This window comes from Aulostomus chinensis, chromosome 6, assembly GCF_037954235.1.
Source record: "Aulostomus chinensis isolate RoL2024-O1b breed Wild chromosome 6, RoL_Achi_v1.0, whole genome shotgun sequence".
Taxonomy (NCBI): domain Eukaryota; kingdom Metazoa; phylum Chordata; class Actinopteri; order Syngnathiformes; family Aulostomidae; genus Aulostomus; species Aulostomus chinensis.
In genome coordinates, this window is record NC_141325.1 from 13776657 (window position 1) to 13840000 (window position 63344).

The 63344-nt window shown below is 40.6% G+C and overlaps 2 protein-coding genes across 8 annotated transcripts in view; both read left to right on the forward strand.

Annotated features, from left to right (window-relative positions):
* The first annotated feature begins 8149 nt into the window (after positions 1 to 8149).
* LOC147260201 (transducin-like enhancer protein 4) lies at positions 8150 to 42254 on the forward strand. Of its 7 annotated transcripts, none has more exons than XM_086206659.1 (20): positions 8150 to 8766; positions 9099 to 9241; positions 10731 to 10794; positions 10889 to 10933; positions 20284 to 20346; positions 24582 to 24656; positions 24926 to 25127; positions 25868 to 25884; positions 31072 to 31194; positions 31423 to 31476; positions 31579 to 31731; positions 32360 to 32492; positions 32837 to 33024; positions 33697 to 33773; positions 33894 to 34143; positions 34268 to 34515; positions 35426 to 35573; positions 37412 to 37562; positions 39171 to 39247; positions 40139 to 42254. In XM_086206659.1, exons 1-20 carry the CDS (start codon positions 8722 to 8724, stop codon positions 40244 to 40246), a joined length of 2364 nt encoding a protein of 787 aa, XP_086062785.1. In that variant the 5' UTR covers positions 8150 to 8721; the 3' UTR covers positions 40247 to 42254. The 7 variants fall into 7 exon arrangements, with proteins under 7 accessions (XP_086062785.1, XP_086062786.1, XP_086062787.1 ...); XM_086206660.1 differs by having other exon boundaries at positions 24929 to 25127; XM_086206661.1 differs by having other exon boundaries at positions 9144 to 9241.
* A 10333-nt stretch (positions 42255 to 52587) lies between these two features.
* mccc2 (methylcrotonyl-CoA carboxylase subunit 2) overlaps positions 52588 to 63344 on the forward strand; it is a 12418-nt gene continuing 1661 nt past the window's right edge. The window contains exons 1-15 of the mRNA XM_086206666.1: positions 52588 to 52798; positions 53285 to 53351; positions 53918 to 54002; positions 54266 to 54367; positions 54705 to 54832; positions 55382 to 55494; positions 56517 to 56630; positions 56790 to 56854; positions 57137 to 57236; positions 57332 to 57427; positions 58617 to 58689; positions 58777 to 58853; positions 60682 to 60748; positions 61485 to 61641; positions 62296 to 62410. Coding sequence (XP_086062792.1) covers positions 52667 to 52798; positions 53285 to 53351; positions 53918 to 54002; positions 54266 to 54367; positions 54705 to 54832; positions 55382 to 55494; positions 56517 to 56630; positions 56790 to 56854; positions 57137 to 57236; positions 57332 to 57427; positions 58617 to 58689; positions 58777 to 58853; positions 60682 to 60748; positions 61485 to 61641; positions 62296 to 62410 — 1491 coding nt within the window. The 5' untranslated portion in view covers positions 52588 to 52666. The remainder of the gene's footprint in view (positions 52799 to 53284; positions 53352 to 53917; positions 54003 to 54265; positions 54368 to 54704; positions 54833 to 55381; positions 55495 to 56516; positions 56631 to 56789; positions 56855 to 57136; positions 57237 to 57331; positions 57428 to 58616; positions 58690 to 58776; positions 58854 to 60681; positions 60749 to 61484; positions 61642 to 62295; positions 62411 to 63344) is intronic.

The window sequence follows — 63344 nt, forward strand, 5'->3', positions numbered from 1 at the left end:
ATGGCACAAAGACAAAAGGTTCCTGTCGCTGTTGTTGCTTCTTTGTGGCCCCCCCTACTTGTTTAACCATTGACATATTTTTTCCAGGATTGCTTTATTAGATTTAATACAGAGTTTGCAGCGATGTTAAATGGTTTCTGATAATTAAATCTTGGATTCGGAATACACACTCAATTTCCTTTGAGTTACAACGATCACGTATATGTTGAATATTGGTCTCCATCTCATCTGTAATACTACCCAAAATATGGATCATAACAATGGCGTCTCTGATTTGCTGGGTCCATGTTTTTCTCTATTTCCAAACAAAATTAAAGTTTATGCAATATTTTCATCTGTCTGCAATTCAACACAATTTAGTGATTACCATATCTCCGCCCTCTTGATTGATTTGCATTCCAATCACTTCTCATTGGGTGAGGCAGAACCCTGACTGAGTGGGACTAATTTGCCATGCTAATGAGATGGCTCCGACAAACAGAGCCAGCTGGAGACCAGAGTAAATGATCCTGTCATCAGTCGAGAACACAAACATGGCTAACAGCTAATTAGCTTGCGGCAGTTTGTAGAGGTGACATTCTATCTGATCTGTGCCGTGCTGAAGATAAAAAAAGGGCTGACAATAATGGAGATGAAGGCAGGGAGGAGGTAACGCATATTTGGCTTGTTGGTGAAGTTTTGTTTACCCCAACATCACACTTGATGATTACGGGTATAGAACACGTTAGAAAAATCCTCAGGAACACACACACACAGACCCATGTAATTTCTGCAACTTCCCTGTTTCTTTTAGATTGTGCTGCACAATGAGGATAAGTGTGACTATGTGCCATCAGAATGAGGACACAGAATATGCTAAGCAGACAATCAGAGGTGTACCCCCTGCTGCTAAACAGCCAATCATGGCCGTCCCAGTGTGTGTCACCAGCCAGCAGGAGGCAGAATTAGTCCTGGTTAGCAGCCAGGACCCTGCCGAGTGGCTGATTAGTCTTTTAGACTGAAGAGCAGACAGAATGGTAAAAGTCCAAACGCCTATGTGAGTCTCTTCCGCGCACCAGACAAAGAAACAAAAACTTGCTATATTTTATAGAAAAGTTGGCAGCTTTGCCTTGCCTTGAGAGTGATATGTTGAATTATTTTACAAAATGAGTGTTACCTCTGCATGGAGGTCATATTTTCAGTGGCAGTTTTCTGTCTGTATCTGTCAACAGGATTAGACAAAGGCTGAGGCCGAACCAAACTTGGTGGAGAGGTGCAGTATGGGCCAAGAAAGAACCCATTATATTTTTGTGGTAGATTAGTCATAGCATCGCCTGATAGCAAGGGGAGGTTTTGATGTAATCCTCCTGGTTTGCCCTCCAGATCCATTTAAAATTTGTCTGACACATCATAAGAACTTGTTGATGGGTTACTGAGAAGACTGTGAGATTCTGTTTGATGGTGTTACCTTAATGAGGTGGCAAATTTCACCTTAGAACACGCGTCTATAGTCATGGACTCCTCATGGTCAGATCTTCTTGGTCTGCTCCTGCATGGGAAATATTTTCAGGTGTCACCACTTTCTCACTCTGTGAATAAGCCACACTGCAACAGGAAAGGGCCTGCTCATCACTGCAGCTTTGATTAGGTCCCAGCCACTAAAGTGCCTGGGGCTGAAATTTTGAATTGGCTGAGGCGCAATAGGGAAAACAGTAGAAGCTCGTTGTTCATTGCATAACGTTAGCTTTGTACTAACGATTCAATTTTTGTTTGAGAAATCACAAAAGGGGTGTTCATTATCTCTTGAATCAATATGTGAAAGTCTCATAAACCTTTGTTTGCAACAGAGCTTATTTTCTTCAATTTTCTGCAATTTTGCAATATTTTTTCAATCCAAACTCCGATGCAACAATCCCGTATGGATTTTATCCGACGGATCTTATGGTAATGCTAACTTTTGGCCTACAACATTACTTCATTCATGCGGTGCTGTATTGGGTTGTAGGTGGGGGAAATTTTAAAACAAAAGTTCACAAAACATGAATTGCCTGGATGAGCAACAAGAGACGGAGGGTCAAGTGATTTCAAAGACTTTGTGTATGTAGAATAGCTAATCGGGTGGACTGCAAACAGGCAACAATTGAAATGTGATGGGGGCAAAGCACACTGTAGCCTGTGTGCTTATGTATCGCAAAGTTGACTAATGGACCCTAGGTTCTCTTACCGCAATTAGTAGATCCCTGCAGGATCGAGCATGCTACTTCCCCTTCATGTTAAGAGAAATGGGGTGAAAGACGTGTTTTCGGGGTGTTGTAGCTCTGATTAGCATGCTACAAGGGGCCTCAGGATTTTATTTCTTGGCCCCTGTTGATGTCACCACTTCCCTGGTAATTAATTGTTATTCATCTGGGTCTGTCTCTCTTGTTCTGCTTTCAGCTTCTTGGTCGGTTTGTCATCTGGTCGCTGCATGCCATTTCAGTTTTTATCAGCACAGACACTTGCATCCATCCATTTGTAACCTAATAAAGAAATGGCAGCAATCTGTATGTTCCTTCTGGGGGACTGGATGACTTTGAGCACCAGATGCTGATGTTCCCCCAGAGTCGTTACCATGATGGAGCCCATCCTTAACTGTCTCCAATAAAGACACGCACTTCTTCACACATGCTGCATCCCTTCGCTCGCTCAGTGAGGAGGCAGGATTAACCTGCTGGTAGAGGAGTAAATCCTGCACTGCCTCTGCTTCTCTGTCTGTGTGTCTGAGGAGGCTTGGTTATCCCTTCACACAAGCTCCCTGTTCAAAAGGGAGGCCGGCAGGGATTAATGACGTGTTTAAGGGGCGACGATGGGGGATTGCAGCTTGCTGTAAGGACGTGAGATTTAAGAACATGGGCCAGTGGTTAGTGCTCATTGAACTATGATTAGGTAGACACTGAACCCCAGCAGACCCCAGTACACATGCACACACGCATACACGCGCATGCACGCACACACACACACACACACACACACACACACACACACACACACGCACACACACACACACACACACACACACACAAACCATGACAGACAGGTGATATATTATTATTATGTACCTAGAGGATGGTATGGGGACAAAAAGACAATCCCGGGGTCCCAAGGTGCTGGTCCTATAGTAAATATACCTTTGTAACCCTGTTGACCTAAAGGACAACAGCGGAAGTCTGCAAAATCACTCACACAGCAAGATGCGTCCACATCATGTCAACAGTTCTTTGATTTGTTTCTCTTGACTACTTTTTTCATTCTTTAAATCTGTATTTTTGAGTTTCATTGGTTGATTGCATGTCAGGGTATAAATGTATGATTTAAAATGTGCAATATACATTTAATCTGGCAATGAGCAGGCGATGAAATAAGTGTAAAACATAATTAGGTTTCTAGGAGGGAAAAGTTACCTTTTAGATAAAGTTTGGTGCTAGTTTGATTGCGTAAACCCATTAAAAGAGTTATTGTCAGTGGTTAGAGAAGATATTGTGTGTTTGCTGTTACATTTTCAGCTGTAATTCAAATCAAGGATAATTTTTTTGTAACTGAAACTCGAACTTTGCCCTGGTGGTCTGCTCTCTAAAAGCCTTGGAATGAATCTGCAGCCTCCGTTATGTTAATGTCATTATATGAAGGATATAAATAATTCTCACTTCGGGTCCCTGAGTTTCAGTAAAAGAGAGGTAAAGTTAAAAGGGCTGACAGCATCAGTTTCATCATTTACCTACAAATAAAAAGTCTGAAATTCCATTAAAACTTTTATAAAAGCTCTCCTTTACAAGCTATCTAGTTGGATTAGGATTTAAATTAGTAAATGAAAAGAAAAGCCAGCATTATAGAAAATGTGGGAACTGTGAAAATGTCTTCATCAGCCTAAAATAATTCTGCAACTCCCTCTTCTTTTTATTTGAAGCCAAAGCAGGAAGTGGTGAGCTTTGCATGTAGTCAGATGGAAGTAACCGCGCGGAAGCCGAGATGGTGAATGGGCGTCTGCTTCATCCAACTTTCATGCAGGTCAGCAGAGTTTGCATCCCATTTCAGACCTGTAATTAATATTTGATTAGTGTTAACTGTAACCACGGCCTACTCTTAGCCTCACTCAGCTTCAGGATGCACATAACCACCTCTTTAGCTAATGCTGCTGTGATGTGTAAAGGAAATTTATAGCGCTGACCCCTGACTTCAGCTGAAATACATCTTCCGAATCCTTTGAATCTGATGTGGTATGCTGTTGGTGCTGGTGAGCTGATAGAGAGTGAACACTGTGATGGGCTTGTGAAGTGTGTGCGAATGGATATCAGAGTAATACTGAAGGTGTGTGATATTAGATATAGGCATTTATTGTTGGAGGCGATGTGTTTGTGTGTGAAAGATGATGTGAGAGGGGCAGAGGACTGGACAGAGGGAGCTGCAGCGAGATTAAGAGACATATGTACAGGTGCTGATAGTGAGTCGGGATCAGTGCACTGAGCAAGATGTTAAGGCCTGGTTTCCTTGCCTCCCACTCCCCACCACAACCCATGACAAGCCTACATTCCCCTCCTTAATCTCCCCTCTTTGATAAGGCACTCTACCCTCCATACACACACACATCCAGCCACTACCCATCTACCCTCAAAATCCGCTCCTGTACAATCTCCTGTGCATCAGCTGCCAAATGAAGTTCCTCTTTAGAAAAAAAAAAACCCCTTTGCTGTCAAATCGTCTGAGTCTTCGTGGCTGGCGGCGAAGGCAGCTCTTGTGCTGAAGCCAATAATCCAGCGTCAGGGCTTCAGGTGCGCAGAGAGCCGTGATTGACAGGACTCGATATGAGGCCCTCGCCTCACTTGACATTTGGGTTTCATAAGGTCTGGAACAAAAGGCAGGGGCAAAATAATCAGAGAGGGGCGCAGGCAAATAAATCTGTTTATTCCTCTTCACCTGCCCCCCTCCTTCACCTCTGCACTTCCCCTGCTTGCCCGCATCACGGCTCAACCATCAGAGAGGAAAGAGGGAGGGCACGATATTACCTTTTCTGAGCCTTAGTGGATTCACGCACCGCGACAGCAGGTCACTTTAGGCTCTGTGCTTACCTGAGATATTAGTTTGTATGTGTGTTAGATAGAGATGTGTATTTGAATGGCTGAGGCGGTGTGTATGTGTGCACAACCTTGTGTATGTATGAGGGAGAGACAAGAAAGTGAGGCCGACAGACTGATTGGGAGAGAGAGCTGATGTGGTGTTATATTGTGGATGTATTTGTATGCTCATGCATGTGTGTGCTGGAGCAAGAAGCAACATACATGATGACGGAGGTCCTTTTTATCACGTTAAAGCAGCGCAGCAGCTTGAAGACCCAATTAGGAACACACATTATAATAAATATGGTCATAATGGTAATAACAAATACAGAGCAGTAGAGGATAAATGTGAAAAATAAACACTATGATTATGTATTTGGACACAGTCTGTTAGAGCTGCTAAATGACTGAATGCAGTGGTTTGGCAAGCTGCTGACCCAACAGTAGTGCGTTTCATCTTCCCACACTAAAACGGCTACGCATAGTTGCAAATGTAAGCCGAGATAATATTGGCTACTGAATAGGAAACGAGCGTAGAAGAGAGATGTTGAGACCTATAAAGGACAGACTCATTTCTAGACAAAATTATGTACAGAAAGGGCCTCTCTAACTGTCAGAGCTCGAGACCGTGTTAAAGAAGTGGATGTAGCCTCAATGATGTCACATACAGTTTTGGAGACGACCAATTTGAATCTTTGAGTTTTTGCTATTTGGCTTTCACATTCTTGTTTTAATCGAGTCAGAAGTGTCCATATTTTGACAAGAGGGTGGAGATGGGGAGCTAGTTAGTTTAACTTAACCTAAACTGTGACATTAATCGGGATGCTAATTTTGGTTAGCGAAAAAAAACAAAAACACAAAACAAGCTAAAATGAATACCAAGCTGACTAATTCCAAGAGTGACCCCCCCCCCCCCTTTTAGTACAACCAGATGCTTAACTAGAAATGTTAGATGACCAAAATTAAACTTTCTTGGCTGAAAATACACACAAAAAAACTTGCGCTAGAAGTAACAGTGCTAATGTCAGCGGTAAGGCTGCTATTGAAGATGATGCTGGATTTGAGGTCAGTCTGGTTAAAAGCGGGAGCAGTCTGCAACTTCAGGGGTAAGAATGGGATGGCACAACGATGCTCATCCAACATGTTTGCTAGCTTTGCATAGCTACAAGAGTTTACGTGCTGTCATCATAGTACGTTTGGGTCTATAGCGCAATTATTTCTGAACTTGAAACAGGCAGGTGTACAAAATAAAATGGCGGCGCCCTCTTTCGGCGGAGGTATGCAACATTCGTGCTCGTGAGCATTCTGAATATGGAAAAGAATCCCTGACAAGTAAGTGCTTTAAGTTACGAGGTTAAAGTGGTGACATTAGCAATGGAAATCTGATTTATTTCCTTTGTTGGAATAGATTATACAGCATATCTTTTTTTTAATCACAAGGAAGCCAAGCCCTTAAAGCACACCCTTTATTCTCTATTTTCACTCTACATGAGAACATACAAAATCAACATTGTGCTAACTGGTGAGGTAACAGTTAACTAACCCCAATCCTCAGTAACAATTACAACTAGTACCAGGTTTTGAATGGGTGTGTATGTGAAAACCGTCTCCGGGCCGTCTGGCCGAGCTGCCTCATGGGTGTTTGGGGGGGGGGGGGGCTGGGACACTGTTTAGTGTGTGTTTGTAGTGTTTTTAGTGCTGCTAATGTGTTGCTCTGCCAAGCAAACATAATAGGGTCTTCGCCTGAAGTACCTTCAGGCTTAGGCCCTAATTATTGTTTGAACCACTGACGTAACCCCCTGCAGGCCAGTTGAGCAATCACAAGTCACGTGTTACATTCAAATGTACACTTGCACAACTGTGTATGTTTATTCCTATAAGGCTATCACAAGTAGGTTGGATTCTACACTGTGGAACACCAATCAAAAGAGAACAGGCCGAGCACGATTTATTGCTTTTGCCTACCAAGTGCGAATCCTTACGTAATGCTTCATGACATCATTTCCAAGAAATCTTAATGGTTGCAACAAAACTGAAAATCCATCCATCCATTTTCTATACCGCTTATCTGTAAGGGTCGGGGGGGCTGGAGTCTATCCCAGCTGACACTGGGCGAGAGGCGGGGTTCACCCTGGATGGGTCGCCAGGCCATCGCAGGGCCGTGGACCAAATCATCCGCACATTATATCAGAACAATGAGAACAGGTGAAATGAGATGACCAGGATGAAAACACCTTCTCATCTGTTCTCATTGGAAACACAAAAAATAAACTAATAAATCATTACAATACTGCAAATAGCTTTGAGTAGAAAAGTGACATATGGATACTATTTGTAGTTGGTACTTTGCAAAGACTACAGGATTAAATACTTAGTGAATCCCGCTGTATGTTATGATACAATAATCAGGTTGCTCATTTAATATGCAGAATGAAATATAAACGCTAAAACACAATGCGTATATTAGTATTGGTTTTGCAGGATTTCAAAACTGACATTTTAACTCGTGAGAAAAGCACGAGGCATGTGACAACAGGCCGGAAAGGAACGATTTCTAATTAGCCTGCAACCTAAACCATATTTGTACTTGTAACTCAAATTGTAATGTCTACATGATGTTACCGCCTTTATGCTTTACATCCCATGCAACAAACAGGCTAAAGGGATACAGTGAGGACTGAAATGCAGGGCTGTAAGTAGAATTATCCTGGCAGACTTTTAATGGGCAAATTAAAACAGGAAACACATCCCATAGGCTACCTAAGGGCCATATGTTGGCCTCCGCCTGGAAGTCTCTGATAAAACACACATTAGTCAGCAGATAGTTTTCAGATTAATCCCTTTGACATTATTTAGTATCAGACAGACCTCCGGTCCCCCACGTGGGGTGTCGGCATATAAAAGACTTTGCTGGAGCTGATTGGATAAAATAGCGATGATTGGCGGGAGATGGCGTGGAGCCTGGACACGGTCCCTCCGCTATTGGATGCCGTTAATAGTCGCTCCTCCTTTAGACCGCACACCACTGGCTTCGGGGGCGTCACGGAGGAGCCGGGAAGTTGTAGTCCTTTACAGTGGACTTACGTCTGAGATGCTTCGATCGACCATTATGAATCAAACTACACGTCCCGACGTCTCGCATAAACCTAGCGAATATGTAATTGCGCTCCTATGACTGGCTGCTTCTAAATTCGGTTTCGGAGGGGCAAGCAAGTCACAGTCGGTGAGGTGTTCGGTCCGCTGATACCGCTGGGATGTGAACGTTAAACGGAGGCTGTAGGAGATTAACCGATAAATGCGTGAAGACGGGAAAAGCTCGCTGACGGATAATTGGCGTCACGCTGCGCCAGAAGTCGCTGTTTTGGAGGAGAAATCAGAGAAATTAACGGAGTGGTTGTTGTTAGTTGGAGGGACTGTTCACCGTTAGTGAGCGTAGAATAAGAAGACCCCTGCTTTGATTGAATCTCTGAGCGGACTTTTGAAATACTGATTGCAAGAATGGCGGCTGGCCAAAGGTCCGAGGATGTTTTCACTCTGCACGGCGTCTGCACATAGTCCGCCAACCGGCTACTGACTGATCCTTTACGCACAGGAGAGATCCGTGCCTTCTGCACTTTGTTTTTAGGTGGATGAACTTTTCAATAGAATTTTAATGATTCGAGATTTGAGCAAGATGTACCCCCCGGCACGGCATCCGGTAAGTAGAGCAGTAGCAGCGAATGCAGTTGTGTCAAAACAGCGCAGTTTAACAGCCATGCGCCTCATGCGTAATCAGTTTAGATCAAGTTTCCGTGCCACTGCGCGCTCGCTCGAACAATTGCGCTCATTGACAAACCGCTGCAGCTGTAAATGTGTGTGTGTGTGTGTGTGTGTGTGTGTGTCAGCGAGAGAGAGAGAGAGAGAGAGAGGGAGAGAGAGGGAGAGGGGAGTGAACCCAAAATGCCGACGAAGTGACTGAGGCCTATTGTGGTCTGTCTTAACAGTCGCGGCTGTGTGTTTGTGTCTTGACACTGAACTTCATTGGCTCAGTTCTTCTTTTCTTTTCCCCAAACGCTGTTCGGTTTGGTTCTTGAGGTCCCCCATCAGCCGGGACAGCCGTTTAAGTTCACTGTTACAGAGTCCTGCGACCGGATCAAGGAGGAGTTCCAGTTCCTGCAGGCTCAGTATCACAGGTAAGTGTTGGGGAGAAGTGGAGTCATGCTGTGTGGACATTATTGGCTGTAAGAGTAATTTTAAGTTTGATTCATGTGTTATTCTGGGCTCATATATTAACTTTGCTGTCAGCTGATCCAGCCTTCATCTAATTGCACCAAATATTTTAGGGAAATCTGTGATGCAATGGCATAAAATTAAGAAAATGATTTGGGATTTACAGAAATAAAAGTGTTTACTCTGACAATTAATTCTGTACAGATCCATCATGTATCACACTCTTGTTTGTCTGAGGTCCATCTAACCTCAGGTAAACCCCATCAACCTTCAAATGCACGTCTCTCTCTGCAAGTGCAAGTGGTGTGAAATACTTTTTAAGCCGACATGATGAAGTGTGAAATATATTGCTTGGTGCAGAATAACAAGCATGATACCAATGCATAATAATCACCCACCTCTGGTCACCTAGTAATCGTCCAATCACCTGGTGAGATGGACCCTGTGGTCCAGTTTGTTGGCCAATGCTGGCACTGAACGAGCTGAAACCAACCTCTGCTGCGTCGGGCTGCCCGGAATTGCCCGGAAACGCCTGAATTGAAATCTAAACTGCTGTTGATTCGCTGAAAAGCAAAGGAGCGGTTGCTGAATATAAATGGCACATCCACCGATGATGTGTCCCTAATTTTGTCAATTAAGTGAATTTTGTCGAGAAGAAATTGAAATGAGAGCCGGAAACATTTGTCATCCAATTTCCTGTCAAACTGAATATCTAAAACAGCTTATTTTAGCAGCAATGTCTTCAAAATCTGTACTTTTCATCCTTTAACTGCAGGACCGTGTGACTCATCTGTTGGCTGAAAAATGTGTCAGTCCCACTGAAACAAACTGGATCCTGTTAAAGATGCATCATTATCACACTTAAATCAAAGCGTTTGATTCTAGGAAAGTTACAAAAAGTGTCAAGGACCCCCCCCCCCTCCCCCACACATCATCCAGCTGCCATTATCTTATAAATATACTTACACAAAAGCTTGTTGTAAGTAGAGTGGTCGTATTCCAGTAATGGGTAATATTTGAAAGGGATTATTAAGCTGTAGTGTTACCACAGTTCTGCTCATTATGTGGTTGTTTTTTTTTGTTGATGGTGCATTTCGGTCCTCCACTCACACCGTAAGACTATATGAAGAGGTTCGTGCGGTTGTCTATTGATCCATTAATCACTGTACCTGCTGAGTAAGTGTCTGTGTCTGCAGGGGAGGCTGGCGTGGATGCGAGCGCCGCTTCTTCTCTTTGTTACCGTGAAATTTTAGAAAATCAAGTAACGGCGACGTGGAAGGAAACTATTTGAATGTGTAATGATCGTTTTGTGAGTTTGATTTATGAGAACAAAAGTGAGGAATCTTAACGTTTCCAGAATGTTGTTGTTGTTTTGGTTTTTTGGGGAGGAAACCTATCTGAAGTGTTGTCAAAATACATTTAAATATGTATTTTTTTCTGTTTGTCTCACAGTCTGAAATTGGAGTGTGAGAAACTGGCCAGTGAGAAAACTGAGATGCAGAGACATTATGTCATGGTGAGTTTCATAGATGACGTGTGTGTGTGCGTGCGTGCGTGCGTGTGTGTGTTCTTCAACAAAGATTAATTGTTTGCTTTTATCTTTTTGTCAGTATTATGAGATGTCATATGGACTCAACATCGAGATGCACAAACAGGTAGGAAATATTTATCTCAGTTTTGATATCATTTACACCAGTCATCACACAAACAAGTTGAGTAAAAACCAGTCATTTAAAAAAAAAAAAAAAAAGACCTATTCAGGTGAGTGGAGAATACAGACGGGGATTTAGATGAGCATGAGTGTGTAGTTCAGATTTTGATTAAAAAAAGTTCTGCAATTCTTTTTACTGGTCAGTTTATTTACCCCTGGTGATTTGGATTGTCCGGTGTTTTTAATTTCTTATGAGGACACAACAGTTTAGTGATGATTTATTTGGCACTTCATGGGCAACAAATTCTGTTTATCTTTCTGTTGATAGAAGGACATCAAAGCCTGGTGATCTGATATATGTATAGAGTTAAAAAAGACAGCACCTAAAAATTCGATCCACTTTCTTATCCGCTCTACTCCACCATGTTTGGTTGCTGTGTGAGGTTGAGACATAATTCCACACGTGAAATATGATTTCATCAATTTAATTGGAGGAGAAAATGGCCTGAGAAATGACTGGAGCGAATGAGGATTTGGCCTTTAACGAGCCTTTACATTACTGCTGCCTTTTTTAAACACAGGAGGTCATTAGCATAAATGTCTGTGTTAACCACACATCAGCTGCCAGGCTAAATGGGCCGCAGCTAAGCAGCTTCGCATTCATTTCCAGGAAAGTGTGTGTGTGTGTGTGTGTGCGTGTGTGTGTGTCCCTGTCCGTGTCCGTGTCCATGTATGTGTATGACCGTGTGTGTTCAAGAATGAAAGCAGCTGAGAATTGCCTTGCCTTTGTCTTGCAGTGTGGATGTGTTTTTTTTTTGTTTGTGTATTTTGTATATCATGATTATTAGTGTGTGTTTGTGTGTTGGGATGTCTGTATTATAGCCCGTATGTACACTGTACATGTTTATTTAGTCTGTGTGTGTCTGTGTGTAACTGTATGCATGTTGTGTTAGTTTATTTAATTTTGTGTGCGCACCAGTTTGTTTTTTTTTAACACTGTGTGTTGCTCATAAATCACAGACTGTTTGCGGGGCTTTGTGTTATTTTCTCTTGTGTGTGTTTGTGTGTTTATATGACGAACGTGAGTTTTGTTCCCATGAATGTTGCACACGCATGCAGCTTTTTACTGGCACGCTAATCAGACTTCTCTGATGAAATATGGGGTGTCCACTATAAATCCGTCTGTCTGCTGGTGCTGTGCGTGTGCGTGTGTGTGTGTACCTTGTTGTGTGTCTTTTGTGTGTTTGTAAGGGCAAGAGAGAAAAAATAAAAAGAGGTAAAAAGTGGCCTGTGGCTTTTTGTGGTGCCCAATGTTTTCTGTCAGGAAACAGTTTTGGTGAGTGAATTCTTTATTCCTGCCAGGAGTCTGGCTGTGCACGTTACTCTGTGAGTGTGCGTGCGTGCGTGTGTGGGTGTGTGCGTGCGTGCTGGAAGCGAATGATTTGCAGGCTTGTGTGCACTCTTGCACCAGTGTGCCTCGGTGTTAATGTTTGTCTTCTATCCACGCCATTCGATATGACAATACCCCACATTGAGTGGATGTCGAGATTGAAGGGGGGGGGTGAGGGTGCGGTGTGGGGTGGTTGGCGGGGGCTTGAAGCTGCGGTCCCATTAAGGCGGATGGTCTCTGCTACCAAGTGAATTTCTGGTATTGCTTGTTTAGCATTTTCTGAGGGTAATAGGCCCATTGATTTTTGGCTCTGCTCTCTGTTTTATTTACACAGAAGGGCTCCGGTGCCCTGGGAGTGAAATGTACCTACACTCGTTAAAGAGAAATTGACTTGTAGACTGAGGACAGGAGGGGAGGGAGGAGGGGAGGGAGGCGAGTACGAGGGGTTTAGAGCATGGAACTGAGCTGCCAGAGGACAGCTAATCAATTGCAAATTAGCGGGGCTGAAAGAGAAATAAAGCAAGCGGAGGACAGGGAGAAATGGGAAGGAGGAGAGAGTGGTGAGAGATGGAAGTAATAAGACGTTTTGATACAGAAGACTGGCGGTGTCTTCAACAAGGTCTGACAACTCATTTTACTGCAGTGCAGGGAGCCATTTGTTTCATTTAGAGATTTTTGTGTGTGTTGGGGTCACGTAATGTTTTAGCTGCCATTTTGATATTTGTGCTCACTTCTAGAAATGGAGGTAGAGCAAAATAAAAATCTAATATAACCTTTTAAATGATGACAAATAACAACTGTGCCTGACGAAACGCGAATGTCAGAAATCAGATGATTTCCTGATGGTTTTGTTACGCCGAGTGCAGACAAATGAATCAACAGCCGAATGAGAAGTCGGAGAAGAGAATTTTATTTTAGCCGAAAACAAAATGACAAAACACTGGAGCTGAACACAAACTGAGGTAGCACAGACTAAACAACTGGCTGGGCTGCTTGTCATTTTCAAATTTGAACAATGTCCAGGGAAGCAGGTCCAGACATTGTTAAGGAATTTGTCCATGTCAGACACATAATCACCTCCTGGAAATACTCTGTTCGCTCCAAGCGAGGGTAGAGCTTCCAGGAGGCAGGACATTACACTGCGGTAACTTTTTCCCTTGAATTTGTCTCTGATTGTGACATCTGATGGAAGGTTGTATGTTTCTATTTTTTCAATGGCATATTTTCTGCAAATTGCCCTTCTTCTTCAACCTTGGATGTGTGTATTCTTCTGATTTTGCACCGGAATGATAGAAATGTCACCTGCAAGCTCACTGTGAATGAAAGTTTCCCGGGATTTGATGAAACAGGCCATGAGTTACAGTGCTGACATGAATATCCCTGAAACACATTTCAGCTGCTATCACAATACAAGGAGAACCATGAAATACTGATATCATGTCAGCCTCCTCCACCTTTGGTGTGAGTATTCTTTTGGCTGCTTTCATACAGTTAATGTTTAGAGTTTCCACCTGACTGCACTCATATTTGGTGAATAATGGGAATAATACACATTTCAATCTAGATCTGACAGCACGATTGCAGTAATGTAACTGAATCTCATTAATAGAGTCAAATATCAGCACTACGTGTGGGAGGATACATTTTTTTTATTTCAAACATACTGAGAGCTGCATCTCATTAGGAAGAAAGCGAATGTATAAGGCATATTGTGCAGCTTGACATTCTCTATATGGTGCCCTTTGTTTTCCCTCTCCGTCTCTTCCTACCGGCTTGCTGTCTTTCACACACCCACTCACACACATACACACATACACACAGCCACCAGGGACTACAGCCTTTATATGGTGGGGTCCATTAGGTGTATTAGCTGGTGGTGAAAAGTGGTGCTGATGTGGTGCTTACAAAGCTCCACAGGGGAGCTGGACATTTGATCTTCTATCTGACCTGAACTGACTCCGGGGCTTCATGCCTCTTCTAATTTATGTGATATTTGAAGTTAAAGTGGGCTTATTTGAGCTGCTTTTTTTTCTTTTATTATTCTTTCAGGCAAAATCCTTGGAGATAAGTGGGATGTTTTTTTATTGCTCAGGTGTTTTGTGCTGCATAAGCATTCTATTATTTCAAAGAGAACTCAGTACTCTAGCCCAACAAGCTATAAAATGACAAGTAAACTAATAGATTATACAACTCAAGCAAGTTTTAAAAGTATATTGGATTTTTGTTTCTGGAAGAAAGTGAATGGAAACTATTTCATACCTCCAAAAGACTGTCAGAAATCCTCAGTTGCACAAAACAAGTCTGCCAATTCATAAACAGTTCGTTCCATCCCTCTGATGCATCGCGTTTTTAGCGTGGTGTAGTTGGATTTAGGTTTAGGGAGCAATCACAGTTTGGGTTCAAAGAGCACTGTTTTGACAAAATTGGTGCGCAAACACTCATCGCTGGTGACACCAAGTCAACAGCTGGCTCCTGCTGTGTGGTGTCCACTCCTCTGACAGCAACAGTATCCAACTATCCTGTTGGCCCGGCGGTAAAACATTAAACTTGTTGCTCCCTCCACCTCTGTATACGGATTTTTTTCATCGTGTGATTTCTTACTTTCATGTGGTCGTGGTTATAGCAGACGCTAGATGTCACCTGTCACGTAAACATATTCACCAGCTTCTGGGGAGGACAGACATAAAGAAAACATTTAAAAAAATAGTAATTGTGGAAAATGCTTAGTTTTAACCATATTTTCTCCAAGGTTTGGAATGTGCTTTAATTTGAATAAACCACCCTGAAAAAGAGCTTGATTCATATGGCCAAAGCTAGTAAATTAGACAAAGTATATATTAAGTAAGTAATATACAATGACTACTGTGGGTATAAAGACATTTTCTGAACTTTAATTTGCTTCTAGGGTACAGAAATGTTTGCTTATGTACCATGGAATGACTTAAATTTAACTCTGCCTCTGATACAGATGTCTAACAAGCTACAAGGTTGGCTGGGGTTGCGATTAGCTTTCCGGAGGATCACAGGTTCATTTCCAAGCTGTAAAATACGGAGCGTCAACACCTGACATGAAGGTGCCCTTGAGTAAGGCACTTAAACCCAAACGAACTGCTTCAGTGGAGTTTCTCTGAGGCGAATATGTAATATGCAGCTCCCCGGTGTGTATGAATGTGAAGCGGAACTAAACTGAAAAAGGGCATGTGTGCACAGCAAGTGTTCCCTGGATAAACGTTAAATATAAAATGAAAATGTCAGTGTTTTAGGTTGTCTGTGGGAGTGTGTGTGTGTGTGTCTGTGTGTGTCTGTGCGCACGCGTGCGTGCGAGTGAAAGAATTTTTTGTATATTTGTCCGCTGCCTGGCAGGTAAGTTGAACTGTCTCACTAAAAGCAGGTGTGAATTCTAGATTTGCTGGTTATGATGTCCTGTTTGGAAAGGTGGTACTTCTAGATTATTCAAAAATAATAAATAACCCAAAGACACTTGATGTTCTGACACATGAATGAGTGTGAGATTGTGAACAATCAAGTGTGACAGACGAATGAATTGACCTGCTCACTGGAGATTCTACTACATTACCCCTCAAATCCCTTGGAATTACTGTGTTTGTCTGGAGAGTAAATAAGGGTCTGATTGAGGTAGTGGTCCTGTTTGTCTTTCCTTGCTGTGCTGCCTGTCCTTTCCTGGCAGCGCTGCTTTTCTGTTGCTCTTTTTATTTTGCTGGCAAAAACTTCACCTGAGCTGCTGCTGCTGCTGCTGCCTGCTGCGTCTTTGGCAGCTCACATATCTCTTGCCTCGATAATGGGAGACCTGTAAAACTGTCAGTCGCAAACTGCTCTCTTTGAAATAATTCTAAATAAAAACAAACTTTGTATCTACTTAGCAGATATCACAATGCGGGTAAAAGTGCTTTTCAAATCTGGAACAAATAGCTTTAAAGAAACACATCAACTTTTGTAGAAATACATTTGTCCATCTTCAACAAGAATGGGCATTAGGGAGCTGAGAAGACCCCCCCCCCCCCCACAGACAGGAGGGAGGGGGGGGGGGAGTACTGTTGTGTTATTTCATTCTGTCCACTGACTACATTTAAAAGGATGGGAAGGATCTAATTGTAACTACTGACCTTTTGGTGATTAATTGCTTACAGAATATTTAACTCATGTTCCCATAGTCCAACTGACCAAAGACTCCCACATTACACCCCTACCCAACCCTGCTGGAAGCTGGAGGCTGGAGGCTGCTGTCACCGAGCCTCTTGACTGACGCACATTTTGCAAAATGCTGTGAAACTAAGACTTCCTTGTGCAATTAAAATCTAAATGCTCAACAACCTAAAACGATAATATCCCACCTCCGATCACATTTATGTTCAACTAATAAAAAAAAATGCAGAAATTTCTTCATTGGTTTAATATCAGAATATTGCTGCACTCATTGTAAACATAGTTGATGTGGAGGCCATTTGAGTCCACTGAACTCTGTCCTGTTCAAGAAAACATTCTGAGATGATGTGAGTTTTTGCTCATCATCCTGCTGATAGAAGCCATTAGAAGATGGGCACGCCGTGCTCATACCTTGATTGATGTGGTTAGCAATAGTGCTCAGGTGGGCTGATGCTCAATTGGCAATGTGGATGGGTGGATTCATGCTTTCATCATGTTTATACCAAATTCTGAAGTTACCGTCACATAAAATCAAAGTTCCTCAGACCGGGCGACATCTTTTAGGTCACCTATATCCGGGTCTTCTGCCTCACTTTCCTGTTCTTAGCTGATACCCGTCATCCTGTGTTGTCTCGATGTTCCAAATCACTAAAACTGCGTAACCTTCCTAATTCTTTCCTCAACATGCTGAATATCTGTCATGTGATTGGCCAATTAAATATTTTCTTCAAGGATCTCTTGAATGTAATGCAGTAGTATATATATTTGACTTTTAAAATCCTGAACTAGACCTTAAGCAATGCAAATCTTGATGGACATTTGCCAAATTATCAAGAATATCACTCGATAAAACTCAGGATATTTTCGAGTCCCTTCATGCACGCCCTGCAGATATTAATGCGTCATCACAGGAAGCCTCTAGAGTAAAGACTTTCTGATACATAGGTGTACACACTTAGTCTTACAAATAAAGAAGGCAACGCTCCTCCCTGGGTGCCTGGGGCGTGTTTCTGTGTGCATCTGTGTCTTTTGTCTGTGTTTGTGTTTGTATGCGCACTGGATTTGAATTGCACTTCTAGCACTCCCTTTGGGACAGTGGATCAGGCAATTTCCTGTTAAAAACCTCTACCTGATGGGGGGAGAGAGAGTGTTTTATAATCTTTAAAAACCAACCCTGGGGTTCAGTAAAAACATCTGATGAATACAGAGGAGGCTGTGGAGGTGTGTGTATCCTCGTGTGCATTTACGCTGTGTTTATGTGTGATGTTGTGCAGCAGTTCTGTCTGAAGGCTTTCGAATCAATATGTGTGTGTTGTGTCCACTCTCATGGCCTCAGGAGCCGTCTGTTAGCACTGATACCAGAGCAAAGTTCACCTCTGTCAAGGTCAGACACATGAATCAAGCACTTAAAGGTTAAAGAATGTAGCTTCTTCCACATTTAGGTTGACTTTGAGAAACAACCTGAGTTTTAGTTCTTTCACTCGGCTCCTAGTTTAACCATATGATAAAGAACAACATCATAAATGTGGCTTGTTTGACTTGGGTCAAGTGTTCTACCATCTGTACCCCTCGGAATCCTCGAGAGACCCAAACACTGCCGTTCATATTATTGTCCATTAGGCTAATGTTGAGCAGTGGTAGAATATGATGGCATCCACATTACAGAGGGCACCATTCTGCGAAAATGACATTAGGCATGACATTAGGGGAATATTCATTTTTACATCATCTCATTTTCATTGCAAAACTCATTAAAGTAATGAGACTGCAATTTTTGTGGGGATCTGTATCAAAAAAGTCTGTAGACTGTGATTTGTTGGCAGGATACCTCTGCATCCCCAAAATATAACAACACATAATTAGCCTTTTCACAAAATGATTTGCGTTAAATTTCAGTCAACTGCCACAATCAAGTTCACATCAAGAAGCCTGAGTGCTAAGCACATCTGACCTCAATTTCTTTTTCTCTTTTATTTCACGAGTGTGACAACTTCTTAACACTGCATTGTGTGGTGGGGGGAATGTAATGTGTAAAAATTGCATTGCAGCACCACTAAACCAATGGAATTCCTTTTTGGTGGTAGCCACACGGATTCCCTGTTTCAACATTGTCACATGACTGCTTGTGGTACCAACAAACACCAGGCTTTGCTGTGGGGGACAGGAGTCCTCTTTAACCGTGTTTAGAACACAAAACTGACTTCAAGCCATGTCTTTCTAACCTGAAACAAGTGTTTTTTGTTCCTAAATACAACTTTGGGATACGCACGTTTGATTCCTGTTTGTGTCAGTAACATTATGTTCTGTAGCATGAACCTGATCAAATATTGAACTGAACTACTGCACTGACACATGATAAAACTAAATCTTCTAACAATGAATGTAACTTCCTGAAGCTGTTCTGTTTCTGAACTGTAAAACAACATTAACCACCACCTATAGCGCTGCATTGTTTCATTTCACGTCCCCATCACGGAAAGACCTTCTGACTTTCTGTTGCCGTGTGGTTTTAACAGACCACCACAACCTCATCCGGTGATCTCTTGGTCATTCCATTTATTCTAGGAAATCGGGTTGTTGGGTCAACTTGCAAAGGTGGTCTCGCTTCATGTGTACTCGAGTACACTCAAGTCAAGTGTGAACACTCTTGTTCCAAACATGGAGGTGGACTATTATTTACAATATGAATTCTTGTGTGTGTGTGTGTGTGTGTGTGTGTGTTTTTAGCTGATCGCTTGAACAGTGTGGATGCACAAGTGTGCTGTTGTACACAAAGTACTCTCTGTGAAAGATCACAAGTATTTGTCAAGTAACTCTCATCAAAATAGATTTCAATAAAGTGTGTGTGCGCAGTTGTGTGTCTGTGTGCGTGTGTGCTGTCACTGTTTCCTTGAAGTAATATTGTACCAGTAGCATCTTAATGTCAACTTTCCTAATTGCTTCAGCAACTTAATTACATTTGTTTCTTATATTAAATTGAACTATTCTTGAATTGATTAGACGGTCATTAGTCTTTGGCATCTTGGCAAAAATCCGGATAATCACAGCATGCACCATTTTTTTGGAGCAAGTTAATAAAATAACTTTTGTTGTTAAAAAAAACGACACAATTGGTAACGAGCATCTAATCATCCCACACAGAAATAAGTAAAGCTGTGGACATTTTAAGGACTAAATCTTCATTCGTCCTTCAGTCATTTACCTTCATTACCTCCTTTGTGGTTCTAAATTCACCACAATATTGATAGCAGTGGCAACAAAGTCTGGCTGTAAATCGCTCTGTGGCTATGACGGTGCGCACTTATGAATGTGCTGCTGTGTAGTAACAAAAAGGAGGTTAAAACAGGTTTGTGCATGTTGATTTGAGTGTTTAAGTAAAGAGTGTTTGGAATCTTAATCTGGATTATAATTAATATCGTGTTTGATAATGAAATGAAACAATTAAAAGTTTTGCATAAAAACACGCTGTACGATAATGGTGTTAATCCTCATGGCTTTAAATCACGGTGTGTCTGGTTTTATTCGTGCCATACTCCTATTTCTTCTTCTGTTTATTGTACAATGTGACTTCCAGTGAGTTTAAAACAAGCATCAGCTCATGGCGCTAATGTGAAAGCTCTCAGCAATCAGTAACTGTTTCTCATCCACATACAGCTATTTCTGTGAATTCCTGTCAGCCATAACTTACATTCAAGACATAAACTGGGTTGATGTATTTGTAGGACGTGTGCAGAGGATGTCTTGTCAGTCGGTGACTTTGTAGTTGTTTTGATTTATGTGCCCACCTCTCTGTCTTGCAGGCGGAGATTGTCAAACGGCTGAACGCAATCTGCGCCCAAGTCATTCCCTTCCTGTCTCAGGAGGTAAGAACCAAATGCCTGTCACTGCGAGTTAAGAAGGAGGTGGGTGAGAGAAAGAAAGCATGTGGAAAACCACAGAAGGAGGAGAAGTATGTGGTGGATTGTGCACAGCAGACAGATATGGACGCGCGTGCGCACACACACACACACACACACACACACACACACACACACACACACGCATGCATGCAAACAAGCATGTACAACATACACACAAACAGATTATCCTGGGTTTATCCCCCTGCTCAGGATAGGCAGATATGCTCTGAACTTATTAAATGTCTCCCACTAACATATGCAGGAGCTTGCCGTTGAGTGTGTGTGTGTGTGTGTTTGTGTGTGTGTGTGTGTGTGTGTGCGCGTGCGAGTGAAAGAATTTTTTGTATATTTGTCCACCTGCCTGCACATATTGTGTCAGAATTCACTTCAAATGTGTGTAAACACAGTGTGTTTTTACTGTATGCTTATTTATGGAATGTTAAGGTGTGTATGTGTGTGTGTTTAGCTGATAAATCCTTCCTCTGGAGGAGATGACAGTGTGTGTCTATGTGTAGTGAGGGGTGGGAACAGCAGAGAGGAGTGTGTGTGGACTCCAAAGCTCTCCTCCAGATTAGCCGTGGATTAGAAGGGTTTAGGGTGGATTAGGAATAATGGCATTAGACTGTGGTGCTGCTACACAGCTCGGAGGCCTGGAGACGGGGGAGGCAGGGAGAGGAAGGAGAGGAAATGGCTTTTACTGCTTTGTTTGGATTCACGTTCTCGCTTGCTATAAAATGTAGCTCAATCCTAATGGTACTGTGCAGTAATAATATGTGCACTGTGTTTGGGAGAGCTTAGATTTTATTTTTTGACATTTTCAGATATTGTCCTTTCATGCTGTTTCAAAAAGACTCACAGTTTGCTTGTTTTGACTGTTAAGATGATATATTGGTCATAAACTAGTTTATATAATGATCATATTTCTGTGTAAATCAGCCATTGCAAATATAATCATGCATATGAACCTGTACAGTTAAAGTTTGGTACAACTCTCCATGATACTGGTATAACAGAATTTTTTTGTTTTAATCATTGCTCTGAAATTCACACTCAATCTAAATTTGTAATTTCGTCGCAACCTTTTTTCGTTCACGGACTGAAAAGTCCTTATTTGACTTTTCATTTAACTTTGAAGTTACAGTTTTGCAGGCAATTATGTATTTGAATGCACTTGCATCAGCAGTGAAACTCAGTTACCATTTTGGCAACAGTATTGGTATATTTGATGTCATTAGTGATGCACAATAATATCAGCACGTCATCGGTATCGGCAGATATGAGCCGCTTTTTGAATATATGCCCAAATATTCACTGATCTCAAACAATTAGGGGTGTAACGATTCATTTTAACAATGATTCAATTCGTGTCACGATTCGTGGTTACCCAAAGGATTCAAGGATGATTTTGGTTCATGTAGAACGATACAGTCCGGAACGATTCTGTGACTTGAAATCGATTCAGTAAATTTTTAGCCAAAAATTCTGCCAGTGTGACTGTGAAATAAATACCTGGATACTGGACAGTGCAGTTGAAGTTTCCTAGCTTCCTGTTGTTTCTTGTATGGGAATCAGGCATAAATTAATTACCGGTATGTATGTAAACAAACAACAAGTTAACAAAAATTAATGGCAAACGCATTCACGTTTTATTTAAATAATGTGCACCCAACATTTCAGGTTGAATTAACAGGAGGTTTTTCATTTCTGCTCTCAGTTTCAATACTACATTTTCAATAAAAGTACATTAAGTGCAACCAACAGTTTAACAGTAGGTTTACCTGCTACTTCTGCTTTTGTTTTGCAATATTCAAATAGTTCAATATTTAAAGTCAGATTTAAAGTGCAACCAACATCTCTTGTGGTTGATTTAACAGTAGGTTTTCCTTCTACTTTTGCTTTTACATATCCTCCAAACAGCAAGCGACTTATTTAGAACGGCTCCATCTTTGCAAAAGCCGATTTTGGCTTGATGATTTCTTGCTCGCCGGCTTCTCTTCTGTCATCCGCCACGCTACATTTTGTTGTTCTGAACTTCACGCTGCCGCTGGTGCGTGGCATTTATATAAATTCTACTGTGCTTTAATGTAATGTTTTATTTCCTAGTATCGATATAATAGACTGATGATGTTTTGAAATTATTTTAGATCGATTTATCTTCTCCAGAAGGCCAACTTGTCGAGCACAGACGATGCAGTTGGATCAAACGGATATAAATCGACACGTCAATGTAGTGGATGAATCGTTACACCCCTAGAAACAATGTAGTAATTAGGATTTAAAGGCTTTTCCAAATGTTTTAGAAATATTTACAATGTTTACACGTGTTTTTTCAGTATGTACAAAATAGAAGATCATATGAATGTGTTTCTAAACAGACCGTATCGACATGTTGGTTCCCAGTTGTTCAAAAAAAAAAATCAATTATTGGATTTTGCCAAAAAAAATCCTATGTTTTGGGTCTGTAAAGCCAGCTGTAAATCCAGCATAATATTCTGCAGTAGCTAAAAATAATCTGATCATTTTAATAATATTCCTAAAGTTCAAATTGGAAAATTACCAGCCAAGCGTCAATGGATCAACTTACTGTACAACTTACTGGATTTCTAAATGCTTTTACAAATGTAGTGAGTTTTTGATTTTTCCAGTCTTGTATTACCTCGTTTTGGGTTGAAGGAAAAGTAATTGTACCGGTTATTTGCAAAAACAAAAAACAAAAAGTGTGAAAACTTATAATAAAAGCATGTAAAACTAATCTTATGCACACTTTCCTCCGCTTTCATGCCATGAAATGCCACAGTGGAGAAAAGTGTGACAGTAGCTCCCCTGTGTATTGAATACCGAATTGATTTGGAGTCAAATCATGACCACAGTTGAAAATGGTGTGGCGACTAAAGATTATCACCCCTGGCAGTTGCAGACACTTCAGTAAACACAAAGATCTTAAAAGAGTTTTAATAAATCATGTGAACTAACAAAGCAGATTCGATGGTTAGATTGTCTCATGTTACAGAGTAACATGGTGAAACGAAAAGCTTCTGTAATACACTTCAAATGGCAGATGAATTGTTGGTTCTTTGAATTTCCAAAGCTGCAAACAAGCATTGTTTTACAATTGTGGTCCAACCGATGGATCTGTTTGTGTGTTTGTTGGGTTCTAGCAAGGTTAGCGTCTGCCAGACTCTGTCGACGCTAACCTTGCTGAACTCAGGTTCATTTCCACACCTGATAAGCTCTTTCATCTTTGGCCTTCTTTGATGTTTGGCGCTCCTGGATGAATCTCTCTCTCTCTCTCTCTCTCTCTCTCTCTCTCTCTCTCTCTGTACCCTTTAGATGACTTTGCCTGGTTTGTTGTCTGTCTTTTTGTTTTTTTTCTTTCCCTCGGTAAAAACGTATGTGTTTGTTGTATGCAGGGCAATTATGGCTCGAGTTGTTCCATAAGCATGTTAATTGACACATTGGTGGTTGGAAAGCATCTTCTTTTCTAAAAGTGCTATATACACCCAGTTATTTAGAGGCTTTGTATTGTTTGCATATTGCTTTCGGATGCGCATGCAGGTGGTCTACCTGCCGCTGTGCCGTTGTGCTGGCTGGCATTGGTGTTTTACTCCTTTAATCCTGGATCATCTCTGGAGCAGCAGTAGGAGCCTTGTTTCTCACTTGCACTGCCTTTTTTTTTTTTTTTAGACTGATCCTGTGAAACTCCAGGATTCAAGTGAATGTTACAATTGCAACCAACATTCCTGGATTGGTGAACACACTAAAACCAGTGAGCACTGAGTCAAACTTTTCCCTCTTTTTTTTTTCTCAATTTGGAAAAGCAGCCTCCATTTCCTCAGTTAAGGAGTAATAACCATCCCAGGAAAGGTGGAAGAGCCAGACCACAATATCTGGCCACATGGAAAATAAGGTGCTCACCACAGGTTACAGGAGGGAACGCTCCGTCAGGTTGCTGCCCTGAACCTCACCCAAAAAATGAAATCAGCTGCTTTGATGCTACTTGGAGTTGGATTCCAGATGAACTTATTCAGGAACCAGTCATGACATTTTTGGAGCTGTCGGCGATGCCACACAACTTCACATCACATGAGATGAATTTTATTAGGTGGGGGTGGGGCTGTTTTTTGTTGTTTGTCTACAGAGGTCATAATCCACTCAGTCAGATTCTAATGTTAAGCTGTTGTTTATTCTCTTTACCTCAGCATCAGCAGCAGGTGGTGCAAGCAGTGGAGCGGGCCAAGCAGGTCACCATGGCTGAACTCAATGCTATCATCGGAGTAAGTGCATTACACACACACACACACACACACACACACACACACACAAACAGAAGCTGCTGAAGGACAGATCTTTCTGAGAGCAACAGTTGGACTAATTTTCACAATAAAAATGTAAAACGCATTTCTTCACCACTATGGTATTAGGTGTTTTTGTGTTTTTAGTCGCTGTGGCATTTCTATAAAAGTACTTATTGAATACTTGGATGTGCTTCAGTGCTGTGGATTTACAGTTGTAGCGTTAATCAGCTTCTCTGCGTGTGATTCAGCAGCAGCAGCTCCAAGCTCAGCACCTCTCCCACGGCCACGCCATCCCTGTCCCACTCACACCCCACCCAGCAGGCCTCCAACCCCCTCTGCCCCCCGGCGCCGGTACAGCCAGTCTGCTGGCGCTCTCCTCGGCCCTCAGTCACCAGCTGCCGCTCAAAGATGAGAGGAAACACCATGACAACAATGGTGAACACCCGAGAGGTAAGGCCTGCTCTGAGGAAGTGTGTGTTCAATCGTGTACTTCTGTCCTCTTGCTTTATTATTTCCCTCTACCATAACTGTGAGAACCGATTGCAGGTAAATGAAAGTTAAAAATAAAAAGCTGTATGACTTTTTTAAAAATCTCAAACATAAGTAGATGTTCATTCTTTTTCATAGTCGTAATTATAAAAGTTTCTTCTGCCCAGTTAGATATGCACGTCAGTCAGCGTTAATTATAGAATGTCACCAGTTGTACCGCCTGACCAGTTTACCGTGAATGCTCTCAATGAACAACAGTTAAAAGCGATTTAAAACTGATTTGTTGGATGCCGTTTTTATTGCTCTAATAAGACTTTTTCATGCACATGCGGAGCACCTTTAATTCTTCTCCGAGTTTGTTTTGAGCATTTAATAAACAATCAGCTGCTCATTACACCCTCATGTGTTGAATTTTGTGTTGAACATCGTGTTGCGTTCTGTAACGTGAAGTTAGACAGCAAGTTTCTCTCTGCCAAGAAATTAATGAACTTTATGTCCAGCTCATCTCTACTTGGAGCTTTAATTAGAACCTTAATACGAAAGCATCGGGGGTCCAAAGTTAGTAGTGTTTGCACTTTTGGATTTTTTTTTCAAGTCAGTAGGTGATGATTCACAGTTAATTTACATAAATGTTTGCTGCTCTGACATCAAATGCCTGATTCAATTTCCTTTTTTCTGGCTCTTCACCTCCAACTCCTCAGAGAGAGACTCTGTTAAGGTAAGTCCTGTGTCCTTTTCTTTCAGTCTTCCTTTTGTTCGTTCATTCTCTTTGTCTTATTCAGCTATACACAGTAGATCCCTTTCTATACTATCTCAACTTAGCTGGAGAAAGATATTTTCCAACTGCAGCAGCACCGTCTCCTGGCCGCAGCATTACTTATCAGATTTCTCCGCTTTTTTTTTTTTTATATCCCCGACACGACTGCCAGTAGCCAACATCAAATATTAGATTTGACTGCTGCTGCTGGACTTTGAAGTGGATCATTAAACTAATATTGTATTGATTGTAATCTTTATTGCCATGAATCTAGCGGAGCGTTAGCATCCAGCGATTCAATATTTATTCATTTAAAAAAAAAAAGATGATGTGATTTAAAACATTCTGGTAAGTGCAAATGGAGACAAAGAAGAAGACAGAGAAATCAAAAGAAAGAGAAACCCCCAGATGATGAAAAAAGAGCCTGGTTAGTGAAGGAAGGAGGCAGCAGAAACACAAACGTTACATCCAGTGCTTGTTGTAATTAGTCCCTTAAGCTGAGCTTTTTCCCAAGGCAAACATTTGGTTTGTTGAATACTCAATGAGCAGATTAGCATTTCTTTATTCCAGCAGCCTGAGCTCTACTGGCAAACACACGCACACACTTTAAAAACTCACACATGCATAGGTTTAGCAGGCTGCATGTTCTCTGGTGTTTTGGAGTAGGTGGAGACAGGCAGAATGTTTAATATGTTATCTCCTGCCCCCCATGTAGTCTATCCTCCTCCTCACACACTCAGAGCTGTAGGCACTGTGATGGGAGCGATTAGCAGTGTGCGCTTGTGTGTGTGTGACTGTGTTTGTGTGTGTGAAGTCGTCAGAAATCAGCAGTAAAGATAGAGACCCGAATGATGAATGCCTTTCATTAGCGCCCTGCGAAACCACACGGGCGCGTGTATGCGCACGCGCCGCGCGCACACACACACACACACACATACACACACATACACACGTACACACACACACACACACACACACACACACACACACACACACACGTAGAGCTGCTCTTTGACATGGCGGCCAACAGTCACTTCATGAAACCAATAAGCCCCTTGTCAGTGGTCTACAGTTGCCTTGGCAACAGTCCACGGGGTACAATGTGTGTGCAAATTGCATGAACATCTGTGCCTTAATGTCCTTGGTGTTAGCACCTCACACACTGATGAAGGTATGTGGGTGTACGCAGCTCATACGTGTAGGTTCTTATTGTTGCGGTCAATTATTTAGTCATGGTGCGTTCAAGGACTGCACCTCCTCAGGCCTATTGTTGGGTTAGATTGAGTGCACTCGAATGAAGCTAACTGTTGGCTCAGTTATCAATGTCATTGATTTTTACCTCCAGCGGGGTTTTTTATTTCCCTTTTTTTGGGGGGGTGATGCTCCCTGTCAGTCCAAGGTGTGATGAATCACTAGGTTTATTGTCGCAATCAAAATAGAATTTTTTTTTCTTTTTAAATGCATTGAAGTGTAATCAGACAGACGCAATCACTTCATCAAATACTCCGGCTTTGATTGACGTTGAAAAGAAAGAGCTGGTAATGATTCTGAATGAGGCTTTTTACATCTGTTGGAAGTAAGCATCAGAATTACTGCATGAATTTTACAAATGCAAAAACTTACTGATCACCACATTTTCTCTGTGTTGCAACATACGCGTTTCACACAACATGTTTCCTAAGTATGGTAAACAAAGTATACTGGTGTTTGCCACTGGTGAATAAGATTTACAACCGAAGTCTACAAAAAATGTCAACAGGATTTTGATGCTGCAGTATTGTAAAAACATAGAACCGAACACTAGGACGAGACGACCTGGGTTCAACCAAATGACCTAAACTGATACTTAATAAAGATTTTGGTGTTTGAAGCTCAGTATTAAAATGTAGAATCTCCATGTCCAGGGTTAAAATTCAAATCAGTTTGCTTTCAAGCTCCAAGCTTTTGTCCTTGTGTGCATAAAAGCTGAGTTAATTCCTGCCCTTAAAGAGAACAGTGCAGAAAGAAAAGCAAACTGCTAAGGCCCATTCATGACACATTTTTTTGGATGTTACAAGTTCATTAAATTGAAGCATCACAAGATGTTGAATTTAAAATAAATTTTAAGTCAAACAATAGAACTATTACTGAGAGTCGTGAGTCTCTGGGGGCTTTTATTTTTGGGGACATGAGACAAAATGTGTGTAACTAAATATTCAAATGTCACTTGTGTGTTTGGGTTTGACGTTGATTTGGGGACAATGACATGTCTGGTAAACAACAACAAAAACTCCTGCTCCTGATAAGGGCCAACCAATGGGCTGACAGTATCTGCTGCAGGTGTATTATGGGCTTGATTTCATCTTTGATCACATGCGGTGGATCACATTATTGTATCTAGTAGTTATTGTGGTGTATGATTGACAGGAGGTTTTTCCTTGGTTTCTTTTCATGCAAAGTCTGTTATTTGAAACCTGCAATTGATGTTTAAATTTTAATTAATAATTAATTTGTAACTTTTTTTTAAACAAAACTGTTAGACGCACCTGTGGTCTAAGTGCTAGAGAAGTGAACGGGTGACCATAAAATCACCGCTTCCACAGTGAATTCAGGTGGTTCTGATATGGATATTGCGATATTACATGTTGGACATTAGATGCCATTGATGTTTGATATCGTTATTTTGTGATGATGTTGTTTTTCCAGTTTAGTCGAGTCATTTTTTGACTCACCAGAGAATACCTCTTAGCTCTTTTACCGATGATTATTTAGCAAACCTTTAACTGCGTTCATATTTAACAAAAGAGACAACGATCATCCATGGTGTCAGTAGGGTAATATTGATGTGCAAAATGCATTTAACAGAATTTGTGCTTCTTTTGAATCTATATTAGCAACTCAAACATCTTGAGATATGCTGGCCCTGATTTTATGACGTCATATTTGTTATTTACGCGAGCATATCTCTGATCATTAGAGAGGCACATACAGTTTCAAAACCTAAATAACAATAATACGGTGGACACTGCAGGTATCATCCTCAGGACTAAATGAATTAATTTGAAATGAGAGGAAAATATAATTATGATGTGCTGTTAAATGACTTCCACCCAGGAACAGCGCACAGGTCTTCACACTCACGGTTCTTCATCTGCCAGCAGGGCTTTCATTTGTCTCAGCAGTAAAATTAATTTGCCTTGATGTCTTTGAGAGAGCTAATTTGCCGGCTAATTAATCTAATCAGGCTGGAGACAGAAAGAGAGAGAGAGAGCGAGAGAGAGAGAGCGAGAGAGAGAGGTGGAATCAACCTGCTCTGTCACACTATGAGACAAACACACCTGTGCACTCATTGAAAACATTGTTAGCACATGCGGAGTACTAAAATGTAAACACCTAAAAGGGCCACACCACCACACATACATGCATAAACACATACACACGCATGCTGAAATGCACGCACGCACGCACGCACGCACGCACGCACGCACGCACGCACGCACATACTCCTCCCTCACAGAATCTTTGTCATCAACACTTGCAGCACGGCAAAGGGCAGTGGAAAGGTTACAAGCGTGAGTTAGTGGAAAGGTCGAGTTAAAGGTCCTGCTTTATTTTTCTTCTCTCTGTTCGTCGTCTGCTGGGCAAGAAGAAGGGAGCGAGTGAGAGAGAGAGAGTGAGAAAGACAGAGGGAGAGAGAGAGAGAGAGAGAGAGAGAGAGAGAGAGAGAGTGACCAGGAAGGACAAGCTGAGCAAGAGGGGAAATGTTAGTTGACCTTATTTTGATTTTCGCTTCTCAAAGAGGATTAATCCTTCATATTTAAAGGACGTCATTTTTCATTAAGAAGAGATGGAGATCAGTGGACCTTCCCACCCTCTCTCAAAAAAAAAGATCAGTCCGCAATAGCCAATCTCTGAAGGATGCAGCTCAGTATTGAAGCTTAAATGGTGCATGAGCTCTAAAGTGATGTGGAAACACTTGCAAACACTGTCTGCACTGATGACATTGCTGTGCACTAAGAACCACATTTGTCCCAAAAATAGAAGCTCAAAGCAGAGGTTTGAGTCTAAGTTTTAGTCTACTTACTTCTGCTCTTCACTCAGATTAGAAGTCTATTCTTTATCTAGTTTTCCCTCGATTTATCTTATCTCTTTCTTTGTCAGGTGATCTTAGTTTTCTTTTTTTCACACTTCCACGGCATTTAAGAGCAACTTTTATGTGTTTCACGCCATCTTGGACGTTCATATATATATATATATATATATATATATATATATATATATATAATGATGGGGCTTTTTTTCACAACAGGATTGTGAGGTACTCGCCATGTGTTGTGAATGTTTACGGGAATAGCACCCTTATCCGACTTATATTTTGCAAAACTAACAACAATGCAGAGCAAACAGAGGTGAAGCAAAATGGAATGCAAACATAGTTCCGGTCCTTAGTATTATGGTACTACTAGTAGTAGTAGTAGTAGTAGTAGTAGTAGTAGTAGTAGTTGTAGTAGTAGGGTTACCTAAGTTGTACAGATCAGAATTTAAAGACCAGACAAAAGAAACTTACCAATTTACACGACCCTGTCCTGTAAAGTATATCTTATCATGGCATCAATGTGTTCCAGATTTATTAGCGTCAGTTTTCAGAGCTGCTATGCACTGTATACCCCGAAATTGGAGCACTTGAAAGCAGTCCTACAGGGGCAGTCAGAACATGCGTTAAGGTACAGGCGGTCTTAAAATAGGTCTTACGGTGTACCCCTATGTACAATTTCTGTTTATTGGTAGCATTAAATTATAATTCACCCTAATTATTCTGCAATAGAATATGTTTTTTTGCTTACCTTGGCCAGGATCTGTTGACGCATTCACTAAAAATGCATTTTAGTTTCCATCCCAACACGTCAGAGTTGAAAAGGATTTTGTGTTCATTTAAATTACATTAAGAAGAAAAATGAAAGGAAAAAATTGCAGAGAAAACCGTGTCTCGAGGTGATGGAAAGATATTTTCCTCACAACCTCTAAGAAATGGAGAAATAGACTTATTTTTTAAGGACCTTTTTTTTTTTTTAGACAAGTCCCTGATAAGTGTGTAGCAGATGTATTTAATATTAGAAAAATTATATTTTCTTCAACTCCTGTTCAGTGTACAGTTATTGTTTCTTCCAGAGCTCATCTGTGTCTCCGTCCGCCAGTTTTCGGAGTGGAGAGAAGCACAGAGGTCCAAGTGATTACTCGTCTGACAGCAAGAAACAGAAGACTGATGATAAGGAGTTGGGCTCTACACGCTATGTAAGTTTAAGTTCAAGGGAAAGTTAATTATTTTAACATTTGAAAGGAAACATACAAGTGAGGTATGGATGCATTCTGTTGTAAAATATGAAAGGGTGACTAAGGAATTAATAATAGACTCCTCCTCTCGAAATATAACCAAAAACGTGGTTTCTTTTGAAAATTTGTCCGAAAAGAGCTCTCACAATTAATTATAGCGTGTACACTCTTGGTGTGGGTTTCTCCCAGGACAGCGATGGCGAGAAGAGTGACGACAATTTAGTCGTGGACGTCTCCAATGAGGTACAGCACTGGGAAAAAGTCGTGTCAACTTTTATATTTCTTACTTATTCTTAAATAAATCCATCTCACGCTCTGTTTTCTGTTTCTGCTCAAACACCACAGGATCCAGCTTCTCCCAGAGGAAGTCCCGCCCACTCTCCACGTGAGAACGGATTGGACAAGGGTCGCCTTTCGAAGAAGGATGCGCCCCTGAGTCCTTCCTCTGTCGCCTCCTCCAGCAGCACACCTTCATCCAAATCCAAAGAGGTAAATTTGGTAAGTCATTTGGGTAATTACAGCTTCTGATCTTGTGTCTCATCATTTATCGGGGTAGTTTTCTATTCATAGGCATTTAGAAAAATGTCGTAATGGCACAATGGTATTGTTTCAGGAAGTTATAGAAGAAAATGTCCGGTAAAATAGAAGGCAATAACAGGAAAAATGTAGGAGAAAACCTTGGGTTAGAGGCAAAACTATCGTACTCTACGAAGGTTGAGAACCTCCCCCCTCACTCGTGTGTCTCTACTGTATCTAAAGCATTTCTTTTACCTCAGTCTTGTTATTTTGCTTCCTCCTCTGTTTCTGGTCATTTGAAAGCTGCATGTTGTCTCCTCTTTTATTTACTTTTAACATTATGACATATGGCGCAAGGGCGTGCTTCAATCATTTTGCAATGAGGCCCTGTTGTGGCTCATTATGGTACTGCGATGGATTTTTATCAGGTTTAGAAAGCATGTAAAAGTACTTAAGATCCTGTTTTTTTAAAGAATACTTGTAAGTGTCCTGATGTCATAAAAGAATCCTGTCTTAACTTTTATGCTTTTCATGGAGATCTGCTCCACCTGTTTTGATTGAGATGTTTTTTTTGTTTTTTTGTTTTTTTTTGGGGGGGGGGGGGGTGAAGAATGAAAAATCCACAACACCTGTTTCCAAGTCCAGCACCCCCACATCCCGTTCTGAAGCTCCAACTCCCAGCTGCACCACCAACCCGGGCCTGAGGGCTGCACCCACTAAACCACCAGGAGTGGAGACGCTGCGTAAGTGTTGCGTCACCTTCGTTGAATCATTAGATAAAAGAATCATTTCAATATCCTGCAGTCATTCTTGATGAAATGCTGTATTGGTGATATTTTTGTTCCTTAATTCAGACTATTTAATGGATTAAACCATGATGAGTTGAATCATATTAAAATATGTTCTTGTCAGCCAGCAGAGAAAGAGCTATTTTCATGGAAAGTTTTGTATTTTGTTGCCTTTTTGGTCAGGATACAAATAGATCAGAGCCTTAACTTAAAATTCAAAAAATTAATGTTCTTAAAAAAACATTGTCACGCTCCTCCACACATAGATGAATATCCAGTATTTGTTAATTTTGTTGTAGCTCCTGGGCTGCGAACACCGTTGGCAGTACCGTGCTCGTACCCCAGTCCATTTGGAATGGTCCCTCACCTCGGTATGAATGGCGAGCTGAGTGGAGCGGGAGCAGCCTACACCGGTCTGCATAACATCTCCCCACAGATGAGCACAGTGGCTGCAGCAGCGGTGGCAGCATATGGACGCACGCAAGTGGTAAACAAACATAGAACAACAAAAACTACAAAATCAGTCTTTATTTCTCCACCCAAAAAGAAATAATCAACATTAAAGAACTTGTCTCTAGTACTCAGACTAAAATGGAACTAGACGGAAAGTAGAAGCCTTTTATATTAATGCAAACCAGCTGAAACCGTCACGTTATATATGTGTGGAAATATGCCAGAATTTTACATGTGATTAAAAAAAACAGAAACCATCATGCAATTTGAAAGGAATTTAAAAAATGAAATTCGAGGATGCTGCAAAATGTAATCAGTTTATCCACGATCAGTAATTAATATCCGCCTGGTAGTTTTTGTCTTATCATGTTAACGGAGAGTAAACAAATGCTCCGGAACCCCCTTGTTTGACATTTTTAATTACGCATCAACTACCCAGTCAATGAGGTTGGAATACTTTGTTTCCTGGTTAATTTACTGTCAGTCTTTTTCTTACAACAATCTTAAATGTGATTTATACATGAAGGATTAAAAACTAATCACAAACAAGAGGAGAAATGTTAGCCTGGAGGGTGTTCTGATTGACAGGTAGCTGGTAGTGACGTAATCCTTTGTTAGTGGGGCGACATCTCTGCTGACACAGATTTTCGGAATCCTCTCTATTGTCAGACTGACACATTTTGATGTCACTTTTCATGTTCTGTAGGTTGGATTTGATCCTCACCACCACATACGTGTGCCTGGCCTTCCCCCCAACCTGTCTGGCATTCCTGGCGGAAAACCGTATGTTTTTGTTGTCTTATAGGAAAACAGTTACACCTATCATATTGTATTTTCTGTTGTTTCCCATGTCAGCCTCTTTTCTCCTGCCACCCCTTAATACTCCATGTGTCTTTCCTCTAGAGCCTATTCCTTTCATGTGAGTGCTGATGGACAAATGCAGCCTGTGCCTTTTCCTCCGGATGCACTGATTGGCCCGGGCATCCCACGCCATGCAAGGCAGATCAATACTCTCAGCCACGGGGAGGTGGTGTGTGCTGTCACCATTAGTAACCCAACCCGTCATGTTTACACCGGTGGCAAGGGCTGCGTCAAGGTGTGGGACATCAGTCACCCGGGCAACAAGACCTCTGTATCCCAGCTGGACTGCCTTGTGAGTGCACTTAAATGACCTTTTGAGTCACGCCAGTGCAACAATACCGCATTAAAGTCACAACTGTTTTATTAGGGTGTAGTTTTTTTTTTTTTAAATGACTTCTGCGTGCTTGCACCATCAGAACAGAGATAACTACATCCGTTCCTGTCGTCTGCTTCCTGACGGACGGACTCTCATTGTTGGAGGCGAGGCAAGTACTTTATCAATCTGGGATTTGGCGACACCAACTCCACGGATCAAGGCAGAACTAACTTCATCAGCACCTGCGTGTTACGCTCTGGCTATTAGCCCCGACTCCAAGGTCTGCTTCTCTTGCTGCTCTGACGGAAACATAGCCGTCTGGGATCTTCACAACCAGACTCTGGTTAGGTAAGGAGCTGGGGAGGGGGACAGTTGACTGTTATGATGATGATGATGAAGAAGAGGATGATGAAAAGAAATTGAAATCTACCATTACTCTTATGAATTAATCAGTGTCTTATCCAGACCCAGGCTTAATTTGTGTCTTAACCTGGGTTATCTGCTCTGTCACTTTTATTACTTTTCATTGAAATTAAACATAAATTGTCTTTGTGTGTCAGGCTCTGTGAGTTAGAGTGCTGGCTAAGCGATGTGTTGCCTTCCCAGCACACATAAAAACACTCTACATTTTCAAAGAAAGGATGAAATGTTAACTGAAGTTGTTGAGAAACAGCATGCACTCACATTGCATATGATCAGATTACCAAACGGGACAAGGTTTAGAAGGTAATCTGAGAAAGTATTAGTGATACTGCAGAGCCTTATCACTCTCACTGATACGGGATGTAGTTGAAGATTAAGGCTACTTTAGTAATGATGAATGAATAAGTTGGACACCTCTTATTTGCAGAGGGAGACAGACAAGCCACACATGCAAATATGCCCTCGTGGCACTGATAAAAATCCCTCGGAGCAATCTCATGGAATGAATGAGATAGATAAACAGATAGATTGACCTGAACCACTGGAACAGCACCCTCTCTGTGTTTCAGGACCTCATGATTTACAAATTAAGCCCTGGTGGAGGGGCAAATAAAAGCTCTTACTGTGTCACCCAAAGCTTTATATAACGCATTCAGGAACAAAAAATCACAAATTACCTTAAATAAAACGGAGGCTAAATTGACAAAAATCCCCAGTTTTTTTATATTCTGGGGTTTAACGGGATATGATGCTCTACTTTTTGTGCTTTTGGGTTGGTGTACGCCATTCTCTATTGAGGGGATGAAGGTTTATGTGACACTGTGTTTCTCTGCAGGCAGTTCCAGGGCCACACCGATGGGGCCAGCTGTATAGACATCTCTAATGATGGGACAAAGCTTTGGACAGGAGGTCTGGATAATACCGTCCGGTCCTGGGACCTCAGAGAGGGACGTCAACTGCAGCAGCATGACTTCACCTCACAGGTAAATGGTAAACTTTTTACCTCATGTCAGTGGCTCAACTTGACTCATATTTGGCTCACCAGGATGTCATGTTTTGTGCACAGAACTCCCCTCAGTGTACCTGGCAGTCACAGCGGCACTGCAAGAAACTGCTCTGTCATTTTCAATATCACACACACACACACACACACACACACACACACACACACACACACACACTTACTTTCAAACAAAGAAACATTTCTATTTACCTGTACGGTTTTGCCACTTGCCATTTAATCACCCAGTGAATTAAAAAAAACCATTGCAACTTATAGTAGCTTGGCAAGATTACGTGTGAAGAGCCAGTTACAATTTTTCTCTGATATTCAGTTTTCACATTTGTGACACAATCCCTCACTTCTTGCCTGGTGAGAAACCAAAAAAGGTAAATAGGATTTAGCACCAAGTAGTCGCAGATCCGTTAGTGTTGCACCAATGCCTGCTGCTAACAAATCAGTCTGCCCATTGCTTGCCGAGCTCCATACAAACCAGTGCAACTGTCTGACGTGTGAAGGCTTGGATAGATCCCCTGCCAGCGCTTTGTTTGACACTTAGGAACATGTTTAGCCCGTTGTATAGATTGCAGCGTGATTGTCGATTGATTTTGCATTGTATTCTAATTTTAGTATTTGGCAGTGAAAGTAAAATACAGAGAGTGAAGAAGCAGCCGGTTGGAGTTGGCGATGACAGCTCAGGCTTTGTTATATTGCAGTAATTTGCATGTTCAGTACAGAACATATAACCTACAGTGAAAGCTCTGGTCTTCTAGCTTGTCCTCAAATACCTTTAATAGTAATAATAAGAATAATGGCAGTTAGAATGGTGTTTTTTCTCCTGCTGAATAGCGGCAATAATGGGCCATTATTATCTAGAAAGACCCATTTCACAGTGCAGCACAAGAGGTGAGTGTGCTTTAAAGAGAGCTCAGAGAAGGTAGAAAGAGAGATTGCTTACAGTGTGGCTATGCTGTACAATAATGTTTTTTCTGAACCCCCAAAAGAAGCTTCACATAGTCAATTTGGCAACAAATAAATGTATAACGATTTATCAAGGTTTATCACAATTTCATGTTTATCCTCAGAATCCACGATTGGTCATCATTACATGTAAAAAAAAAAAAAAAAAAAAAAAGTGAAATTTGGATAACAACTTAGAATTTACCTTCTGAATTTCATCTCCGGCAACTCTGATAGCGCTAGCAGCACTGTTGCTATTTTAAGAAGCTCAAATGACCAAAATGGATTAACATGTATAAGATGGGAATGAGAAGCATATGTTGGACCTTTGCCAGCATGTATAAATATGTTGATATCAATATCCACCCACACAGACATCTAGTATTCACATGTAAGTGAAGAATTCCTGCATTAGCCAGTTAATGAGATGATCGTGCATCCATCCATCCATTTTCTACCACTTATCTTGTTAAGGGTCATGGGGGGGCTGGAGCCTATCCCAGTAGCCTTTGGGCGACAGGTGGGGTTCACCCTGGACAGGTCGCCAGTCCATCACAGGGCCAACACATAGAGACAGACAACCATTCACACTCACAGTCACACCTACAGTCAATTTAGAGTATCAATCAGCCTCGTCCCCTCTTGATGTCTTTGGACTGTGGGAGGAAGCTGGAGTACCAGAGAGAACCCACACAGACACAGGGAGAACATGGAGACTCACACAGAAATATCCTGTGCCCGAGCCGGGACTCGAACCCGGAACCTTCTTGCTGTGAGGCAACAGTGCTGACCACTGCACCACTGTGCCGCCCATGATTGTGCATATGAACTATTAAATGTTTCTACTGTGTGTCATTACAGATCTTTTCTCTGGGGTACTGTCCAACGGGCGAGTGGTTGGCAGTGGGGATGGAGAACAGTAACGTGGAGGTTCTACATGTCACCAAACCTGACAAGTACCAGTTGCATCTACATGAAAGCTGCGTGCTCTCGCTCAGATTTGCCCACTGCGGTAAGCTCATATTTTTCTCAATCGGTTATTTTTGATAAGATCTTAAATAATTGATGTGCATTATTCATTAAACCCTTTAGAATTCATTATTAGGCGTAAGACTAAGAGTAAGTAATAGCCAGATTTGGAGATTCAGAGAAAAGAAAAGTAAATTAAAAAAAAATCCATCCATTTTCTAAAAAGGGGCTAAAGGGGGGCTGGAGTCTATCCCAGCAGCCTTTGGGCGAGAGGCGGGGTTCACCCTGGACAGGTCACCAGTCCATCACAGGGCCAACACATAGAGACAGACAACCATTCACCCTCACAGTCACACCTACAGTCAATTTAGAGTATCAATCAGCCTCGTCCTCTCTTGATGTCTTTGGACTGTGGGAGGAAGCTGGAGTACCAGAGAGAACCCACACAGGAACAGGGAGAACATGCAGACTCCACACAGAACGATCCTGTGCTCAAGCCGGGGCTCAAACCCAGAACCTTCTTGCTGTGAGGTGACAATGCTGACCACTGCACCACTGTGCCGCAATTTTTACAACAATAAGGTCATAATTTTCCTGTTTTGTTTTTTTGTTTTTTTAAAGAGCGGTATCAGAGGAGCAGTCTCGTGCTGAGGGTCATGGAGTGCTTTGTAAATTTGTACTTCACTGCTGTTTTTTTCACATAAGGAAATCCATCATCTTTTTTCACATCAGCACCACTTCATCATCATTGGTGTCTGGACTTAACAAAAAATATGCAAGAAACTGCATGTATTCCGAAAACAAAACAACAACACATGAGGACGTGGCACAGTGCCGGAGACAGCTTGCGAAAGAGGCTTGCACTCTCGCCCGGTTTGTTTACCTCCTTTCTAGGTACCATAATATTATCCTTTTTCTCATAAAATTAAGATTTCTTCCTGATGCTCCCAAAAAGACATTTTTTTCCTCAGTGTGTCCAAAATACTCTGTTATAGAGGTGCGATATTAAGTATTGGAGATTAAAATGTCTGTGTGTCAGGTCACGTGCTGAGACCACTGACAAGGGAATGCGTGGTCTGTTTGTACAGGAACACTTGCACAGATTATTTGCGGTTCCAGCAACAAAATATCATACAGAATAAATCTATAAGAAAGGATTGTTTGAATCAACTAATGCATCGAATGTATTTTGTTAACTGTTGCACCAGTTGTGATCCGCAGTAGTCATCATTTAATTTATCCTGAAGTCACCTGTGTATTTTGAACCATTAACATTGGGTTAGACTAAATGCACTAAAATATTTGAGTTGTCAAATGATACTTTTAGCCATAAAAAAACTGCAATCTTAATCATCCTGCCAGTGTTTTGGTGTTGTGTTTATCCTACCAAGTCCTTCAGGGTTTAAAATGAGCAGCTGGTGTTCAGCGGAGGTGAAGGATTCCTTCCAAATCTTTTTAATATACACATTTTTTCCAAATTGTTGACCATGTTCAACAGAAGCACCTGCTCCCCCCTTTCACACTCCAATTGAGAAAATCTTCTTTTGACTGAGTGTTACTTTACCTACTATGTAACTGAGTCACTTTGGCAGTTGTGGCAGGTTAAAAAAGTGTTTGCGCTGCACCTCATGTACTCTTCCTTCCCCTGCAGGGAAGTGGTTTGTGAGCACAGGAAAAGACAATCTGCTCAACGCATGGAGAACCCCATACGGAGCAAGTATATTCCAGGTAACCACGGAAGAATACTGTATATGAAGTGTTGCCTGCAGCTTGGTAGGAAGGGCCACGTGCATTAAAGTCTGTGCCGTTGAAGCCTTTTGGCTCTTGCTAAAAGAGTTTGAACTCAAGTGTATCCATATTTTTTGTTTTGAATTTCATTTTAACTGTATTAGGTCATCATCAAGGTCCTTCTGATCTGTGTATCTTCTGTGCAGAGAAACTGAGGGCAGCTGCGCTCCGACATGCAGTGTTGAACTGCATAAGTGTTTATATTTTAACCACCAAATAAACTCCCATTTTTCTTAGAAAAATGATGTGTTAACATCCATTTTATATTGGTAATTTTTTTTTTTTTTTTAACCATTTCACTTTTATCATCAGACTGATCTTTCTTTCAGTTCTACATTTTCAACTGCAGATCTTCCTTTGTATCCCTACCCAAGACAACACTGACCGACCCACATCACCTAAAGGGAGGATACCTTATACTGCCCTCACCTCCTTTTAATGTAGAGTAGCCGTGAGGTTACCGATTTGGAGGAAGTGTCTTTGAGTTCAAACTCCTTTGTACTTCTAAACCTGAAGCGTTTCTTCAAAGATTGTGATGAGATTATCAGTTATAGATCGGAGCTATAAAGATAAAAAATACACAAAAGTAGAACAAGTAAACAGAACAAACAAAACCATTAAAAAAGTCACAAGTGTTGGAACAAGTAGCCTTTATCTGCATCTCCAAAAGCGTGCAGCTGCAGTCTTTCTTTGAAAACATTAAGTTCAGAAAGCAATCATGTCTGTTCAACATGTGTCCGTAAAATGGCTTTCAAGTGAGTTTTTCTCAGTTTCTAATCTTTTTACGCATATTCACCCCACCACCACCCCACCCCCCAACCCCACCCCCAGTCAAAGGAGTCATCATCAGTGCTGAGCTGCGACATCTCCATAGATGATAAGTACATTGTGACCGGCTCAGGAGACAAGAAAGCCACTGTCTACGAGGTCATATACTAAGAGCGTGGCAAGGCCGCCCTCCCCTCCAGGCGCTCTTCGATGTCTTCATCGCTGTGTACATGTATGTATAATACGGATCTGGACGGAACAAACCAAACACTTTGATTTTACTCGGACGATAATTTTTTTGACTTCTTGGCTGGTCGTGGATCAAAATGAACAAGCAGAACCAAGCACAGAGATTTTTTTTTAAGTCAGATTTTGCTTTTGTGTTTCAAGTGAACGTCCATTTGTCTTGAGAGGATGTTGTTTCAATATTATAACATTCCTTTATGTAACACTGATAAAAAAAGCTTCTTATGAATGTGTTTGCATAGATGAGAAACAACACATCGCTCATATATTTGCCTATAAACTATGTGTGCCTGGATGCTTTAAAAGTACATTAGGGCAAAATTAATCCATCCATCCATCCATTTTCTACCACTTATCCTGTTAAGGGTTGTGGGGGGGCTGGAGCCTATCCCAGAAGCCTTTGGGCGATAGGCTGGGTTCACCCTGGACAGGTCACCAGTCCGTCACAGGACCAACACATAGAGACAGACAACCATTCACACTCACAGTCAAAACTACGGTCAATTTAGAGTATCAATCAGTCTCGTCCCCTCTTGATGTCTTTGGACTGTGGGAGGAAGCTGGAGTACCAGAGAGAACCCACACAGGAACAGGGAGAACATGGAGACTCCACACAGAAAGATCCCGTGATGGAGCTGGGGCTTGAACCCGGAACCTTCTTGGTGTGAGGCAACAGTGCTGACCACTGCACCACCCTGCCGCCCGCAAATTAAATCCTGGTTCATATTTTGGATTTATTCCACAACATTTCATCAAAATTCTAACACTGGAAATAGTTGAAGTCTTCTTTGTGTTTGTCGTGAGTGTGCAGACATGCTAATAACACTGCCCTCATCATTCATGTACATAATGTGAAGCATCTTGTGGATGTGACATGTAGTTCCAAGCGAGTCCAAAGCTTTACTTAAAATCAACTACCTGTGGATAAAATTGCCATTTCTTTATGATTACATTTTGATGAAGTGGTGTCATTAACATTAGCTTCTGAGGTGATGTGATTTTTTTCTTCAGGAATGTTCTCATCCTTGCTCTCATGCACAATATTTCAACACCGAATACCAAATCTAATCTCCAAATTTAAAAATAAGCCTTCCACATATGAAAACATCGCAGCTTAATTTAGTGAGTAATGAATGCTTAGCATTGTGAAAATCTGTGGATAATTGCTCACGACACCCGAACTACTATTACTGTAGCTCCCGCTAGGGCTGACAACAAAGGCGTTGTGCTGAAATAAGCTTCTTTTTTTTCTTACTTGCTTTGAGTTGTAAGAGAAGAGGTTTGTGAGAGGGAGAGCTGCTGCTAAGCTAAGTTTAGCATAGCGACAAGAAAGCAGGAGGAGACAACAGGGCTGGCTCTTATAGTTCTCCTCACTACATTATTTCATGTGACTGCATATTGCACAATCGTGATGTCATAATTCAGACAAAATCCATCCACAGACAGACATATAAAAACCTGCCAAAGTACTCCAAACTGCCTCTGTGGTAGATCATTGTGTCTTCAGGAGGACACACGCACAGACACAGGCTGTGGCACCATTTTGGTACTGGGGCATCTGTGTTGTCCAATTCATAAAACCTCTTAAAATACAAAATTTTCCCACTTAACAGACTTTAAACAGATACTTAACAGACATTATACAGATGGTAGTATTTTATATTAAGGATAGATGACTTTACGCAAAGAAAACGTAAGATTATTGGCCAAACCCTTCGTCAATAAACTATCTGTGAAGTATAAGCTTAACTTTTATCACATAATGCAGGACTTTCTGCAACCAGTAATGTATGTGATACAGTATCATGTAAAACTCAACTCTGATCTCCAGTATGGTCAAATGATGTCCGAAATTGTTATGGTCAAACATGTCTGTGTAGGTTCTCATTCATCCAGGTCATCGTAGATCGAAGCGAAGTAAAATCTGGTCAACTGGACGTAAGTTTATCTTGAAGACGATTCACCTCTCATCCGAGAGGCTTCTTCAGTTCTAGTTCACTAGAACCATCACAGGGCCATCACATTCTAGTGAACTAGAACTGAAGAAGCCTCTCGGATGAGAGGTGAAACGTCTTCAAGATAAACTTACGTCCAGTTGACCAGATTTTACTTCGCTTCGATCTATGGTCAAACATGTACTTCTATTTCTCCAACTCATAACCCCCCCCCCCCCCAAAAAAAAGGAAAGAGGGGCTGATTTTATTTGAGAGTTCACAAAGGTTATTGATTCCACCATTAACCTGTTATTCATGAGTAAAAACAAGAGCAGGTCTCTTTAAAGGGCCACTGAAATGATGATGTAATGAAAATGAATTCTTAATTCATTTCCTCTTGGATTCCTTCTACTTTGCTGGTAGGTCATGAACCACTACATGAATCAGAGCGATATCAGTGTTTCCGTCAAACTCTTCGACAGTAAAGAAGTTTATTGCCCATTAAACTATGAATGCAGATTGTGCCTTTTGACACAACTTTTATTTTGTTATCTCCCATATACGCTAAAGGGTTTTATTAATTTTTTTGTCGTTGTGTGTTGCCATGAATCACCTTCTTAGTAAGATGTCAGCTCAGTGTATGTGTGTGTGTGTGTGTGTGTGTGTGTGTGTGTGTGAGTGAGTGTGTTTCTACCTCGTGGGCGTTTAACAAAGTAAGCAGACTGTCCTCCGTGCCCTCACTACTGACTGGCCTTTGCACTTGGTTCTGCCGCCTCAGCTGGACTGCCTCCAACAGAGAACAGGAGGATAACCAGGGCTCCATTTCCTGTCTGGATTTTGGTTCCAACATTTTTCAGAAAAACCAAGTGGTCAGCGATATGTTTGTGACTTGTTTGCTTGTAGAAATAACACAGTGCCTTTATGCTGCTACGCTTCTGACTCCATTTTAGTCCTGCTGAGTATTCAACTACACTATGAAATGTGATGAACGTCTCTGTTGGAGAGATTTTCAGACTTCTGTGTTTTTGAGTGTACACCTTGCAGCATCTGAGGGGAACAACACTAACATAGATGATTACATGTTGTTCTATTGTCCGACCTGATTTGTTGTTGACTGTTCTGCTGAAAACATGCATGTGAAACACCATAATAACTACTGCTGTATGGTTTTGGTTACTCTCTACTGTTATTTCTTTCTGCTTTGAAGCTTTGATGCCTTTTTTTTTTTTTTTTTTTTTGCAAAATAGTTACCATGCCCAAATGACCCTCATCCGCCACATCCCAATGGAGACCCTCAGAGCGTTACCATGTCAACTGTCTTGGCTGTGTGGGAGCTCATGTTGTGCCTGAACTCAACTTCCTTGTTATTGCTCATATTGATCCATAATTTCACAATGCTTATGTAGAAATGAGGATTAATGAATTAATAGACAGAGTCAAATCGAAATAAGAATACATCTATCCAGCTATTATTGTAGCTGAAATCCAGCTGACTCGTAACATCCTTTAATGTCAGAGAAGATGTCCGTGCACCGGATAGGTCTATCATTTTTAGTTGATGTCAGATTTTTAACGTTCAGTGTACATGTGACATCAGCACTGGGTGCCTTCAAGACACCCTCAGCTGGCAAATCGAGATGGAAAAGAAGGCAGTAGTGAACCAAACTAGGTTTTCCTGTAGTACTCATGTGATACTGCTCGAATGCGGTTCTTTCCTGCTTTCTTTTTAACCTCTCACAACAGCACCCCCTCACAGAAATGACTGCCTTATCAAAACATGACCAAAACGAAACTTTTGCATACACGAGCGAAGTCTTGACACTGTCACCGGAACTAATGAGGTTGTCTGGCACAAACCTATTCACATGATGCTCCAATACCAGTAATAATTTTCACACACTGTACATCGCTTTTCAAGATTGATTCTGCACTGGAATTTTTTTTCTTAAACGCCAAGAGAACGTATAGCTGGTTATTTATTGTGATGATTATTCAATTAATCCCCCACATGTGCGGTACAAGCGAATTTCTATCAAAGGTATCATCGGATGCTCTACACAACATCTTCACCGTTTTATCAGTTTAGAGATTCGGACACATGTACATATGACCGAAGGAGTGTTGTATACTGTAAAAACAGCCACGTCCTGTTATTGTGAGAGAAAACCTTTTGAATGAATGTATTTCTGGTTTTTCTTTCTTATCTTTTTTTTTGTACAGCCGCAAGCAGTGAAAGACTGCTGGTGTATCAGCCTGATACTGTTTTTAATTATTTAAAATCGGAAACATTTCCGTGTTTGCCGCATTTACACTCACTCCCAGATTAAGGTTGTTCGCTCACGTTGTCCGATTTTTTTTTTACGACATCGAATACCCTGCAACGTTCACTTAGGTTGATGATAAGAAGAAAAAAAAAACAACACTTTGGTAGAATGTGTGTTAATGTTAAAACTCCAATTTGAATGTCCTCAGCTGATCCTGCTCACACGACCTGATAGAAAAACGTACAATGAGGATGTGTGGAGCATTTAGCTTGACTGAACTTGTGAAGGATTATTGTAAATGAACTGTAAACATGACATGTCATAATTTGATTTTACAGTTGAAGGAAACTTTCTGAGCTTTTTTTCTCATCGGTTTGAAATGCCTTTGCTTTTTTTTTTCTTTTTTTTTTTTGATTTTTCTAGTCTGTAGTTGATTTTATTAAATTTTTGTGTGGAATATTTTGCGTAGGATGTTCTTATTGTTCCATTTGATTATCTGTAAGGCCTACATGATGAACATTGTTTGGTTTCGGATGATATTAACCACAATGGAAATGCAGAAAGCATAAAGCAACCATTATTTGCATGATGAAGTTATCAGAGAAAGTGACAAAATATTGTGCTATGGTAATACTCAAAAAACCTATTTACATTTATTACACTTTTCAGGTGAAATATTACTTTTAAAGAATTGAAAAATCCTTTAGTTTGAATATGTCCTTTGACTCCATTCCCTGCTCTTGTTCCTCCTTGATGAAGTGTACGTCCACTAAAGAAGAATTTTCTACATCTTCGAAGAAAACGTGGAATTTAATCATATCGAGCACGGTTGAAAAATAAAAGAGCGGGACTCTGATGGGATTGTGACACAGATTAACCTCTAGTCACAGATGGTAAATCCTACAGTCAGATATTACACAGTCATGATAGACACTTGTAGGGTTCTCATCATATTTCATTGTGAATTACAACCTGTTAATGGACTACTTACCGAGCCACTTCTTCTCACTCTGTGCATGCTCAGAGCCTCACCACTCACACTGGGTGGGCTACAGCCTGCAGCCAACCGCGGGATACCTGCTCAATATGCAGTGCACTTGAGAGACACAACTTTTTTTTCTTCTTTTTTTTCTGGCAAACCAACCAGAGACAAGGCTTCAAATTTCTGCTTTAGTTTGTTTACTTCATGCCCTCCCTGGATTGCTAAATCCATGGTAACACTCTTTACTTACATTCAAACTTTGAAAACTTAACTCTGCTTTTGAGTTGTTCCTTCCCCAATGCAGAGTTTATAACTGACTGATCGACTTTTACAACAGTCTCCACGAAACATTTCCTCAAATCAAAACCAAAGATTCTTTAGTAAAACTGATTTACGCTTGTAGAGACTGAACACAGTAGTTTAGTTCATTTGTAGGGGAAAAGAAAAATGTAGACAGATGCAGACGCAGCGTCCAGTCTATTGTGCAGGAGTATAAATTCAAAGCTAAAGTTAAAATGACATCATTGAAACATTGAAATTACAATTTTCAGTTCAAGTATTGAATTCATGCATAGAATGTCCTAAATACAGTCAAAGCAATGATTAAGTCACATGGGACAGTTCAAAAGTACTAAAGCAAGAGCGGTAAATGTTAGGTAGCATCACAATAAGCATTGTTCTACATCTTCGGTGCCTTGTTTGAGGTGTAATGTGACAATTGTGACAAAAAAACCTTGTGGTGCGTGGCAGGCATACTCATCCATATTAAGTGAGCCGGGAAACAAAGGTTTGGAGTGTTTTAGTGTGGCTTTTTAGTACGAGCTGACTGGTCAGGTCAGTGCTAGTCTCTGTCTAACCTCCCACTGTGGACGTACTGTGTTCATGTAGAACACGGTGCTGGACTGTTGAAGTGGATTAAGTGATCTGAGTGAGGGTTGTGGAGGAGGACGCTCCACCATTACAGTAAATGATACTCCTGTTACAGCTCTCCAACCAACACTTCACACAGGCAAAAGTGGGAGAGAAGGAGGAAAGGTGGGGATGCAATGTGGGAATGAGCCACCCTACTTTAGAATTTAATATCAAGAGCTCTCGCAGCTTAGAAATTGTCCACTTCCCTGTCAGACACAGAAGCTGGTTTAAACAAACAGGCCATGGTAAGATGGTGTTTAATATCTGCATGTGCTGTGTCATTTTGTTGACAGATTACGGCTCATTAAAGACGGTATGGATTTTTACTTCTCGGATGTTCTAAGTATGTTGGTTTGCAGCCAACCCAGTTCCATTTATTGTCTTTCCACTGACCTTCATTTCCACATCAGTGACCCAACAGTCTGCTGGTAGCAAACTTGCAAAGTGGCTCTTCACAGAACCATTACAATACTCAGCTAACTTCAGAGGACTGTCAGAACCGCTCTTAATTAATTCACTGTTTTAAAACACTGAGAGCAGCCTCTGTAGAAGCTCTTGGACTGTGGGAGCAATTCAGTTCATGTTTTCTTTGCAGATTAGACCATATCAAATTATGGGGGGGGGGGGGGAGATCATAATTGTAATTATTTTTGGTCAAAATTTAGAACCCAATTATTCAACTGGATTGCGCACTGACTCTGGAAACATTGCGCATTTCATTTTTTTCATTTTAAATATACATGGAATTACATTTTAAAAACAAAGAAAAGAAATCAAAAATATAAGAAGACAACACAAAGAGGAACATATTTTGTAAAACCTTGCAAAACCACTGTTGTTTTTTTTGTTTTTTAAGAAAATGGCAATGACAGTTACTGTGTGTGGAAGTTAACAAGGTGGCTCAGCTGGCACCAGACATCAATATAATGTCAGGAGGTAGAGTGGCTGTGTAGTAATGGAGATGGTTGCAGGATTGATCCCCGCGTCCTTGGGGGAAGTGTCTAGAACCCCTAATTGATCCTGTTGAGTAGTTTGGTGTCTTGCATGGTGGCCTTTGTTATCAGTGTATGAACGTTGCTACACTGTAACACTTGGATTGACGCAAAAGCTGGAAAAGCACAAAAAAACGAGACAGTTTGCCAATTTTGAAATTTAAAACGAGGTTGAAATCCAACTCCAACACCGGTTGTAAAACTAAAAATGTCTATTCAAAATGTGTGGAAGTTTGGAAGACTTTTAGTTTGTTTAAAGCACAAAAAATAGTTTCATTATTTCTTGTAAAATCCATGGTATCATTAGAAGTTTTTGTTGCAGAACCTTGGTCAAATGATGTCATAACTTTCATCAACCAAGTTTCAACGTCTAACAACATTGTTGATCAGCAGGATGTACGCCGGTAGTTCTGCACGATAACATGGTACTGAACAATGACAAATTTTGACATTTGATGAGCTTTATCATATAGTTCTTAAGATACAGTATCTGACCAAAATATATGTGTATATGTGTAAGGTTCAGGAAAAAAAAAATCTTGGAATATATTAAGATATTAAGGTCTATCCTCCAGCACTGAGGATGTCCAAAATATGAGATCTACCATGGAACCATAGAACTGCGCTGTTATTATCAAAAAACTAGCAATCAAACCCTGTGTAGCAGTTGTTTGCAGTGACTGGCACCTTTCAGCAAATTAAAGCACTTGAGATTCTATGTCTCCATCAATTAATGCAAAATAAAATCCGTCCTATTCAACTACAGACAATCCCTGCTGTGAAAGTCTTCTTTCTTCTGTCACAGCAAAAGTCAAGGTTGCTAGGAGACTTCTATTTTTGACAAAGCCCAAACAGCTGATGACAGGATAGGGGAGGTTAGTGGACAACATCCGTTCTCTCCAAAAGCTTCTGCGTGTCCATCCATCCATTTTCTATACTGCTTATCCATTAAGGGTCACCAGTCCATCACAGGGCCATCAGGAGCAGTTAGGGGCTCAGTATCTTGCTCAAGGACACTTCAACATGATCACCGGGGAAAGTGAGGATCGAACCAGCGACCCTTCGGTTGCAAGACAGCCACTCTACCTTCGAGCCATGCCACTCTTTGCTTCTTTACATTTACCATGAAACCTCAGACAGACGCTGCTGTGTGTCTCATCTCTTTTACTCCCTCAGGTGGAGATGCGGCACTAAATAATGAACATGGATGAGTTGCTAGGACTATTAATAATAATAATAACTGGCTGTCACTTTTAAATATCTCCTGTAAAGACATGAGCCATAGCCTTCTTAAGGTAGTAAGTAATGTTCTCCAGCAGACCTTTCCTACGGGGGTGGTAATACAAAGTTCACCATGGTATTTCATAGCGTAGCATTGGAGATTTTTGTGAACGGACAAAAGTGCAAGAAATGACATTCCTGGTGCAACAAATTGAGTCTAACTGGATGTAAGATCGAGGAGGAGAAGAAATTCTTATGTGTGTGTGTGTGTGTGTGTTCGTGTGTGTGTGTGTGTGTGTGTGTGTGTGTGTGTGTGTGTGTGTGTGTGTTCGTGTGTGTGTGTGGGAGCAGATTTTCAGGATGTACTTTAGTGTATTTTTAATGAGGTTATACCACTGCATCATATTCTCTTTTAAGACCTTGCATTGCATTTGAACTGTGTATTCTTTCCAAGTTTCATGCCCCCCAATTATTTGACCTAACCTGTCCCACCTGTCCCTAGAAGAGAGAGACAGAGAGAGGGAGACTGGGTGTATGGGCAGATTTCCTGGTGGTAAAATTTGAAATGTAACGAGATGAAAGGTTTCCAAGATGCTTTTTATTTTGCAGCATTTCAGAGAGACATTTCTCACAACAACTGATGCTGCTAACAGTTTCTCTGTTACAGGGCGGACTGATGATTAATTCATGTCCCTGCGGTCTTAACGAGGTTGTGGCCGTTAGTGGGCAGGAGGGGGGGGGGGGCACTCAGCAGTGCTTTGATATCCTTCATTCAAGGCTGTGTCACACATTAATGACTTCTTTGAGCTGCGAAACGAGCATCATTATCTCTTTCTAAAAAGGGAAGGATGAGAGATTTCAGCTCAGCGTGAATAAAGACATGGGAGGAATCAGACACACTGTGTGTGTGTGTGTGTGTGTGTGTGTGTGTGTGAGAGAGAGAGAGAGAGAGAGAGAGAGGTATATCTGATGTTGTGGGGACAATTATGTCACATGCCACAATTTTGGGGACAAAAAGTAAGATGGCGTATCAATGTTCTTGAATTGAGGGTGAAGAGTTGGTTTAAGGTGAAGGAAAGGACTCAGTTGGGGACATAAACAATTTTGTAAATCGTCTGAATTATTTGCATCTTGTAAAATAGGATTGAACACAAATTAAAACTGGTATGCGTGCCAGTACAGTCCAGCATGGATCCTTTAAGAGCACCTTCTGTCAGAAACATTTATGAATGTAAATGAATATTCAGCGCCTTGAGTTTTTGTTCCATACATGCTAATTATTGACTGGCCCTGCTAAGCCGTACTCCAGACATGATTGAGAATATTTCTAACTGAAGAAAAAGCTTACACTTTTTAAATCAGTCCAATGGACAACAACCTTGAAAGGGAGAATTTGCCACCAGAAGACCAACAGCGATGCGGCGATGTACAGTTGTGAGAACAGGGAGGGTTACATACATGCTTGTCTATGACACAGCATCATCCTTGACTTTTTTAATCACATGTCCCTTGTGATAGTACCTGTCTTTCCAGTTAAATGGTTTTTGGGATATTCTGCTTATAAACAAACACATTACTTCCTCGGTAAAGGTAATAACCAGTAATACCAAATCTTATCTTTTACTCAGAGAAATATGTAAAGGACCGGAAATGTTATAACAAATTTAAATATTCTCACCAAAAAGTGATCCTTTTCTAGATCTTTCTCAAAATTCCTTGCTTGACTCTGTGATTTTCCCCTCAAAAAAAAAAAAAAAAAAAATTATGACCAAAGGGGTACTCCTTCTTTTCCATCCAGTCCAACCTATGCATGCCATTCAAGCACTTTCCTGCACTCCACTGCAGTCATCAAAATTTAAGAGGCTTTTCATGCCTCTACATTTATTCTGTCACTTCACCACTGCAGCAGTGAGAAGGGTTCAAAGGTCATGGTAAAGTAGAGAGAGCTGGATGAGTGAGAGGGTTTAAGGTCACGCAAAGAGTGGACGATTGTACATTTCCTAAGAAAACAGGAGCAGCCATTTGAGTGGAGGTCATGGGCATTTCTATGCACGGCGATAGAATAGATGAAAGCGTTGGAGGAGAAAGGCCTCTTAAAACTAAATGAACTAAAAGCTCTTGTTCTGAATGCTCTTCAGCCAATACTCTGACAAATGTACTTTAGCTCTGAATAAAGCACTCAGGTCAGAAATGATGTGTTTTGAAGCTTTTAAGCTAACTCTGATTCCCATTTAAAAGCAACTTTAGTTCACATTTCTAAATGAGACACAAGGCCTTTTCTCTGCATCTGTTTCAGTGCTATTGTAGCGTGACATTTTCCTCTCGGCTACACTTTGTGCTTTTGTTTGAATGTAATAGTGGATATCAGTACAGAAACATTAACCTTTCTTCCACACACATTTTAGGAAACTAAAACCCCAATTGTACCTTGAAAATGATATTAGTCGTGAAAAAAAAAAACCTGTCAATACATGACAAAACCTGAAACTACTAGCTACAGTGTGATGATTCCAAATTCCAAAGCAACTGGGAGGAATCGAAGAAATATGCAAACTTGATCATTACAAAGACTGTAAAACTTGCCTGTAATGTGGGTGTAGAAGTTTTATGTATGACCTACAAATGACCCACACACACACACACACACACACTAAGATTAACTAACTAAGATTCCCTCCTGTAGCTTGAACTGGAACAAGAGACATATCCGTGTTCTGTTCAAATAAATTGCTTTGGAATACATCTGAATTGTGCATATTTGTGTGTGTGTGTGTGTTGTTGTTTTTTTTGGAGTGTAACCTTAAACATAATGCCAACACAATAATGAATAATATTATTCAAGAAGAAAGAGCTCTGGTATCAGAACTGAAAAAAGGGAGCATCTCTAACCATACCAATGACATTACCCTAACCCTTAGAAGTCTCTCTAAGTCTGAGTCTTATACTTGAAAATGTCTCTAGATGGTTTCTGAGACAGAGAAAATCATCTTATTTATCCTCATGTTCTCAAAATGTCTTTGATATGATTGCTTAAAACTACAAATCAGTCCTGATGGAGGAAGAGCACAAACTCACAAACGTCACTTTAATCGCAGCGGTGTAATGCATTAAATTGCCACATGATGGCAGCATGGATCTATGACTGGGCTGCATCCTTTGCTCTTTTACCAAGGTGAGGTTTCAGTGGTTTTGAGATATGTAAAACAGGTTGACATCAGGTTGGTATCAGGCCACCAAAATAACTGGTTCAACTGAAATTCCCTAGTGCAATCTTTACATTAGGGAATTAATAGTCTGCAATCATTATTAGTTTGCATTTTGGGAATCCAGTCTGATCCAGCAGGACCTTTCTGCCCCCCCCCCCCACACACACACACACACACACAATCCCTCCAGTGACTGTCATTACATAGTTATACAGGCTCAGATAAAAATAAATAAATGTAAATCTTTAGTCCTATTGTGATCATCATGCAAATAAATACAGTGACATCTTAACACGCATGCTGTCAGATGTACTGTTGTTGTCAAGTCTTGTAAAGTTTCAATGTTAATTTTATGTCTGAGGTCCTATTGTCTGAAAATGTGGTTAAATGTTCATTGTTTGTTATGTTGGTGATGAGCCATGTCAAAGGAAATGACGAATATCGGCCGGGATATCGCCAATGTGTGTGGGTGTGTGTGCGTGTGTATATATATATATACACATGCACACACACATACTCACACACATACATATGCATATATACATACAGTATATACATATATACACACAAATATAAATATATATGTGTGTGCATACATATATAATATACATACATATGCATACATAATATGTGTATATATATTCGTATTTATATCATAATGTACACAATTTACAATGATTTACACATTTCTGATGAATTTCAAGAACTGTTTACTTCATGCAGCCACCGGATGGCGGTGCAGCCTAGCATACGAACGTTAACCACAGAATAAGACCACTGCTAGGTTAGCTAGCAGTAGCAAATGTCAAGTTGAAGTTAACTTGGAGGAACACAATGCTTCTTCGGACGGTCAGACCGTGGTTTCTTCGTTGCAGAAGTCTTCCTTTGGCTTGCTCAAGATCTTATTATGCTGACAAAGTCGCTCGACTCGGCTCTCAGCCCGATAGACTGTCTGCTGATTATCAGGTAAGTTAGCCTGCTGCGAACATCAGCTAGCATATGACATTCCCCACTTGCAGCTAAAGCAAACTGCACGTCGAGGTCAGCAATATCGACAAGCAGCTGCGGTCCTAATTTTGTCCAAATATTTTTTAATAAGGTGTAACTCGAGGGTGAAAAGAGGTGAAACACATGACTTTTCATTGGTGTTTGTAGCTAGAGGACTAGCATCACACAGTGGTAAAGGAGATGTAATTGTAGCAGTCGCGTTGTATTTTAACCTAATTTGTGGCACAGTCTAACTTGGTGCAAACGCAGTTTATAATATTTTATGTGATAGTTGAAGTCTCTCTCCTGTATATGTTTATCACGCCACTGTTATGTTTCCTCCAGGTTTTGTCCTTCAGCCTGTTTGGTTTAATGCAACAGTCACGAAGTTTCATCAGTAGAAATTATATCTTCCAACCAACAACAAGTATGCTTGTCTTTTTATTTCGTATGTTTGCTTTTCAGGAGAACTATGAGCGAATGAAAGCTCTTGTTGATGAATTGAAAAGCCGGACAGAGAAGATTAAATTGGGTATGTTGGACAATTATAAAATGACCTTATCTTATCACTTGATTTGGTTATTATCATTTCATTCATTGTTTGTTATCAAGAGCTGGAGTCATAGGGTTCTGCTGCACTCACAACAGTGAAGAAGAAGTTTGACTAAGTTATTGGACTTTAAAGACACCCACAGTGGGTGATATGTTCAGTTCAGTAATGCAGTGGTCTCACTGAAGTCTGAAGCACTGTCATTTTTGTTTGGTTTTGTTTGGTTTTGTTTCAGCATGGAACGACACAATCTATTCAATATTAAGCTGGCAGGTCTTGTCATAACTTCGACTCGACCTGCCATGGCAAGCGATCAGATAAATACCTAGAAATGATATTTGGATGTGGGTCAATTATGGTAACATCTGCTTTTCTTTTTTTTTTACTTTTTTAACATAAACACCATTGAAATATAAGGAAGTCATGGAAGATGAATGCTTTTAGGACAGATAAGAAAATGGAGGCGCCACACCGACATCCAGTAGTCAGTTGAATATCAGTATTCAGTGTGTTTTTTCATTATCTGTCTTTTTGTCATTTTATTCCAGGTGGGGGAGAAAAAGCCAGAAGTCTTCATACTTCCCGTGGAAAACTCTTACCTCGAGAGCGTATAGACAGGCTCCTGGATCCAGGGTACTGTCCTCTACTTCAGTAGACATGTTGCATAGATAATCATCATTCCGCAAATTATGATGCATACACGTCCTCCTGCACAGCGGAACAGGGAAACCAGGTTGTCTGTTGCTGTCATCTTATTGTTTCCTCTTGGATCTAAGATGTAATACTACATTGTTTATGCTCAAAACTCTGCACATCTTAATTTTAATATGTTTGTAAGTAACAGACAGTCAGTTAACTTCATTACACAGTTGTTTATCAATTCAACTTTCTTGCAGAACTCCTTTTTTGGAATTATCCCAGTTCGCAGCATATGAGTTGTACGGAAAAGAGGAAGTGCCAGCAGGTGGTATTATTACTGGAATTGGACGAGTTTCAGGGTGAGTGTTCTGAAATGTCTTTAATCAAACTTTTCTTACCAATTTTGAAAGGAATAATCTTTAAAAAGTGCTCAGACTGAGGATCCAAAACAGTAATGAGATGAGAGTGTGCCTTACATATTTATGATTTTAAAGTCATATAATAAAATGTCACTTGACAGGTTAAGTGCTCCCAGCAAATGTTCTCAATATCATCACCTTCTTAAAATAATTGTCTGGGTTTTTTTTTTTTTTGTCTGAATCAATTCCTTATGATGTTTTGTCTCCAGTTTTTTGTGTTTTCTGAAAAACGTGAAAAAATAATTTCAGAAAGCGATGATAATGTTGTTTCTCTCAGGGTGGAATGTGTTGTCGTTGCCAATGATGCTACAGTGAAAGGGGGGACATACTACCCAGTTACAGTGAAGAAGCACCTCCGCGCACAAGAAGTAGCCCAGCAGAACCACTTGCCATGCATTTACTTAGGTCAGTTTTTTTGTATAAATTTGCAGTGAATTTGACAAGAAGCAGCACTACTCAGGGCTTTTAGTTAAATTATTAGCTAAAATATTGCTTAATTGTTACGCGGAACATCTGCCCTTTTCCCCGACGACATCCATTCATTGAAATTATTTTTTTTCTTCTGTTTTTTTGTTCAGGTTGATTTGAAACACAACACTCAGCCCTAATATGGGAGAAAATTATACAGTTTTGTTTGGCAAGGTCTTAAAAATGATTAATTTGCCATGCAGCAACCCTGCCTTGCCTTATCCTCGCACAAACGTCTGACATATCGGTTCCTCTGCAATATAATAGAAGTCCTACTCAGAGTTGTAATAAAATCAGGAACTTGGCCGTACAGGTCTCCTCTTCAGTTATTACCAAGTCAGAAGGTTCTCTGAGAGAGAGCCCTGTAGTTTTGAGCTGTCTGGGGACGTCCCCGAATGACCGGCCGTCAGTTTCAGGCTGCACTTCATCATTTTGAGATGTCAGTAATAACCTGTGACATCTCTACATATCCTGATGTTCCTCTAGTGGACTCTGGAGGAGCAAATCTCCCCAGACAGGCTGAGGTCTTTCCAGACAGAGATCACTTTGGACGCATTTTCTACAACCAGGCCAGGCTGTCATCAGAGGGAATAGCGCAGGTAATGATAATGATGATGGTGATGGTGATGATGATGGAACTGTAACAGTTTGACTTTCTTCATTCTGGATAAGCTTTCATTGTAACTTGTTATGTTAAATGATATGCTTGTGGTATTTGAAATAACACCTGAATAGAGCGATGTCTCTCGTGTAAGAAAATGTTATTAGTGAGGGCAGGGACTGCGAATGTAAATGAACTGCGAGGCGGTAGGTTAGTCATCTTTCCATTGTCTGCAGGCATCTGAAATCCATCTCACTATTGACAAGTGAGACTGCCTTGTTTTCCCTCTCGTATTAAAAGGGAAAACAAAAACAAGGCTGTTTGTGTGCCAGCTAATAAATGCAGATAGTGCTGTTGAGAAGTCAGATCCTTTAGCACTCACGTCTCTCCAATAGACCCCGGGGAGACAAAGACACCAGATTCATTTCAGACTTCACACAGAATTGATGCTAATATTGTGTCAAGCCTTTTCATTTTGTAGAATCTATTCTTTCTTTTTGTGACTATTTTCGCCTGCTCACACAAAGATATTGTGCCAGATTTCTCTCTTTAATACCGCAATAAAAAGCACAATTTCAACTGTCAGCTCCCATAAAATTCTTTCCATGTTAGAAATTATGATTAAATGGTTGTTTTTTTTCTATTTTTTCTATTCTATATATCTACAAATATTCCACTTGCTTTCTGAAATACTCAGGTTTCATACACTTGATAATTGATCAAAATATGATCAAAATCTCACTATAGCCAATTGCAAAATAAAAATCAAAGGAGCCGCAATTTACAAAAAAAATTAATTTAAAACGCGTCCCAATATATCTATATAATTGACGTTTTGTGATGATCAAACTATTCTTCCGACACAACAGAACATGTATGTTTGGTAACTAACAAATGACCCATTTCTACTTAAATCCTGAATCATATTACAGTTAAAATAATTGCAACACAATTTTTATTTTCTTTTTGCATATTGGTATCATAAAGGCAATAGTTGATTTTTTTTTCTTTTTTTTTTAGATTGCTGTTGTAATGGGCTCCTGCACGGCTGGAGGAGCGTACGTACCGGCCATGGCGGATGAAAGCATCATCGTGAGGAAGCAAGGGACCATTTTCCTTGGAGGACCTCCTTTGGTTTGTCTATCTTTCTTTATGTACATGTGCAAAAGTATTTAAGAAGAAGGTGAGCTCAGCTAATGGTAGAGTTCCAGTTTGGGAAAGAAAAAGAGGTCAAGAAATTAAAATGCCTGTTGGTAGTTTGGTTGAGAATGTCTGCACCTTTTGTATCGGCAGGTCAAAGCTGCCACCGGAGAGCAGGTTTCTGCTGAAGACCTCGGTGGCGCTGACCTCCACTGCAAGTATGGAACAGCTTTTATTCCTGGCATGCATGAAAAGATCTAAGAACCCAGGTTTCTATATTTAAGGAATACTTATTCTGTCGGTTCATAGGAAAGCTGTTTATCGGAGAACCATAACCTCTTCGATTAAATTGGTGTGTTTTTTTTTTTTTTTGCAAAATATGTTTGACTTTCTGACCTGGGGCTTGTATTACTATTTTACTTGTTTCACTGTGCACCTATTAAACACATTCTCCTATGTAATCACAGTATTTCACCGTAGTTGATTTGCTCATTTTACAGAAAATCGGGTGTGACAGACCACTACGCTCTAGACGATACCCACGCCCTTCATTTAGCCAGGAAGGCTGTGCGAAGCCTCAACTACAGGAAAAATATTGAGGCAAGTGCAGCATTGATAGTCATTACAAACAGTTGCACATAATGATGCAATGATGTCTGAAGCATTTGCTGATTGCAAAGTTTTTATTTATCCAGGTTACTACAGAACCTACCGAAGCCCCTCTGTACCCCGCGGATGAACTCTACGGCATAGTTGGAGATAATCTGAAACGCAATTTTGATGTCAGAGAGGTATGGCGTCTGTTTGGTTTCCTGTTCATTGCTGGGAAAAGGAAGGAAGGTGGCTGTATCTCAAATAATACAGCTAATCTGAATATGGCAACAGTTAGAATATAGAGAAGTTTGACAAATAATAGAAGAGGGGAAAAAAGGGGGAAAAAAGACATCAAAAAGAAGTTTGCAAAATGAACCGAGCCGATCGTGGTACAACATTCCCACCGGCCAAAAGCAGTGTGACATTTCAGTGTGTGGTCTAAGTACATGACAGTGTGCAACTGACGTATTCGCCTCCGTGATCATTCCCTTGGCCCTTACAACAATCTCTTTTTTTTTTTTTAAATTAAGTTAATATAATTTAAAAAATGTACCATTAAATTGTATTATTTGGCTATTTTTTTGAGTGTGTCATTTGTTTCTACATCTGGTGGCCCAAGTTGAACCAGCCCCACTTTTGGCTGCTCTGAGACACTTGGTCTAACAAAATGAGGTAAAGAGACAGAAAACATATGTTAATAATAAATATTAGACATAAATCAAATGAGATGTGTTTTCAACCCTCCATAAAGATGATTCCCTCTTAATTTTTGGGATTAAATATTGATATCAATAAAGAAAAACCCAAATCTATAGGTCTGTTGTGTACATTTAGAAAAGAATTAACAGTAACAGTTCTTACTCCTCTCCTTAAGAACATAAAAATGTGATTTGTTGAACATTGGCAGAGTAAGTGTGACTATATTTGTGATTTATAGTGAATGCTAGCAGAGCGTTTGAAGGTTCAGAGGGCACATTGAAGCAGTGTTGGGCTGTCACGTCTATCTGGAACAAATCGATAATGGACGACTGGCATCCATCACTTTGTTTTTGCTTCTCTGGCAGGGCTCGGCAGATATTGTCATGTGGTTGAAAGAGTGTGCCTTTGATCCTTGATGTGTGCGTCTGTTCTGTAAAACAGTGTTGTCAGTCCATTTACCATCCAAGAGCAACTGGCTCATCCCCCTTCACGGGAGTTTTCAACCCTGATATCCTCCTCAACACGTGCTGTCCATACAAATCGCTTCAGTAGCCCCACACACATAAGTGGTGTCATTCCATTTTAATTGGAAAAATTAAAAGGTTGTTTTCAACCAGATACACGACTTGTTGCCAATTATCAGTAATTGTTGGCTTTAAATTTGTCCTCCTGTTCCTGTGCTTGTAGGTCATCGCCAGACTTGTAGATGGCAGTAAATTTGACGAGTTCAAGGCTTTTTATGGAGATACGCTCGTTACAGGTATGTTAATCAATAAAAAATGGTCCATCTCTCTAATATTTTTAGAATCTAAAATCATCATTTGACTTTCAATTCCTCCCTGTTCAGGATTTTCAAGGATATTTGGCTACCCTGTTGGAATAATTGGCAATAATGGAGTCTTGTTTTCAGAGTCTGCAAAGAAGGTAAACATCTTTTTTTTTTTTTTTTTAATCCAAAGGTGATTTAAGCGGTTAATTTACACAATAAAATATATAATTTGTTGTTTGGAGAATACTAATTCTGTCAGTTTATAAGAACAAAACACTAATTCTAATTGAATATATAATTAGTTTTTTTTTGTTTGTAATTCAGTTTTTTTGGAGAATTTCTGCTTCTGGGCTATGTGTTCACAACATCACTACAGTATTTTCTCAAACTTTTAATTTGCCATTATAACATCTTGGTAAGATGGGAAATAAAAGCTAAACCTCACAATCATCTTCGGAGGACTTTGACGTGTACTGGTAATATGCTCTCAGCATGTCAAGGACGTTAGCACAATAATGAAGCAGCTCAGTCAGTATTTTCCACCGAGACATCTTTCACATTGCATACCAATGTTTTTCTCTTGAGAGCACTTAAGTCTGAGAAGATGATTTGAGCTTACCCTTCATAGCCAAGGTGCTGAGTTCGTCATGTACAATAAGCTCCGAAATGGCACTTGTCTTTGCCGTCTCACGAATACCCTGAGTGGCATTGTAATAACATACCATTCAAATAACCATGGTCAAGGGAGAATCGTAATTTTCATTTAATACAATTCACTTAATTTGCAAGCCGTTCTGCCGTTCTGAACAGAGCTGAACGCGACGCGGGCTTGGGAAAGACGAGGAGCTCCTGTTGTGACTAATATGTTTTTCAAACACATTTTGAATTAGATTACAAGATTGATCAAATAAAAAAATGGTTTCTGAGATTCAGTGAGGTCTCAATGTGACAGCATTGGTTATCTTATCAGTGTAATTACTGTTGAAAAGGACTGTCACTGGGCATCAGACGTGGAACTGGCATGCTCAGCGAGCACATCCACGGAAAATCAATACTGCCTCTGCATTCGAAGCTGCAGTTTTGAGACACCCTGTCATCACTTAAGACATGCCTGGGCTTCGATTGGGTCTTAATTGTTAAACGCTCCTGGTGTTTGTGTTTGTGAAAGGTAACAAAGAAATGATTGGATTTCTGTTGTTGGGTGCACATTTGGCACTAAACAGATGTTTCATTTCTCACCAGGTGACAGATTCTAATAGGTAGCCGTCTCTCACATGCACTCCCACTTTGTTTACACCTTCCAATGTAAGGCACAACACTGAGAGAGAGCCAGCTGAGGACACTGCCAAAATAAAGAAACACCTGAGTAATTCAGTAATACAAAGTATATGGAAATTAGGAGTCCTTTCAGCGTTTACAGTCTTTTGTGCTTGTTTGCCTGTGCTGTTGCTTCTGACAGCTCTGTGTTGTGCATTCCATTTGTCTGGCAAGGCTGAAGGTCCTTCAGAGCCTTCATATTTTAAGTAAAATCTAGACAATGCAAAGCCAGAGTGAAGCCAGATGACCTTCATCGCGTGTTGATCAAATTTCTTTCCCGATGGTCTCGTCTCAGATGAAGATAAAGGTGAGGGCAACTGCTCAAAGGGCAGACACTCAATGAATGATTGAAAAAAAGTAATTAGTTTTACTGGCACATCATCATGTTGCCAAAGCACAGATAGTCTTGTTCACGTGCTGCCCAGACACCTTCAGCACCATAGGCAGTTATACTTTGAAATATTTTCCATCCAACAAATTTGCATGGTTCCTTTTTGCAGTTCCTTTATATCTGATATTGTTTACTTCTCAGGGTGCCTAGACAAAAAAAAAAAAATCATTCCTCCAACTGTGTTATCTTCATAGTTTAAAGAATTTTCCCTCTGAGCAGATGATCGATATAATACAAATGTTCAGTTCATTGAATGTTTCTGCATTCATTTTCAGGGGACACATTTCATCGAGTTATGTTGCCAGCGGAACATTCCTCTCATATTCCTCCAAAACATAACAGGTAGGTAGGCATTCTTGAGATATGTGGTTTATTGACACCTGATAGTTTCTTCTATTGTTGCCCTTTATTCTGCTGTTAATTCCTGTCATTTTTCTCACAAAAATGAAATCAGTCCTCCCCGCTTTCACCTATTTCTTTAATCAGGTGTCAGTAAGGAGAAAAGGGTTAAAATGGTGACGCAGCCTCCTTTTATACACCACCGAACAGGTGTGATTGGAAATGAATGTGACTGCGACTATGTTCCTTGTCTTTGTGTAGTAGATCATGATGTCACTCGCTGTGTTGTCTCATTTATCCAATCACAATTGTTTGGCAGCGTATAAAAGGAAGCCACATCAGGATTTGAAAGCTTTTTGTCTTGATGGGCCACATGTGACTAAAATGTTATATTTGTCGCATTTATGATATTCTTTTTCTTCATGGAGGAAAAATTCTATAAAAAGGGGATTCATTCTCATATATTTGAGGGTGTCATCTAACCTCGACATTGGCTCAGACTGAAAAAATAAAACAAGGATACAAAATCCTATTTAAGTTGTTAAATTGTTGTGGAAACACTGTATTTCAGTCATACCTAAATAAAATTGATTAAATATGAGAACTCAACCGTATGACATTTATAAATCTTTCTCAGCACAATTCTCAATTTTACCCGTTTTATCAGATCGACTCCTCGAGATGAGTCACAGTCATTAGAGCTTTTATCTGCAATCTCTTTTCTACACATCCATCTCAGGTTTCATGGTGGGTCGAGAGTACGAGGCAGGAGGAATCGCAAAGGATGGAGCCAAAATGGTGACTGCGGTTGCCTGTGCCAACGTACCAAAGATTACCGTTATCATTGGTGGCTCATATGGGGCAGGAAACTACGGCATGTGTGGCAGAGCCTACAGGTGTGGAGTGGCTGCCGACATTATAAACGATGAAATGAAAGCCGGGCCGCAACCTTTTCCCTAAATATTAGCTGTGCTTGAGTCATGTGCAGTTTAATGATACTAAATGCACTAATAATCCCAGTGTTATCAGGTGGCCTTGGATTTTTACACCTACATGGAAAAGACCTTTTGTAATGATGAGGCTTTTACATTGTCATGTTTGTGATTAAAAAAAAAAAAAGAATTTATATTTATGAAAACTTAAGTTGAACTGGCCAAATTACTATTTGGAACGTTTCCATTGGCTGTATTATGAGTTACATTTCAACAAACTAAATTAGTGCAATTTTTTTTGATAACCCATGAGCCTTTTGTTCTAAAAGGATATGAATAATGCTCATTCTTAGACATTTTAAATCAAACAGGCATTTTCCAAATGCTACATCCGTGTTTGATTCGAAATCTTTTGGGAGGGCTTTTCGAAATATTAAGCACGACAGGAGTGGAGCATTTCTCCTCTATAACTCCAATCACAAATATTCAGTGGATCACACTTTGTAGCTGCCATTACTCGGTATCCAGTTCTTCAAAGTTTTCCTTGCGTGATCTCCTCATTGGTTCCGTCAAGAACCAAAACAAACTAACCGACAGTCCCTGTTTCTTCTCCCACAGCCCTCGATTCCTCTACATGTGGCCAAATTCCCGAATCTCTGTAATGGGCGGCGAGCAGGCTGCCACGGTCCTGGCCACCATCACAAAGGATCAGAGAGCACGTGAGGGAAAGGAGGTAGTGATTCACATCTTTCCGTTTACGGGTTTGCTGCCAAAAGCATAAATATTATGAAAGAGGCGTTTCTTTCAGTAATGGTTTGAGGTCATTTTCATATAAAGGACCCATTATATCAATGTTAGAAGGATGACTTATCCTGACAAGTACAGCCGTCAAATGGCTGCAATAAAAAAATGTGTCACATAAGCTGTTATGGGTATATTAAGAGTGCATTAATAACTTCAGAATGACACCTCTCACCAGAGCTCTGACGCTTTAGATGGCTCAACACCACTAGCATTAACAGAGGAGCCAGCAAAAAATGATTATTAGTTCTTTCTCCAGAAAACTATATGTCAAGCAAACCTGTTGCAGTTGACCTTCTCAGATGAACCAATAGGACTGTGCAATACAAGAAATAGTAATTGTTTTACCTGGTCATTTTTGGTTAAAAATAATGCACTCCATGTAGTCTTAATATGGCAATTCACGAAATCTACGAGGTTGAATGTTTTGCATAGGTGTTTATTATTCTACTTGATCATTTAGCCCGTTTACCCCTCATCTCTAAACTACTAGATACTGAAATCCCCCCTTTATTCTAGAGAGTTCATAGACAGGTCATGGAACTATGTTTTTTCTCGTTTAATGATTTCATTTCATTGCCTATTCTATGATCATTTAATCAGGAGTTTTGTTTAGTCTTTATGTCTTCTATTTGCTATATTTTTCGTTCCCGTCACTGTAAAGGGTTTTTTGGCCATGTTTGACAGTGATTCTTCTCTCAGCTTAATATTTATGCTGTAGTTCACCCACAGTACTGTTCCAGTACACCCAAAAATATACTTCATATTTTTTTTGTAACTCATTTACGTCTATAAGTGCAGACCAGATGACTAGAGACAACTTTTGTTCTATGACTCGCTATTTTTTTTTCCACGTGTTTTTCCAT

Bases quoted from the DNA above. Each gene is read 5' to 3' on its own strand.
- LOC147260201 (XM_086206659.1), top strand. From the start codon at position 8,722: ATGATTCGAGATTTGAGCAAGATGTACCCCCCGGCACGGCATCCG. The intron at 31,195-31,422 runs GTAAGTTTAAGT...GGTTTCTCCCAG, and splicing joins AGTTGGGCTCTACACGCTAT to GACAGCGATGGCGAGAAGAG. The intron at 35,574-37,411 runs GTAAATGGTAAA...GTGTCATTACAG, and splicing joins AGCATGACTTCACCTCACAG to ATCTTTTCTCTGGGGTACTG.